We start from the raw sequence: 72,089 nt of genomic DNA, 5'->3' as shown, positions 1-72,089 counted from the left end.
TGGGTTTGGGTTGTATGTATAATCACACACCTTTACTGACCTCTGACTTAGGCCGGTTGACTATGCTACTGCAAATATCATGAGTATGTCTTTGTACTTATGCATACTCCTTTCTATTGATTCACAGCACAGTGGTAAGGTTGGGAATGCTGAACCTGGTACAGGCTGGATTGGGTTGTTTTTCTGGGAACAACACCCGGATTCTTTCTTTTTCCTTTCTTATGCTACAACACCTGTTGTTCTAGTCTGACCTTTTTCTTCCTTTAGCTGGTTCATGACAGCAGGACATAGGTTCTTTTGGAACTATACTAACTTTCTCTGATCTTTTGCATAAAACAACTGAACTATTTAGACTTACCAACAAGGGGGTTACTACACCTTTGCCCTGCTACTTAGTAAAGTTCACATAAGAGAATGCTTTCTTGTTTGGCTGAAGGTATCTGACTCCAGATACCAGACAACGGTTGTTGGTCATTTTAGTTTTTGTATAAAATTCTGTTTATTCCTGAGATTAGAGGAAAGCGTGGAAAGGATTAGCACACACTTATATACAGAGTTGAGATAACTCTGGTAAAACAACCCTTTGCTATTTAACATAGTTTTAACATGTTGTATCATAGATTGCTAAGTAGTAGCCTGCTGTTTTGGGATGTCCGTATCTGTCATATCTCAACAAAGAACTGACATTTTGCTGGACAGAGTTTAAGAATGCTTAGTGTAACTGGGGACTAATGAGTTGGAATGAGGAGATTCCTAAGAGGACTTTTTTTCACTTATCACCCTTTTTTAAAAAAAAACACAAACATCATTTTTTTCTTCTTCTGTTTGCTACCTTGGTGACATGGATGACAACTAGATCACCCTCGTTACCTACAACGCTGTTTGGAAGCTAACCGCTAGGTTGTTTTCTTACTGTGGATGCAGGTAAGGGTGCTCTCTCCTTGGCTGCTGATTGAAAAGAAGACATGCTGTCCTTGTTACTGTCTACCTTTTACAGGACCTAATTTTACTTTTCTCGGCCTGTAACTTTGATGTATACTTTTGGATAGACTGTCCAATGAATACATGATTGTCACTAAAACTGTAGTCTATGGTCTTTGATGGATGGCTAATGTGCTATGTATATTTTTTAAAATTAGAACTCTCTCTCCCTACGCACATGGGTGCTCTTAGGCCAAATTTTGACCTCAGACACCAAGACCATTTCTACAGTATTCTTGACCTTAGAGGAGATGGCTTATAGTTATATCTTCTAAGGCTGGGGGTTTACCACACAACTGTTATGACCTTTGTCTTGGTTGGTTTTAAGTTGGTGTACCTACCTCTATCTTTTTTCAGACTTTACTTAACTAAATTTATTGTATGCTACTTCAGATTATTCCTATATCCTTGGCTTTTGAACCCTCCACTCTACCCTTTTCTCCGGCTTCCCTTCTCGTGATTAAACTAATCCGAGATCCCTCAACCATTTCCCTCCTAAATCTCTATTCTAAAGTGACGGAGACACATGACTCCATCATGAATCTGCTGACTTTTAACGACTGGGTGCTGATCCTTGCCAATCTAGTTGCGGATTCGAAGGAAGGTTTGATCCATCTTCAGAAGTTAGCTTCTAACCTCTCTGCTATTGAATCAAGTCATAAAGCAGATCTGTTGGAGTTTTCAGCTAAAGAAGCTGACCTCTCCAACTTTATCAGGAAACTCTGTGGCCTTACCTCTTGCTTTGCCACCACTAAATCATTTGATCCTGCTAAGGCTCCTAAAGGCCTTTTTTGCAGGGATGACGCGGCTTTGGAAGCAGTTAAAATCTGTCAACAGGGACTTAGCTCATCAAGTGAGACCTCCTTACTTGAGCTAGTTCCGAAGGTTTCCAAGTGCTTTCCCTTCCTCCCACCTAGGCATCTCGCCATTGAAGAAATCGAACTTGACCATCAGCTATGGGAACTTCAGAACAAAGCTTTTGTTGCACCCATCTCAATTGAAACCTGGGTATTCCTTGCAGCTCTACCAGCCTCTACTAGTGAAGATTGTCGCCTAGAAACCGTCAAAGGGATTCAATTCTTGGATAAAGGTGATGTTATAAAAGCCCCTTTTAGTATGTACTTCTTGGATTCTAGGAAATGTACAGCTATGTCTGGCATTTATGTTAGAACCAAGGGAACGATGACCTTTTCAAAGCAAAGCAGTGAGTTCTACTCGGAGTCAATTTGGAACATCTACCGACCCTACATCAAGTGCGCCTGCAAAGCTCTGGATGCTAAAGCTGATTGTGAAAGTAATATTCTCTGGTTTGATCATGCAATCTGGTTCTTACTCAACCATCTGGAAGACCTCTTTCCTTCTCGAACAGAGGAGCACTTCCTCCCTATGATCTGTTCTTGGCTTGGAGACCAAGCCAAGGAAGTCGTGCGAGCACAGATCGCCTATCTCCATTTTAGGAATTTCATGTATGAAGCTCTAAATGAATTGAAATTGGAAGCACCTAGCCACTTATTATCAAATCTCAGTGTTGCGAAGGGTATCAAACATAATCTATCCCTTCTCAAACCTTCTCTAGATATAGAGGAAACTCCCACTTTGAAAAGGCCTTTGCTAACTAGTACCGCCTCACACTCTATCACCTCTTTTTTATCCCCTTCCTCTGTACCTGGGTCTTTTGAAGGCCGTAATAAAGCTAGAAGCTGAGTTAAAGGAAGAGGGAAGAATCTTCCAAATCAAGAAAATGTTTGACTCTTGATTATCTTTATCTTTCAGATCAATCGAACTGCTTCCGGGAAGCTGTTTTTATCCAACGATGATATTCTAAAGAAGCAGATTGTGCACTGTCATTTTACTAATCGCATTTTTTATTTCTTTACTCCAAAATGTCTGATACATCATGCTTTTCAACAGGTGTTTGGCGATACTTGTAAGTTGGATGAACTAACTTTTGGATGGACCTTTGATCCACCACTAAAGAACTTTGTTTATTCCACCGACTTTCTTACATCGGACAAACAACCACCTTGTACGTGTACTGTTCTGATTTTCATGATCTTGGACAACATGTAATTACCACTGACCTTTCTTTATTAAAGTCACCTGAAATCAAATACCTTTTGGGAAAAGGCTTGAATCATATCCCACTTCAACCTCTAAACCCACACTTGGCGTTTGTCGCACTACTAGCTTGCTTGGCTGACATAGCCAAAATATTGGATTTAGACAGCCTACAACACGCTAGGCTTTCGGATTCATTGTCCTCCTATTTTCAAACATGCATTGAAGCAGTTCCCCATACATGGATAATCCAAGAAACATCATGGCTTTCCCCTTCTCTCTTTTCTTTGATTAGTAAAGTCAAAAATGATTGGTTTGTGGTAGGACTTGACAAAGCCCCACATATACCGACTTTCATCTGCAAATATTTAGCTAGAAAAGCGGCTGAGAATAGAATTAAGGGACCATAATTTTTACTCTTTGAAATGGATCCAGGAGAAGCTATTCGGTACCTTGACGCTTCACTTAGCTTCTTTAAACTAGACACTCACAGCTCTAAATTACCGATACTCTTTCCCACATATAAGAGTCATAAGCACAAGTTCCGTTGGATTTCCGATGCCTCCAACTGTATTATGTTACATGCTACTAGTAATATCACTGCTTGTCTTAACCTCATTCTTACAGATTTCAGTAGCATCTGTGAAAAACGATTCATGGAGGTTAAAACCTTTACTGGACTTGAGGTCAACAATTTTTGGCTGGTAAAAAACGCTTTGGAGGTTTTTATTAATCTTCCAAAATACATTTTTTCTATGTTTACGGCAGATATTACTCAATGTTATGAAAACATCTCTCTTTTTGACTCTTTTGGACTTTTCTCTGTCCTACAACAAATTGGTGTTTGATAGGAGGAAGAGGATGGGGCAACATGCTATCTCTCTTACTAGAAGTCCTAGATGGATAAAAAACACGCTCAAGGGACCACCTACATACTATAACCTAAATACTTTAATGGATCTTATCGAATGGCTCTTTCAGAACTGTTTTGTCCAACTAGGAGACAAATGTTTTTGACAAATCCATGGCATCCCTATGGGTTTTTCTTGCTCACCTGTTATGTGCAATCTATACTTAGCTTTTTTTGAATTCAAATAGATACAAAAACACTTAGAGGTAACTATTAACACTACTGATCTGACTCTTTTTTATCATACATACAGATATATGGACGATATAGTAAGTCTAAATAACCCGGACTTTGCTCAGAGCCTTCCTCTTATCTATCCTGACAATCTTAAGATTGAACCAACATTCACAGAATGTATGCTGGTTGCTGACAACAACTTTGTGACTAAAACTAATTTTCTGAATTTGGAACTATAACTTCTCTCTCCCTTTTCTGGAGGTTTTGTCATTGAATTCTCTTGGAAACGGGATAATCTGCATTTAGGATAGATTGAATATGTCAAGAGGAAGAGTAATCGTCCTCATAAGATAGCCCTAAAAACCTGTCTTGGCCTGGTCTATCTCATTTTATACTCTTCCTCGGATTCTTTTATTGCATTCCGTGCTATTTGCCACCTTATAAAGAAATATAGATCGAATGGTTTCATACTAAAGGAACTAATTGGCACTATTAAGAATTTTCTTAGCAAAGGTTCTTGGCCCCTTTGTGTAGCTAATAAAGACACTGTGATTGAGCTTATGAACCTCGTACACTAATTTACTGGTTGTAGGGGCGGTCTCATCACCTGGTGATGACCCCCCTCACCAGGTGATAGATCTTCCCTGGGTAAGGGTGGGTCTCTCTCTCTCTCTCTCTCTCTCTCTCTCTCTCTCTCTCTCTCTCTCTCTCTCTCTCTCTCTCTCTCTCTCTCTCTCTCTCTCTCTCTCTCTCTCTCTCTCTCTCTCTCTCTCTCTCTCTCTCTCTCTCTCTCTCTCTCTCTCTCTCTCTCTCTACACATTGTTCACTATATGAACTCCCTATGGTCACAACAAGCTCAATATCACTAACTCTAATTTCCTAGCTACTCTATGATAGGACCCCTTGCTAACCTTAGCTAGGCAACCTAAACTAACCTAGTTATGACTTACCAAGGGATTTTGGTATAAATAAAAAAAATCGGGCTTGTCTGACTGTGGCTTTGTCTATAAGTGGCAAAAGCCAACTTGCCGAAACATAATTTCTGTTTTGCAGTACAGACAACGCGTTGCAACAGCGCTTCTCCCACCATTCTCTGTGGTTGGTCCATGCTCTGACTTGGTGGTCCCGCAATATCGAGTGGCGGTTGCTCACTGCGTCAGTTTCTTTCTGCTCCACCATGTCTGACGCGGACTCAATGGGGTGTATCTTACTGTGTGTGGAGGAGGGTAACCTACCTCGCTATAAAAGGTGAGCCTCAGGCTCACTTAGCTTTCATTCAGTTTTTTGCTCTGTACTTCTTGTTTGCTGCATACTGTTTTCGTATTGCCCACAAGCATATTACAAACACCACTGATGGCTCCTCACAAAAAGGAAATTGCTGAACCTTCTGAGGTACGATGCACATCATATTTGGTTTGGCATTACTGGTATGGTAGATATTTTGAAAGAGATGATTCTACAAGGTACTTGAGTAGAAAGCTTAGATACGGTTGGTTTTAACTACTATTTTGTATTATTAGAGCTAATCACTAATGGTTTGCATGTATAGAAGTAACTGGCTTCGGTATGGGTCTACAGTTGGCAAAATCTTTAAAGGGCTTTTATATATTTGTTCTTGGGTTGGCCTTTCTTTCTCACAGTACAAACCCTTGCCATGGCTTGTTTTCCTGACTCACACATAAACATTGTCCTCAATAAGTTGTTTGACTGGATATAGCTGTCTAGTCTATACTGCTAAAAATGGACAGAATAGGATGATTAGTTACCTACACTAACTCCTCTGATGGCTCATAACACTTCAAGTGGGTAGAAAGGTTAAACCTGCTATAAACTGATTACGGGTTGGTTTGGTTCCTGGCACTAACATCCGATTGTAGATTCTTATCTTTTCTCGGGTTACATAACTGTATATTTCATAATAACTTTGTTGGTCATCATAACTGATTCAGGACAGCATGCTAAACATAGTTTTTTTTATAAAAACACTAACACTATCTGTTTGATTGCATAAACTCTAAAATATCTGACTGGACACCAATGGGGTTAATAGATTACTGAACTGCGACGTAATATGACTTCCATATGTGGTCTGAATTTGGTATGGTTATGGATATCTAACAGGCAGCAGACAGCCTCTGCTTTTTCTTATCTTTCTTACAACAGGCTCTGGCTATTATCTGTGATAATGGAAATCCTTCAAAACTATTGAGGTTTCTAAAAAGGACTTTACCTTGAAACTGGGTTGCAGTAAACGGTAAGATACGTATGGTATTTGAGAGTGCTCTTGGAAATATGTAGCACAGCTCTATTATCTCACTTTTTTTTCAGTAGTAAACTAGAATATAGACTAACTTCTAGATGGATGGTAACAAAAACAAGCTTGGGTTTGGGTTGTATGTATAATCACACACCTTTACTGACCTCTAACTTAGGCCGGGTTACTATGCTACTGCAAATATCATGAGTATGTCTTTGTACTTATGCATACTCCTTTCTATTGATTCACATCATAGTGGTAAGGCTGGGAATGCTCAACCTGGTACAGGGTGGATTGGGTTGTTTTTCTGGGAACAAACACCCGGATTCTTTCATGAGTATGCCTTTGGGCTATCATCTTGCAGTGCAACTCAGAATTGTTGGAATCGGTAGAGATGTCTGTACAATGCTATTCGAGTGGCCAAGGTCGTAATTTAAGTGTGAGTGGTTGTGTGGGAGTTGTAGCAGGTAGCCAATCGTCAAGCTAGAATTGTGTGTCTGTGTGTCTGTGTGTCTGAGTGTGTGTGTGTGTGTGTGTGTGTGTGTGTGTGTGTGTGTGTGTGTGTGTGTGTGTGTTGAGAGAGAGAGAGAGAGAGAGAGAGAGAGAGAGAGAGAGAGAGAGAGAGAGAAAGAAAGAAAGAAAGTATCACAATAGCTTCAAATGCATGCAAGTGAATATAGAAAGCTTCCATAAACTAATATGGTGAGGCCAATGCCAGCTGTATGCATGTTCATGTTAAAAATTACGTGGAACTTCATGTGGCCACTTGCAACACCTCATAATATTTAATGTGCATGAATGTTCATGTTAAAAATTACGTGGAACTTCATGTGGCCACTTGCAACACCTCATAATATTTAATGCTTTCATTCACAGCCAAAGATAAAAAAAAGTTGCATACCCATGTGAACTCTTAAATGAGGCCTTATTTGATTTGATGTTGGCAACCTATCCTACCACCTCTTAGCCTTGAATAAATGCCAATGGGGAAAAACCCATATTGGTTGCTGTTTCCACCATGAAGGTGTTCTTATTATCCGATTTTTTTAATATATGTGCAAACCTAGTATTTTTTACGTGTTACAAAGAGATGCATTGTATAAATCATATGTGGACAAATATGAGAGATATTTGTCAGTTTTTTGTACAATCCCATAGGGTCTCTAATTTCTATTGGCTTGGTTCTCTTTTTCTCTTTATGTGCTGCCATGAGCTTGTCCCGAATTTGTTGTAGCTTAAATACGTCTCGAGTGATGCTCATCCTAGCTGTCTGCTTGTACCCCTGTTTGTCAACAATGGTTTCATACAAGAGGCTAATATTCTTACATGCTATACTTGATGTTGTCTTAAAAGCACCCCTATCTCTATGGTATGTAGTCATCTTTCCAATCTTTTTTTTTTAAATATATTAAATTTGTGAAAATTTCGGCAGCATTTTGTTTGTACAACCTTTCTTTTTTCAAAAAAAGCCCGTTGTACATAATGACAAATATCCTCAAAGGAGGTTGTCATACACCCTCTTTACATTTCAACCTTTTGGTCTACCATGGTACGTTTACTTAAGTGGTTTACAAACTAAAGTGTTAGTATCTTGTGTTGTCATGTATTTATATCCTAACTTGCAAAAATTTCGGCAGAATTTCCTTTCTATTGTTACAATTGTTTCAAAAAAAAGTAAGTACACTTTGTATCTATTTATCCTCACATGAGGTTTTTGTAGCTCGCCTGTCATATCTTAGTTCCTTACTTCTGCTACTTTTTGTTCAAAGGATCTGACATTGCTACTTCTAGAAACTTATTACATTTAGTTTGGCATAAGGGAAACATATGTATGTACTCAATACAATACGGATTTTTGTACCTGAATCGTATTTGTCGTTGCCATTTGTATTCTTGCAAATAATCTTATCACAATCGAAACTGTTCCAAAATGGGTTCCCAGACACAGTTTTTTGTTTAATACTATGCTTGCTTTTTTTTAAAACCTTTGTACAATATGCATATGCTTTTATGTACTTGAATATATGTTACTTTGTTGGTGGGTTTCGTCTTATGGTTCTTCAAAAATAGGAAGTGAGCATGCATATGTATATATTGCTTTACATTAATACGTTTATTATGGAGAATGAACAATATACATGGGTTTTGATGCCTAGCACATAGTGCATGCTCTGTCTCAGCTACTTTATTCATAAGTAATATGGTATGATGAATGTCTGTACCTATGTGTATTGAGCTTGTAAAATATCTCAAAAAACTTGTTTTACCTTGCTGTGTTGCGCAATTAAGCACTCTGATTTGTGTATTTGGTTGCCAGTGCTTCTTCTTTTCCTTGGAGCGTATTCCCTATGTAATCGTATCCCGCCACGCACGGTTTTCAGCTTGTGCTTGCGCTACCGCTTATGAGGAGATGGCGTTGAAGGTCACGCCATGGCTTTATGCACCGTGTGTGTGTGTGTGTGTGTGTGTGTGTGTGTGTGTGTGTGTGTGTGTGTGTGTGTGTGTGTGTGTGTGTGTGTGTGTGTGTGTGTGTGTGTGTGAGAGAGAGAGAGAGAGAGAGAGAGAGGATGTTAGCGTTGCAAGAAATCGCCACAACTTTCGCTCTGTATGCAGTATGTTTGTAGGTGATTCTGTGTGATATCCATTGTTACTGTGTGTGTAGGTAAGTGCTATGCGATATCCAATGCTCATTGTGTGTGTGTGTGTGTAGGTATTATGTGATACCTTTCTCACCACTATAGATGGCCTAAGTGGGCACCTTGTGGTTCTAAGGCCTTGTGCTATCTATATATATAGCTTGCTTGAGCATTTGGCACTTTTAAAGCATACAGCGTGCGTATTTTTGTTTCATGCACAGAGGTATGGGCCAGTTGTAAGGCCTCCGATTTTTTCCGGATACACCTTGAAGAGGTTTTTTAACATTTAGTTCTATTTAAAAAGATAGAGAGCTTTAGCCTTTAAGTTTTTATTTTTTGATATTTACCATCACAGTTTTTAAACCAATTGATATATTGTGAAATAGGCAATAATTGGATATTTATTGTACCCATCGAGCAAACATACTTGGGGTTTAAATATTTTTATTAGTTTTTACCAAGAAAAAGTATTTTCTTCGGGGTTTTATACCAGTGTCAGTCCGAAAATATTCCGCCGGATATGTACAAGTTACCTTCTACAAAGACTCGATACTATAATTGTATTATTGGACTTCCTCAGTGTGTATTTTAATTGCCTGCGCTATACTTATCTAAGGTTTAGTTTGTTTTTTTTTTAATTCTATAACCAAACAAATACTGAATAAAAAATTTAAAAAATGTGTATAAAAAACCTTATACTGCTGATAAGTTTCAACTATACATCTATTCTCCTTGGGCAAGTTTGCTTACGGGTTTAATGCCAAAAAAAACGGTATCCATAATGATTGAGAAGGAGTAAAAACCTACATTTGTTATTTTTGCCACTTGCACAATTGTTTCCAGTTGGAGTTTATTATACAAAGGATCAATTTAACTTGTACATAACAAAAAGTGTACACCGTCTGGAGCCATACTCTGTCATTGTTGGCGTCCATCATTCATTTACAAGTGAAGTAGTTGCCTGTGTCATACGCATCTTTCAACAATAAATACATCTCAAAATGTGTGTGTGTGTGTGTTCATGTGTGTGAGATTGTGTGACTTCTCTAATTGTGGCTCAGTTCCAATATAGTATGTGTGTGTGTGTGTGTGTGTGTGTGTGTGTGTGTGTGTGTGTGTGTGTGTGTGTGTGTGTGTGTGTGTGTGTGTGTGTGTGTCCCTCCCCCATCCCTGAGAAAAGGTGCACTTGGTGGAGGATAGGCCACCAAGTGGACCTATCCTCTACCAATTCTATGTTTAAGGGTATTGATGGTAAATCTAATGCCAGGAAATTTATTTTCTTCAATAAAGTTAGTAATACATGTAACAATCTTCTCTTTTTTTAAACCATTCTCTTCAAACATAGAAATAAGCTTATTTAAATATGTACCGCATATGACTCTTGGGATGCATTGTATAGTATGGGAAGCACTTGTGATATGCAAACATTATATGCCATCCTTTTTGGTCTATTACTGGCTGCATGTATAAATGATACGTTGGGGCACAGTAATTTGTCTTTTTTCCATGCAATGTATGTAACATACTGCCCTTCCATTGGTTCACATAATTGAATATGTGTATTCAAATATGTAGCTTGGTTTTCCTTGTGTGTAGCTTTTATGCCAATAATGTCTAAAGGGTAAATAGCAAAGGGGTCCTCATGGGACAATGGTATTTTGTGGTTTAAACATTGCAAAATAAATGGATTATTAGCAAATAACAAATCATCCATATATCTCCATGAATATAAGAAAGCTTTCATTATATCATATCGTGCAAGACGAGATAATTTTTTTATGTATTATATCTCAAACCATGCCAAATACAAATTACACCATAGTGGAGAGAAATTATACCACATTGGTATACCTTTCTCTTGTCGGTAAATATGTTTGCCTAATTTGGTAAAGCAATTATCAAGGACAAATTCATTAATATTGTGTAAATATTCAAATGTCCAGACAACTTCATTTTTCTTTTTTGTAGGCACAATCCGCTTGCGGTTTTTCTTAAAGCCAAGATACTTCATATTTTTTATGAGTTTAATAATGTTGTCTAGTACTTCAAGCAATCCATGTTTGCCTTTATGAGGGATAGCCTCATAGCATGATGTTATGTCAAATGAATGAATGTTTGTGATATGTTTAGGTAAGTTTATCAAAAAATCATATTGGTTATTGATCATCCAATACCCATTAGTTTGTGTCCCAGAAAAAGTTTGTAGGTTTTTATGTATAATTTCAATGTACTCTATAAATCTCTGTACTACTCATTTTAGTGATTATGGTTGTAGCAGGAGTAAATACACAGTTATGTGCATTAGTGATCCATCTAAAATCCATTTTGTGGATTTTAAAATTTCCCATAAGATATGGGAGTGAATATTCTAATGGTGTCTATAACCTGATTTCCTGGGTATAAGAGCCTACGGCTTGACATATTTCATCTTCATTGGAGGAGAGAGGGCAAATTCAGGGGTTGCTAATCTTCTTCTTACAGCCATTTGTATGGGTTTTTTACATATGAATACAAGGGTTTGTGCTAATTTATCTAGTCCACAAATAAATAAGTATTGTAAGATATATTGAATTTAATACATTAGGTCTGTGTTTTTGTACCATGGAGTTTGATAAGGGAATTTATGGGAAAAGGTCTCATTAGCCACACTTCGGATATAATTGTAATGAGCTTTACTGTTTTCACATCCTAAAAAGGTGCATAAAGTCTTCCATACCTTGCCAAGTTTTCTTACTACTGACATAGGGTTTACAGGAACTAATGGAATGTGGTTTAAACCTTTCCTGATAAATTCTTGGAAGATTTTATGCCTAGCTATGTTATGGTCGATGGTGATTACATGTTTTCCGAAGGGTTCTAAGTCAACTAAAAATTTAGAGAATCGTTTATGAGTTAAGCACCCACATGGTTGTGTTTCATCAAAATCTTGAGCAAACACCGAATTTGGTTTGTAAAGAGTATGGTTTAGGTTATTGGTATACTTCCAACCGAAACATATCCTCAATTTTTCTAAATCATTATTGATGTGAAAATCATTAATCATTGTTTGAAAAAATAGTTTAGGGTTGATAAAGTCTATATATTTGTTGCAAAACAATATGTGAATAAATCTTCCATGCATCCGACTGCTACATTCAAGATGTAGTAAGCCATTATTTCTGATACTAAGTGAGCATCCCTAGTCTTCAGAATTTGAATATTCAAGGAGTATCTCCATAGTCTTCCGATCCTCTGAATTGCCTTGGTTTCTTGCTTGTTGACACCACACTGCTTGGTGTGTGTGTGATCTTCCTTAGTTGTTCCTTACCTTTTGGAGGCTTGAGTAAGGTTTCAATTGTGTTGGACACTGGTGTGTTTTGTAGCTTTTGAAGAAGTGGCACCCCTTGTGTGTATAGTACTAGCCCTTTAGCTGCGTCTAGCATATACTCATGAAATTGATAATAAATGATTACAACCTGCCTTAATTCTGTTGAGAATGAGGCTACCCGAGCTATAAAGGCATACACCTATGCCGGTCTTGATGAAAATTGAAAGAATCGTGGTAGATTCTGAAATACGTACCATAAAAATTGGTCAAACCAGATGATTGAAGAAGAACAATTGGAATTTCAGTTCTTCTGCATTGACATTTGAGGAAGGGTCGATAGGAATTCCAACAGTTTCTCAGAAACCGTTTTTGATCCTTTGCTCTGTCCATAAGAGACAGTCCCTTGGTGCGAGCAATGATTGCAGAGTTTGGACATTTCTTACCATTCCACATCGGATAGTTTGACCTGCTTGAGCTCAAAGAGAACATCTTGTGATAAGAGATGTTTAGCATGTAATGCAAGGGTTTTGCATTGCTCTACAATGTCTGTAGGTATGCTACAAAGCAAACCTAGAGAGGAAATTGTAAAAGGTGCCCGATGGTTCAAAATTTCATAGTCTCAAAGCTTGTGTTCAAGTCGGATAGCATCCAATTCCACTTTCCTGGGTGGTAATAGAGGGATAACTTCTGAAAAGATTTTAGAAACTGCTCTTTCAAGAGATATACTATTTGCATCCGCTAAAAAGTTGAGTGCTTCTTTCTCTTCCTCTTCAAGAAGGTCAAGATCTAGAAGGGGATTGATAACTTTTTCTGAGTGCTTAATTTCTATGGGGATCGCAAGGAGGTTATTGATGAAATACAACTTGTTCACAATAGAGGGTAAAGAGGTGAAATAAAAATCAAGATCTGAGCTATCTTGTGCATCAATAATGGGTAATTTTGCTAGGAAGGCACTAAATGCCTCTAGAAGTTTCTCTTTCTCTTCTAGAAAGAATTAGTAGAGAGTGCCAGTCATTGACAGAGGTTGTGTTCAAGACAAAAATAGAGTGGGTGATTATAGCTTGTTTCTCAAAATCCATCAATTTTTTGTGGAATTCCACCCCTTTGAAACACGAAATAATACATTGGGTACCAATTGGTGGGATCGGAATGTCCTCTTCTATACCATATCCCAGACGGGTGAGAGATGGAATCCAAAAATCCTGAATCAATCACCATATAAATATTATACAAATAGTTTGAATTATACCAGTATTAAGCATACTCTTTCTAGTATTAAGTTTTCTCAGTATATGATGGATACCCCCGACCAAAGGTATCCTGGGAAATGTTGTGTGTGTTTGAATTTAAAAATCCCATCTTTCAGAACCATATACTGATAAACTTAAACACGGCTTAAAAAAGTACATTGTGTATATAACAAAATATAGAACAATTTCTTGATAAAAAGTACATTACAAGATACTTGATACATGACAAAGTAGGAGTTAAAGCCGAAACTCCTATCATATGAGAGCAGGGATCTTTACATGCCAACCAACCACAAGTACAATTAATTAGAATTAATTTGCACTAAATGCGTGACAGGTATATCAAGCAATCCCCACTGCTTGTTATTGTTGTCACACCCTAGACCCCAACCATACTCCTAATCATAACTTATGTTTTCTTTTGCTCGTCTATGTAAGTAGGGTCAATTACGGTCTGCAAAAGTTTTTATGGGTTTACATAGCTTGGAGATAGGGTCTCTATTTTCTATTGGCTTGGTTCTATTTTTGTCTTTATGTGCTGCCATGAGCTTGTCCCGAATCTGTTGTAGCTTAAATACGTCTCGAGTGATGCTCATCCTTGTTGTCTGCTTGTATCCCTGTTTGTCAACAATGGTTTCATACATGAGGTTAATATTCTTACATGCTATACTTGATGTTGTCTTAAAAGCACCCCTATCTCTATGGTATGTACAGTCATCTTTCCAATCTATTTTTTCTAAATATATTAAATTTGTGAAAATTTCGACAGCATTTTGTTTGTACAACCTTTCTTTTTTCAAAAAAAAACCCGTTGTACATAATGACAAATATCCTCACAGGAGGTTATCATACACCCTCTTTACATTTCAACCTTTTGGTCTACCATGGTACATTTACTTAAGTGCTTTAAAAAGTGAAGTGTTACTATCTTGTGTTGTTATGTATTTATATCCTAACTTGCAAAAATTTCGGCAGCATTTCCTTTGTATTGTTACTATTTTTCCAAAAAAAAATAAGTACACTTTATATCTATTTATCCTCACATGAGGTTTTTGTAGCCCGCCTGTCATATCTTAATTACTTAATTCTGCTACTTTTTGTTCAAACGATTTGACATTGCTACTTCTAGAAACTTATTACATTTAGTTTGGCATAAGGGAAACATATGTATGTACTCAAAACAGTACCGATTTTTGTAACTGAACCGCATTTGTCGTTGCCATTTGTATTCTTGCAAATAAGCTTATCACAACGACGGCTTCCCCTTCGTTTACTGTATCGAAACTGTTCCAAAACGGGTTCCCAGACACAATTTTTTGTTTAATACTATGCTTGCTTTTATTAAAAAAAACTATGTACAATATGCATATGCTTATATGTACTTGAATATACGTTACTTTGTTGGTGAGTTTCCTCTTATGGTTGTTCAAAAATAGGAAGTGAGCACGCATATGCATATATTGCTTTACATTAATGCGTTTATTATGGAGAATGAACAATATACAGAGGTTTTGATGTCTAGCACATAGTGCATGCTCTCTCTCAGCTACTTTATTCATAAGTAATATGGTATGTTGAATGTATGTACCTATGTGTATGAGCGTGTAAAATATCTCAAAAAACTTGTTTTACCTTGGTGTGTTGCACAATTAAGCACTCTGATTTGTGTATCTGGCTGTCAGTGCTTCTTCTTTTCCTTGGAGCGTATTCCGTGCGTAATCATATCCCGCCACACGGGGTTTTCAGCTTGTGCTTGCACTACCGCTTATGAGGAGATGGCGCTAAAGGTCACGCCATGGCTTTATGCACCGTATGTGTGTGTGTGTGTGTGTGTGTGTGTGTGTGTGTGTGTGTGTGTGTGTGTGTGTGTGTGTGTGTGTGTGTGTGTGTGTGTGTGTGTGTGTGTGTGTGTGTGTGTGTGTGTGTGTGTGTGTGCACTGTAGACTTGCTGTGTGTGTGAGTGAGGGTGTTAGCGTTGCAAGAAATCGCCACAACTTTTGCCCTGTATGCAGTACGTTTGCAAGAGAGTCTGTGTGATATCCAATGTTACTGTGTGTGTAGTTAAGTGCTATGCAATATCCAATGCTCACTGTGTGTGTGTGTGTGTGTGTGTGTGTGTGTGTGTGTAGGTATTATGTGATAACTTTCTCAGCGCTACAGATGGCCTAAGTGGGCACCTTGTGATTCTAAGTCCTTGCGCTATCTGTATTTATAGCTTGCTTGAGCATTCGGCGCTTTTAAAGCATACAGCGTGCGTATTTTTGTTTCATGCATAGAGGTATGGGCCAGCTGTAAGGCCTCCAATTTTTTCCAGATACGCCTTGAAGAGGTTTTTCAACATTTATTTCTATTTAAAAAGATAGAGAGATTTAGCCTTTAAGTTTTTATTTTTTGATATTTACCATCGCAGTTTTACTCACAGTTTTTAAACCAATTGATATATTGTGAAATAGGCAATAATTGGATATTTATTGTACCCATCGAGCAAACATACTCGGGGTTTAAATATTTTTATTAGTTTTTACCAAGAAAAGGGATTTTCTTCCGGGGTTTTATACCAATGTCAGTCCGCAAATATTCCGCCGGATATGTACAAGTTACCTTCTACGGAAACTTGATACTATAATTGTATTATTGGACTTCCTCAGAGGGTATTTTAATTGCCTGCACTATACTTATCTAAGGTTTATGTACAAGTTACCTTCTACGAAAACTTGATACTATAATTGTATTATTGGGCTTCCTCAGTGGGTATTTTAATTGCCTGCACTATACTTATCTAAGGTTTAGTTTGGTTTTTTTTAATTCTGTAACCAAAAAAATACTGAATAAAAAACTGAAAAAATGTGTATAAGAAACCTTATACTGCTGATAAGTTTCAACTATACATCTATTCTCCTTGGGCAAGTTTGCTCACGGGTTTAATGCCAAAAAAAACCGTATCCATAATGATTGAGAAGGAGTAAAAAACTACATCTGTTATTTTTGCCACTTGCACAACTGTTTCCAGTTGGAGTTTATTATACAAAGGATCAATTTAACTTGTACATAACAAAAAGTGTACACCGTCTGGAGCCATACTCTATCATTGTTGTCGTCCATCATTCATCTACGAGTGAAGTAGTTGCGTGTGTCATATGCATCTTTCAACAATAAATACATCTCAAAATGTGTGTGTGTGTGTGTGTGTGTGTGTGTGTGTGTGTGTGTGTGTGTGTGTGTGTGTGTGTGTGTGTGTGTGTGTGTGTGTGTGTGTGAAATTGTGTGACTTCTATAAATATGGCTCAGTTGCAATATTGTGTGTGTGTGTGTGTGTGTGTGTGTGTGTGTGTGTGTGTGTGTGTGTGTGATCCGAGGATAGGATCCACAAGAAAGGCCCACCAAGATAGACTCTTAGAAAGAACTTTTAAGATTTAAATTCTATTAGTTAAAGAGATAGTAACATTCCTGTCAATGAACATGTGTGTGTGTGTGTGTGTGTGTGTGTGTGAAGGGGTCTACAACAAGGTAGTGAATAAAATGAAGGGGGGTGTAGTGATGGATGGAGAGAGAGAGAGAGAGAGAGAGAAATTAGATGAAATGAAATGTTATATTGAACGTCTTCAAAAGGCCAAAATGACCTATGAGACGAAACTGATATAATGTTGGTGGATCTTATACAATGTCTAGGTACAAAAATAAAATGAAGTAAAGTGAAAAACTAAAATCTTAATTGCTAGAAAGCAGCTAGCTGGAACTAAGTAGGATATGAGTGGGGGGGTCAAAGTAGTGACTAGGGGCTAATACAACACAATGTGGGTGTGCGTGTGTGAATATAATGGGTGAGAGCTGATACAAAGGCTGATACAAGATGAGCAGGATGTACAATTTTCAAAGAGTTAAATCATAAGAGATCCATCATCGGTTGCTGGGAGAATCTCATCAATCTCCTCCATGAATCTCCTCCATGGTCAGTAGTCTGATCAAGCGTCATGCATGTTGGGCCAAAGGGATCTAAATTCGTCGATGTTGTGTAGTGCTTCGTAGTTGTGGGCGTCTAGATCTCTCTAGCTCGATCAATCAACGTGCCTTTTGTGTGAGAAGAATGTGAGCTCTGATGTGGTAGTTGCACCTCTGGCTACCTAGTGTCCACTCTAAAGAAGTCTTTCGTCTCTGAGACTAGCTAGCCTCTCTTCTCATCAGGCTCTCCCTGTGTCTATGCATCTCAAGCAAAAATAGACCCAGACATCTTTGATCCTCATACCCCCATGACTGTAGAGAGTGGTCCAAAGCCTCTCTGAACATGGAGTGAAAGCTGCCTCGTATCTCGTAGTAAACTGGGCAGTGGCATGTGTAGTGAAACTCTATCTCAGGCGCAATGTGACATAGGGGATATGTCCTGGTCTATGTTGGTACTCCGCTGTATCTACAAGTCTCTTGATCAAAAGCTGGTGTGAAAATGTGCGTATCTGGCCAATAGCACATCGTATCCCATAAGATAAGTGGGTGTCCATGTGTTTGCACCTCATCATAAAACCATCCTCAGTAAGCTGGAGAAGATGCTCTCTATAGAAATCCATCTTCGTGCCCAACTCCTGAGCCAGGTGTATCCAAGTCCTCCTAGTATCTAGATGAATCAGGTCTTGCAGGAAGAGCCTAGTGATCTCGGACTGTGTAAGAGTCAAAAAGGGTGCCCTAATGAGTACCGAAAGGGGGGAAATCTTTCCATGTTGAACCCACGTACCTGGAACCATGATGTCATCTCCCCATACCAGCATGCTATGTCTCCTTCCAAAGCTAACTGTTGAGAGGACTCAAGTGCTACGGGCATATCTGTCTCTAAGGAGGTCCCACAAGTGGTGTAAAAAGGAGACTGATATGGTAAGCTCCTCAACCACTAATGGGGGGCAGCTAGCTTTGCTCAAATAATCTCATGTGGTATTGAAGCCTTGGCTCTAATAAGACGCGAGATCATAGAGACTAGAGGCTTCTCCATGTCTCCCCATCCATCAGTGCGACCTGACCTCCCGTGATGGTCCAATGAAGGCCCCCATATCTAAACTCCATAGAGCAATGCGAAAGCCACAAAAATATCAAAAAACCAGAGCTTTGTTGAGGCTCCTAGAATCGAATCTGTGAACACATCCTCTCCAATCCACCCAATGTTGCATGTGCTCTAGTCAGTCTAGTTTTTGTTACTCTCCTCAATGAAAATGTTGTTCCACTAAAGACCACCCCAAGGTAGGTGTAAGCATTTGTATACTCCACTATTTCATGGCCTTATGTGAATGTGGGTGCTGATCTCCTGGTCCATTGTGGGGTGGTGTTAAACACCATAACCTTGGTTTTACCAAGGTTGAGAGACAAACCACTGTCGTGAGAAAACCTATGCAAAGCATCCAAGTGACTTTGCATCCCCTCTGGAGAGTCGGAGATCAACACAATATCATAAACAAATAACAATAGTGGAATCCATGACCCTACCAATTGTGCACCTCTATCACCCTCTCTCTCAATATAGTCAAAAACCTCATCTACCTAATACCAAATAGAGTAGGAGAGAGCGGGCATCCTTGCTTCACCCTGATACTGGAGTGAACTAATGTAGATAACCACTCTAGAGTGCATAAATGCCCCACTACTGACCTGTATAATGCCATAATTCCCCAAATCAGCTCTATGGGTACTCCCATCTCCTGTAGTCTGTGCATCAATCTAGCTATGGGCATTCTGTCAAATGCTTTGTGGAAGTCCACAAAGCTACAATAGCCATGTGATCTTCCCTCCTCAATAATGGCTGTGAGTGTCAAAATGTGGTCAAGAGTAAAAAAACCTTTCCTGAACCCCCGACTACGCGTATACCCTCCTCCCTCTCTACCCATCTACTCACCTATTGCTCAAGAATGGATGCGTACAATCGTGCCAATGTGTGTCCAATCATAGGGTCTCTTGACTTGAAGATAGGTACAATAGTAGATAAACTCCAAGTATCACACAACCCTCACACATGGCACGGTTGAACATCACTACTAGAAACTCTACAAGCATATCCTTGGCATGTATAAAATTCTCAGCCATTAAGCCATCATAATGATATTCTCTCCCAATCCTCATCCTTTCAATGCCCTTCTTCACCATCTCATTGGTGAAAAAAGTACATGTGTGTGGGCATGGCTCAGGGGGAAGAGGCGGTTGTCCAAGAACTGTGTATAGAGATGACGCATACTAGCTCGATACTAGCCCCGGTCCTCTGTACAAGTAATGGCAGGAGGGGAGGAGTGCTCATGAAAGAGTCACCATGCCTCACCTGAGTCTTGATTCAAGAATAGTTGGTTTAGATCCTACTCTAGTCAAGCCAAAAATACCCTCATCTTCAGCTGCACTTTGTGATTGTCTATGAGTGATGTCCCCCAAAAGCACCTCCCTTAGAAGCCTGGCTCTTGTCTCACGGCACACTGCATCATACCAACCGTTCTGGGGCATGCTCCCAGAACGTCGTCTCTGCTTAGGCTGGGTGTGTGGGTATGCCTCTGCTGTTGCATCATGCAATGTTTGTGTCAGTATAGTAGTAAGGTCCTCCAAGGTTGCCCTGGCTCCTCAGTGCACAGGCGTCTATAGATCCCATCTATGTAGACAGAGTCAGTCTCCTATGTAAAGGTGTAGCGAGTAGGGGTTGCTATCCGTGGTATGTATGCTACATTAAACTGGAAAGATATGGTCAATGACACAAGGGCATGGTCTACTACCACACCAACAGGTCTAGGTCCAACTGTGAGGTCATGGATACTAGAGATAAATCTCGGTTGTGCCATGACATAATCCACTGTGTTGGCTCCATGTCTGTGTGGAAAGCATGTAAAACCTCTTGCAGCACGAAATCTCTGTAGGCCATTCAAAATGGCCAATCCATGTGTAGTCCCCATGTCTATCAATTGTCGTCCATACTTAGTATGATCCACATCTTGTGATATTCTAGATAGGCCCATCTCTGCAACATCCAACTCCCTCAACATCTCCTCTGAAGTAACATAAAATAATGTATGGTGATGGGCAGAGAGTCCTAGCATTGAAGTCCCCCGGGATGATAATGTCACCATCCCTAGAGAACTCCCATATGTCATCATCCAAAATAGAAAAGGGGGATTGTCCTCTAGGTGGTGCATATACTGACGTACTTGGAGGAAGTAGCAAATAGCAATGTAGAGGTATATGCATGTCTCTGCCCTCAACCTTACCCATATGTACCTAGCTTGTGATGGAAATGGATTATGAATTTTGAGAATAGCGGAATTAAGAGAATTAGAGTGAGCATTTTTATGAGACTACTTTGAGAACATAGAGGGTGAACTTAATTAGCGATAGAAACATAACCATTATACTTAATCACATGGTGCATGAAGAATACTTTTGCAAGAGAGAGAGTTAGAGAACTTGACAACACTTGAGGACCAGATATATGTGGAGCCGACGATCCCCCCTCCAATAGGCTTTTGTACTATAGATTCTCCCATAAAGAGATACTTGGTACAATACAATCTTTGTGTTCCTTGTGACCTAGGTGATGCAATGAAGATGGAAAACTTCATGCATCACGAGCATAACATAAACTTCTAAAAGCATTAACCGTACGTATATACATACACACGTACATATCTATGTATACACACACACACACACACATATTATATATATATATATATATATATATATGTGTATGTATATACACACGTACATATCTATGTATATATATACATATATATGTACGTATCTATCTATAGATATACATATATATGTACATACATATCTACATATATACGTACATATATATATATATACATACACGTACATATATACATATATATATATATATATATATATATATATATATACATATATATATATATATATATACATGTATATATATATAGTTAGTTAGATGAACTTGTTTAGGTTTTACAGAGAAGCCAATGCATTAGGATGAAGCCTCAAGCTAGCGATATCTAATCGATGAAGCTTCATTTGATGTTCGTGTCACCAACCAAAAGGGAATCACGGAACAAATGCATTGTTTGCTTTTTCTTTGAGGCATGGCTTTGTAAGTTTGCAAATTGTATCACAATAAAAATAATTTACTAGGAAAGGAAAAGCATTTATCATGCAAAGTCTTGTCAAGACAGAGGAAGACAAAGGAAAGAGTTGTAGCTAGCTTGTCCACATGACATTTTTGAATGGCTATCTATTTTTGGGGCTCCATTTGCTAAAAGAGTCTTGGAAGAGATGACATGTGATACAAGCTCATCAAACTATTTGAACCCTATTGTGTTCAACGAATAGGCACTAAAGTAAATATATCGTGTATGCATTGAAGAGTAAAGAGCGTGTATGGTCGCAAGTGTGAGTTTTTTTGTGGTATTGAGTGGATGAGACAAAGTGAAAAATATGAAGCGTACATTATAGAGCCAACTACAAATTGTAGGTTTCTTATCTTTTTTATCCATGCCTATGTAGGAGAATGGATTGTGCACACTTGACTACGGGCCAAGACACAATTTGAAGACACATTGCGTCAAGTCCCCCCCCCCCCCTTCACTTGATTAGTCCGTGCATTATATGATTTTATATACATTCGTAATATATTCTCTAATTTCAAAAATTTAACCGTCACTTTTGCTTTCCTTCCTACTTCCTCAAGGATAAGTTCCTTTCAAAAACAAACATATTCAACTAAACACTTTGCTCATGGTGTTTTAACCATACATATCAGAAGGGGACGATATCATTCACTATCTTTTGTTCTTGATTTGCGCCTCCATCGGGGTGGGCCAATCACTACTAGCTAAGGCTTAGGCATCTTGTTGTTAAAGCATCTCCTTATCCAAGGCATTGACTTGTGCCACCAATAATGCAACAGAAGGAGATTGTTCCTCTTCCAAACGCACTTCCTCCAAGAAGGTGAGGTTGGCAAAAGAATCAATCTTCTTCTCTATATTAGAGCAACTTGATCCAATATATTTGGTAATAATAGTGGTTTTACATCCAAATGGTTATTAAAAGTTAATTTTTTCTGCAAGGAAGATCATTAAAAATACATAACTAAAAGTATAAACTATTCTAACAAAGCCAACTAATTGAAGATCCCTTCGGCTTGATCCTCCTGATCAATGTAACATAACATCCATGAAGGTATTCTTGCATTATTTTGTTCAAAAAAGGCGTGACTAAAGGGAATTTCAACCACGTGACTCAATAAGCAAGTTCATGAATACATCATACGCAATGACAAAACAGGTGTTAACGAATCAGCACCTAAGAAGGTGAGCTAATTTGATATCAATGTCATGTCCATTACGTAGAAGAAAAAAGACTCCTAAAACTCACATGCCGGCTCCTTGACACCGGTGTGATTCAAACATGCGGCCTTTTCGTAAATGTATTGAGCATTATTGATTGTGGCATCCTTAAATTTCATAACAACCAAGCCAAATCCTAATAAGTTTGCTCATCCGTAGTGACTTGAAGGCTAAATTTCTACCTCGGCCCTCTGCATGAGTTAATAGAACCTAATTCTCATGGGATTAAAGCTACTCAATTGTAGGTAGGAAAAGGCTCTTTTTTGGTTGGTCAAATTCTCCATTTTGGGGTAGTGCCATAAGGGCGTGGCTAAGACATGTGGACATCCGGGAGAAGTGCTCAACTCATATTAAACGGAAATTTGAGGTCGGCCAACAGATGGACCCTAGTTGCCCGGATGGACGCCCTCATCGGAAGGCTATTCAAATCAACCTTTATATTCAAAAATACTTCTCCCTTGCATTTAGACGTAGACCCCTTGCATTTTGGAGCTAGAAAAACAACACAATACATAAATCTCATATTACGACAACCCTCATCACAAAACCTGGCTAGCGACGCAACAATCCGAGGTGAATATTTAAAAGCGAGATACATTACGTGCACCTTCAGTCCCTGCAGACGACTCCTATATGCCAAAGGCCTTAATATACTATTGTTCTTTGTTTCAAGCTATCAATATTTCCAATCGGATGCCTCGTGAACACATTGCTCATCTTGTTTTCCCTAAAAAATCCAACACCACAATGCACTGCTCAGCGTAAGCGTTGTTGATCTCCTCCTGAATTGTGCCACTCAACTCATTGCTTGAAGCAGAACCACCAAAACACATTGAAGGGACTATTACCATAGTCACATGCAACCGGGAATCAGAACAAGACCAGCAATAGAAACAGCTTTTGCAATGGAACAGATTAGAAACGGCTTCTTCTAGCCATTTTTTGTATGCATCCTTCAGAACTTCCTTAAAGAACAGCAGAAGGAAATGACAAATGGGTGACTAAACAGAATATCTAATCATATACACCCCTAAACAGACTTTCCTTGTGACTATGAAAATGAATATTGAAGTGTCAATTCAAGAAAAGATGCAAAGTTTACCAAACCTACAGCTTTTTCTCCATGAAAAAAGCAAACCTTGAATTTCTTTTGGGACATCTCAAAAATTGAACTCCCGTCCGTGTTCTGGTACAACAGTCCGCAAATTTGAGTTGAGTAGGATGATTGAAAAAACCGATGCCCAATATGGTCTCCTGTGCGCCAGCTACCAAACAACTTACACCGCCCAAATGCTCTGAGAACTAATTAATCAGTATTGCAAAAAAACTTTACAATTCTAAGTGCTATACTGCAACAAGCTGGCTTTCTGTTGCCCCATAAAACGCAACAGGATTCGTCACACTGGACTGCCCTCATCCACTGCATTGATGTCCCATCTCAAGAAATCTGCGTTGCAGACCCTCGAGCCCAATAGAGCTGTGCTAGTAAATAATGAATCATGCCTCATGGATCACCTGCATATGTGACCAAGAAGGCAGTGAGTTCACGTATGAGCAAGGACTTCATTCAACAAAGGCAACAGAAAACAAAAAGAGCTATATGATCCATACAACACACCCACCTTCAGGGGGTCAATGAGAAAATAACTGTTGCAACCTGTGATGGATCACCAAAGATGGCATACAACTACGAAACATATATACAACAAAATGCACTTGCCATAGACATTTTAGGATCAAATTTAAAACGCTCATTCAAATCATTGCTAATCAGCCTTCAAGCAATACATTTGAATCCCTAGCAATACAAAAGTGACCTTAACTTGCTTCCTGACAACAGACAACAAACACCAATATACTCGCCACTCTTTTCAGAATCTTACCATGGAATCTCTTGTTTGGTGTATGAGAAAAATTTTCCAGTATCCTCTGGTGTGAGTGAGTCTAGTATGTCCATCAGCTTTTCGGCAGAAGTTTCTGGAGTAAACAGCTTCTCTGGTGGTATATCACGTTGATAAGGCTTTGAAAGTTCTGTGTCGACAACCCCAGGATGTATAACAACACAAATCACAGGATCTTTTCTGCGTTGACACTCCACCGATAGAGTTTTTGTAACTGAACCACCAATAAAAACCACAATCAAACAAAACTCTCTGCAGACCATACTAAACCAGAGGTAAAAGCACGTGGTTATTTCAGCACTCAAAGAGAGAGAAAGAGCCAAAAATGTACAAGTACCTTGATTTGATGAATTTGCTGCATCTAGACATCTGCTAGAGATTGGTGAGATCTAGATGTGAGGGCTAAATGATTCATGATCGTGATCCTATTGCTCAAGAGTCTGCACAAGACGTAGTATGATACAAGGGCCTAACTGATCTGCATACAAGGGGGCGCCCCCAGGTCCCTCCCTCCCTAATTTGTCAAAGCAAACAAACTGCCGAATTCCCCAAATACACCCCACGACACCATAGATGGGAATCTGAAGGGTCAAAAACCCTCAAACATGCTGGACATGATTTTGACACCATCCAACACAATGAACAAGAGATGAGCCTCACAAGGCGAGGTTACCCAAAAAGAAGCCCTTTCTCCCTGGACCTAGGCGGAAAACTAAAGAGATGACCCTCAATACTAACGGGCTGTACTTTTCGACGGGCAGTTTTTAGCCTTTTAGCTTAAGCTTGTTTTTCTATTTCCATTTAATGAGAACTACAATGAATTTGAATGTCTTATCTCTGTCTCCTCGACCATATTGGCCTTTTTGAGAAGTTGATTGATAGTCTTTCTTTCTCTCTCTCTTTCAACCCCTCCTCAAGGGGCGCCCCCAGGTCCCTCCCTCCCTAATTTGGTCAAGTAAACAAACTGCCGAATTCCCCAAATACACCCCACGACACCATAGATGGGAATCTGAAGGGTCAAAAACCCTAAAACATGCTGGACATGATTTTGACACCATCCAACACAATGAACAAGAGATGAGCCTCACAAGGCGAGGTTACCCAAAAAGAAGCCCTTTCTCCCTGGACCTAGGCAGAAAACTAAAGAGATGACCCTCAATACTAACGGGCTGTACTTTTCGACGGGCAGTTTTTAGCCTTTTAGCTTAAGCTTGTTTTTCTATTTCCATTTAATGAGAACTACAATGAATTTGAATGTCTTATCTCCGTCTCCCCAGCCTTATTGGCCTTTTTGAGAAGTTGATTGATAGTCTTTCTTTCTTTCTTTCTCTCTTTCAACCCCTCCTCGTAAATGGGGCATGGACTTGAACTATTATTAGAAGAAACAACCAAAAACTATGTGTAAGATCAAAATTCCGGAAAAAGGACCCCTTGCTCATGATACTTTTTACTCATATCTGTGCACACTCGCAGGCATGCGGAGGTAATGCTCAAGTTTGAAAACAAAAATCCAATGTTTCCTAATTTAGGACTGTATATAGGCCAGCATAATGTGTTATTTTCTAATGAAAGTACGATTAATCATAGAAAATCACAGCTCTGGTGTCAGCTTACACTGATTGAGGCTCGCCTTTGATGCACGATATGCATACCAACCACCCAGTAAATTGTCTCGAAGAGAAGCCATCTTGCATGTTATATTTGCCACAACTGCAACTTCTCTTCCTGTGCCTTGACCTAATCCAGTTTTGAGTAATGGCATCATATGCTACACCAAAAAAAAAAATTCAAGGTTCATTCTACTAGCAAGAATAGAAAAAGTTTAAAAAGCTCTGCTTCAACCAAAATACCTTCGCAACTAGGATTGGACCCACTGCATTGACCCTATATGCGAGCATCAAATTCTTAGGATCCACATTCACTAGCTTAGGCTCTGCATTAAGTTTAATACATAAATTTGTGAACTAATGATGTCAAGACATAAAATGACAAGAATATTATACTGCTCCTTCTCAGCACAAAAGGAGAACATTTAGTCATCCAAGTGATTTATGGACCTGGCTCCATCTGATCAGGTATATGGAGAATTCCAGAAGTTGACACTAGCATATCCAATCTTCCATATTTACTTGAAATTTCCTTTGCCACTGCCTGGAGCAAAAGTAAACAAGTAAGCGTACACAAGTCATGATGTCAAAACAGACAAACAATATCGTGTCAAGTCAAACCTGACTCTCCACCAGAAAATAAAAATATGTCAAAAAAACAAGAACTATTGCACTGAAGTCTCGAATAATGTAGAGCTCCCCAAGTAGAATTTGAATCCTCGGTTCTTGTTAACACTCCTTTGTTTTAAATCAATAGTATAGACAAGCAGCAATGGCAAGCTCATATCAGCCACAACGACACAGCACCAAATAATGCAAACTCCCAAGTAAAACTCAAACCCTCAGAGCTTGTCAACACCTGAAATACTCATTTCTACAGTGAGTGTGCAGACAGGAGCAATGACAAAGTTTCATACTCCGTGAAGGCCACAGCAAGGACAAGTCATACACCAATCAGCATTGCAAACCGTGCTCCCACAGCCGCCACACAGAGGACAAGCAACCAAATAATGCAGCCACCAAACCAAGATCTACAACCTTCCTAAAGCCCAAGTCCCAGTCCTTGGCAGGGACAGGACGCTAGCCAACTTCATTCCTCCTTCCAGAGAAAAAGAATGCCCAGGCTTGAACTACTGCAAGCAAGCTGATGGCCCAAACCTAGAAAATCTTACCGCCTGCAGCCATCTGCTCTGGTTTAATCGCACCAACCTGCTTAAGCCACCAAGAATCCCCACTGAATGGGACAAGACAGATTTCAAACAGTTGTCTGTGAAGCACTACCCAGTTTCCATCAGTGGATGGGTGCTTTGATGTGCAGAAGAGGATGTGTTGAGCCAAAGTAGGTGGCCCAGGGTTGCTTTCAGGTTTAGTGGGCTCAGCATGCTTTATTGATTTTCATCATGCTCCTATCGTTTTGACTCGCTCAAACTTGAGAGCTGTGGATTCCAGGTGAAAAAAGGCGAGTAATCATTGATGGGCCGGCTGAACATCATAAAGACACTGTCGAGGTTGAAAAAAGAACTGGCATGTTCAGCTCACACACATACACCTATTGGTAAGATCACAGGCATCATTCCTGAAATCCACCTTTCACTAGACCTGATGAGGACTTTGAGATGGCTGGATAGGGAAGTTCAAAAGGTTGGACGTTTCATATAAGTAACCATGTATTAAGATACTTGATGAAACGTGAAACCGAGTGAAACGTTAATGGTGTTAATGTCAGTCCATGAAAGAAATCTTATTTTTATAATCCCAAGGCAAAAATTTAGTGATCTTAAACGTTGTGGAAAATGGGTTTCTCTCGATTGCACTTCTCATGAACGAAGGTCAAAGAAGCTGGTATATCATAGGATGCTAGTATATCATAGACCTCTGAGTCTTCTAGGGCAGAAGGCTAGCTCTAATTTTGTGAAACAGTGTAACAGACTTGGACACTCCAAGTCGAGAATCTACCGCGACACCACAATAAATCACTTCAAAACAGTTCAAGGTTCACAATTGATTCCACACTAGCCCGGCGGAGTTCCGTGCCTAGAGATATTGGCCCCAAATATTGGCGCCCTTTCTGTATTTCTTTTGTATTAATCTGCAACTCAAAGTACAAGCGAGTAGTCGGGACTCACTCTCAAACTTTGCATCCAGATGCTCTGAGAAGTGAGAGCCCCGAACTACCAATTTAAAGACTTACAAGGGATGCCAAAAGCAGAGCCCAAAAGCTGAAAATACAAAGCCTGTTCTTTTTTCTCTCTCAAGCTCTCTTGAGCCTAAATAAAGCAAAAGAGTTCTCTCTCTCTCTCTCTCTCTCTCTCTCTCTCTCTCTCTCTCTCTCTCTCTCTCTCTTTCCAATTTGCGTAAGTAAAGCAAGGCTAAAAAGCTGCGTAGAACTTTTATTCCAGCCCCTGCGTAGAAAAAGCAGGCCCAAAAGCTGTTCGCAAATGCCACGTGGCTGTTGCCCGCGTTTTCCGCCGTGATTTCCGGGTCTGTCACATCACTGCCTGCACGGATTGCTGTACACTTTGCCACATCAACATTTCTGCTAGGGGGCTCAGAGGATGTGTGTGTGTGTGTGTACTGGGCACGCCACATCACAGGGGTGTGACATACCCCCCTCTTGAAAGCATTGTAATCACCCTCGATTACGCCTACAAAACAGACAGAAGCCATAAACTGTCTTAGCAGACACTGACTGTTAGTACCGACGCACTAGGAACACACATCTAGCACATGTACCAATCGACAGTCACATCACACGACATCATAGGACATCACTTGACATCACATGACATCACATTCAACATTCATTCGGATCACAGACCATGATTTATCGACAATGCAATTAGCAATCGGATCCAGATCCACTCAAGATCTCATAGATGCCCGATTGACTAACCCCTATTGCAACCATGTCTATCGAGATCATTCAGACCAAAATGTTGCAATCATTTCGTCTATCAGTTCCTGCACTTAAACAAGTCAAAAACAAATCAGTTCCATATTTTTCCGGAATTCCATTTTATAAAGTCATACAGCAAAATAATGTCAGCTCTCAGTATCCCTGAAGCTCAAAGAGACATCAGTGACTCTAATATTCAAAAAAAATCGAGGCATCTATTGACAAAGGAGCGGAGTAACTCCCCTCTTGTGCATACCCACTGCACCACATCTCCGGCCAAGCTGAATTCGGGGTTCCATTTGGAATAGACTATGCTAAACCAAAAGCTTCAAGGTAAAGTTTCACAATCTGAGGAGTATCTGCTAGGTCCTCCTCCTCCATCCACTTCGCATCCAATGCAGGATAGTTCTTGAATTTAACCAAGAACCGCCTTCTCACTTTAACCTTGTTCTTTCTGTCCTTACGTGCCAATATCTGTTCTGGAACAAGGATCTCCTCGTTTTCTTCCACTTCGGGTTGCTCATCAGGCTCCCCATCTTTGGACACATCACCTTTAAAAGGTTTCAAGAGACTCACATGAAATGCATTGTCAGGCAGTTTCAAACTGAAGGAGACATCATTAATTTTTTTTGAGATCTGGAAAGGTCCGTAGTATCGCATACTAAGCTTTGGAAAAAGCCTCTCCTTTCCCGTTTTCTTTCTCAGGCGTGCCTTCTCAAAACGTAAGAGCACCCAATCATTCTCCTTCAATTTCAAATCGCGTCGATGGCGATCTGCTGCCTTTTTCTGTCTTTCCTGAGATTTTTGCAAAGCCTCACGAACCTTGGCAAAAGCCGTGTCCAAGTCGCGCGTGTACTCGTCAGCTTCAAAAATCTTTCGTGCTTAGGAAGGGTGGAACCTTCACAGCACCTTCAGTAATCTCAAATGACGTCTTTCCCGTCGAAGAGTGTATCGTATTATTGTAGGCAAATTCCACCAAAGGTAGATACTTTTCCCATTGAGTCTTCTGATCCGAGATATAAGACTTCAATAAATCTAAAACCACTGAATTGGCAATCACAGATTGCCCGTCAGTTTGCGGGTGGAAAGATGACGAGATCTCCAACCGCGTGCCAATGTTCTCCCAAATTGCCTCCAAAACAAACTCGTGAACTTGAGATCCCTGTCGGAGACAATCGCCTCAGGCATGCCATGTAATCTAAAGATCTCGGCCACAAACGGTCTCGCTAAGTAATTCGGCTTGATTGTTTTCTTCACTGGAATGAAATGAACCTGCTTGCCAAATCTGTCAATAATAGTCCAGATAGTATCGTGACCACTCTGTGTTCACGGGAGATCAAAAATGAAATCCATTGCAATACTTTCCCAGGGGCGGGTGGGTATGGGTAAAGGCTGTAACAATCCCTGTGCTTTATGCCTATCAAACTTGACCTTCTGGCATACCAAGAAACTGTGCACAAAGTCGTCTACATCCTTCTTGAGTCTCGGCCAAAAGAAGTATTTCTCTACCCCTTTCAGTGTTAGGTGCAACGGAATGAATGTTTGCGCTTTGCTCAAGATGAGTGCTCCGAACTGTGCTCAAGGTTCCTTTTTGTTCTTATGGAAGGTAGAGCCTTCCGTTCTTAATGAGAGAATGCTATGATCACAAACAAAGTGAATGGACACTATGCGTGCAAGTGTATGAGATTGAGAGATAGAGAGAGAAGAGAGATACGACACCAAAGACGTTGTAAAACCCTCCTCCGAAGGCCCCACTCTCATCGGCGAGAGTGGTCTACTATTGATTGCACAAAGTGGTACAATGACGATGCAATGGACTGATGCAACTTGGGACTATGCCGGTGACGACGACAGGGATGACGACGAGGACTTTAGGGCTGAAATCTGCGGTCTTCTATCTGCTGTCCATAAAAACGCTATGGCTGAAAATCTGGGACTGTTTTCGGTGGCTGAAAATGACTGTTTTGGCTGCGTTTTTGAAGGCTGAAAATGGGGTTCTTCTACAATGTCTAGGGTTGAATCTGTTGCGGTTCATGCATGTTGAAGACGCTGACTATCTGCTCTCGGAATGGGCTGAAAATAGAAAACGCTGGCTGCTCTGTTAGCGTTAGTGGAAAACGCTGGCCTGTGGGTATGCTGGCGATGATCAAGCTGAAAAACGCCAGGGCTTGAGAGAGGTGCTGATGAAGACCAAAAACGCTAGGCTTAGGAGGTTTTGGGCTCGCCAAGGGAAGCTTGGAGAGGTCTTGCTGAGAGAGAAGGGGTACCTGCTACCTGAGGGCCTGTTGTGCTCCTTGCTCATCTACCAAAGAGTGCTAGCTTTGGTTTGCTTATATATTTTCTTAGCAAAATTGCCCTACCTACTTTTGTTGGGAAGTCACTTAAAAATAATAAGTGAAAAATGTCAAACATAGGGAAAATAGGCTAAAATCATTGGAAAAATCCCTTAACTGATTCTAATGCATTCTGATGGGATTACTGATGATCATGTTGTGTGCAACCAGAGGATATGCATCTACACTAAGTGACTGGGCATGCACGGTCTACGAATAGACTCACAAAAGTGCCAGATCACTTCTAATCTAGACTGACTGGACTAACTGAACCCTGTTATACTATAGCTTGTCCACGGACACATAGGGTTGGGATGTGTCACGTGACATCCCGGTACTGAAATGTATGGCGTCGAGGGAGATCGCCAATAGCATCCGGAATCCTAGAAGGGACTCTTCGCCGGCCCACTTTGATGTGTGGGTCGTACGGTACTTGAACTTCATAAAGGTCTGCAACGCTTGCTTCTTTGGGCCGCGCCGAAAGCGACACAAAGGCTTCTGTGGCTCCTTCCTTGCTTCAACTTCGTCTAGAGACCTGCTTCTTTCGTCTTCAAGAATCTCCATGGCTGAAAATTCATGAAACCACTTCCAACGCAAAAACATGAACATACCCATTCCATGTAAAGTGCGTGGAAAAAATCTTGTCTTCCTAAAAGACTGTGCATGTAATGTAGATGAACAAAGAGACGGAGTGCTAAACCATTCACCACACACACGCAAACAATGAGATCGAATCTTTCTCTGTTGATCTAGAGCAATCAACTTTGGCAATTCACAACGGAAATGCTTATGCTTGGTGCTCATATTTTCATGTGTTCTTGCTACAATTGTGTCATGCCAAGGAAGAGACATGGAATGTGACGTCCTTGAATGCATACTTTTCAGCTTTTCATGAAAAATCCGCAATCCTTGATGTAGATGGGAAAGGGGGAGGGTCGAAAAAACCTCCTGGTGGGGAAAATTCTTCTTCGCCTCTCTCATGTTCATCACCTCTAAGCCAAGTATCCATTCCGCTTCGAGTGATGACCATTCTGCAATCGTGGGTTCTTGTGGGTTCTTAAGTTCACGAGGAACTTGGATTCTTGGGAGTCTTGGTTCTTGAGGGTCTTGAGGTTCTTCTTTTGCTTGCAATCTGTGTTTAAGAAGGATCTTTTCTTCACCCGAGTTCTACTCCTTTCCGCGGGCGCACCCCTTGGCGGCCTTGCGCTCACACCAAGGTTGCTTTTCCCACCTCACGTCGATTGGCCGGCCACTAAGTGCACGGTCCGCTCTCAATGTGTAAGGTGCAGTGGAATGAATGTTGTAATTTCTCAAGATTAGTGATCTTTATTTGCTCAAGGTTCCTTTTAGTTCTTAGGGAAGGAGAGAGCCTTCCGTCTTATGGAGAGTGCTATGATCACGAACAAAGTGAGTGGATATTGTGCGTACAAGTGAGATTGAGAGAAGGAGAGAGAAGAGATACGACACCGAGAGGTTGTAAAACCCTCCTCCGAAGGCCCCACTCTCGTCGGCGAGAGTGGTCTACTTTGATTGCACAAAGGTGTACAATGCGTATGCAATGGACTGATGCAATGGGACTATGCCAATGACGACGACGGTGATGACGACGGCGACTTAGGCTGAAATCTGTGATCTTCTTGGTGGCTGAAAATGACTGTTTCGTGCTGGTTTCATGGCTGAAAATGACTGTCTTGGTCGGGGCTGAAATGATGATGAAAAACGTTGGGTTTCCTGCTCTTTATGCTGCGTTTTTGGAGAGAGATTCTTGGCTGAAAAACGTTGTGACAGCAGGTGTTTTCTTGCTGAAAATGGCAGCTCTTCAAGCATTAGTAAATCCTTACCCGGCCGTGATTACTCTACTGCAATTGCTGATGAAAAACGTTGAATCTGCTGATGAGTCCTGGCGTTAGTAATTGCTGAAAACGCTGAAGATGGTCAGGATAAAACGCTAGCTTCAGAGCTTTGCTGGCGATGTCTGCATGGGAGGGAAACGCCAGGTATGCCAGAAGAGGGGGCGATCCCAGAATGATGATGGCTGCGGGTGAATGGGCCTTACCAAGTTGCTTGGAGAGGGTCTTGCTGAGAGAGGGAGGGAACACCTGATGCTTGGTAGCCTGCTGTCCTCCTTGGCTCATCTGCCAATTTGTGCTAACTTGGGTTTGCTTATATATTAACTTACCCAATTTGCCCTACTGAGTACCCAACAAAAGTCACTTAATAAATAAGTGAAAAATGTTAAATATAGGGAAAAATAGGCTAAAGTCACTTGAAAAATCTCCAAACTGTCTCTGATGGAATCTGATGGAAATGCTTATGCTTATGCTTATTCAACCAGAGGATATGCATCTACTCTAAGTGACTGGGCATACACAGTCTACAAATAGACTCACAAAAGTGCCAGATCACTGCTAATCTAAACTGACTTGACTGACGGGAACCCTGCTATGGTGTAGCTTGTCCACGGACACATAGAGTTGGATGTGTCACGTGACACCCCCTCCTTTTTAAAGTGAGGTACTGGTACCGAGCTGCATGGCTTCCTTTTAGTCTGCCAACAACTCTGGATAATCCTTGAAGAACTCTTCGTCTACCCACACCGCTTCGTGGGTTCCTCGATCTTTGAACTTCAAAAAATATTGTCGTACTTGTTTCTTCGAACCATGGCGAAACCGATGCAACAAGACTTGCTCCGGCTCCATGACTTCAGCTTCATCGATGATCTCCGATTCTTCTTCTTCCGAAACGTCCTTTGGAGGTGTTCCCTGAAACACTTTCAACCAAGAAACATGGAAAACGTTGTGCATTGACCATGAGTTAGGCAACTTCAATTTCATTGAAACCTCATTAATCTTTTTGATGACTGGAAATGGACCATACATACGAAAAGATAACTTAGGACATTTCTTTCCAACTTGCTTAAGACGCCGTTTCATAATTCGTAGATACACACAATTTCCTTCCTTGATCGAGACCTCCTGACGATGCTTGTTAGCCTATCGAGAATAAGATTCCTGAGCCTTGCTTCGCCGAAGCTTCACACTCTCAGAAATCTCATCCAATGACTGACTCTCAGCATTAGCATCAGGCATTTGACTGACCGATCGAGTCAACAGTGACTGGAATCGGTGGCCAAAAGCTGCCTCATACGGAGTTCGACCAATAGCAGAAGAGAAGGAATCATTGAGAATAGCCTGAACCAATGGGAGATAGAGCTTCCATTGAGACTGCTGATCGTGAACATAAGATTTTAACACATCAAAAGCAAACTGATTATAAATTTCTGTTTGACCATCTGACTGTGGATGAAAAGCGGATGAAAAATTCAACTTTGTGCCAAAATTTTCAAAGAGTGCACGCCAAAAGTTGGACGTAAACTTAACATCTCTATCTGAAACAATGGACTTTGGCAAACCACAGAGAGGGTACCAATGCTTTATGAACAATCGTGCAACATCTTGTGCAGTAACAACTGTGGCCTTACAAGGAATCAACGTGCAAAATTTGCTGAAACGATCAACAATAGTTAAACATTGAGTGTTCCTTGAATGCAGACTCAATGGTAAGTTAGTCACAAAATCCATAGAGATATCCTGAAAAGGTCCCTCGGGAATAGGCAGCGGAAGCAAGAGGCCTTGCTACTTACCCGGAGGAGCTTTGACTTTTCGACATATAGTGCAATGTATGACATAACTAAACACATCTTTTCGCATTTTAGGCCAATACAAAAATCGTTCAATCTTTTCCAATGTGGTGTTCATACCCCTGTGCCCACCCGTGAGAGAATCATGTGCATCATGCAATATGGTTGGCCTGAGAGAGGGCAACACACATAGACGCTGACGAAAAAATAACAATCAATCACGAATGAGATAGTTGTTGGGCCCTTGGGAAGCAAGAGCCTACAACCAATACTTACCAAACTCCGAATCTGCATACTGATTCTTCATGTTGTCAAAAGACTCACCCTGTATAGAAAATGTGGTTCTTGACTCAAGAGCCAAAATCTGTCCTTTGCGACTCAACGCATCTGCAACAGGGTTAGCTTTTCCAGGCACATACTCAATCAAACCTCCAAATTGCTCAAAAAATTGTGACCACCGCGCTTGGCGATCACTCCAATGTGCACTAGGCATAGACTGGAGCCACTGGAGGGCTTGATGATTTGTGCGCACTGTAAACTCTCTACCATACAAAAAATGCTTCCAATGCTTAAGAGAGTGAATGACAGACAAAAGTTCTTTATCATAAACTGAATAATTCTTTTCCGCACTATTGAGCTTCCGGCTAAGGAAAGCTACTGGGCGACCATGCTGTTGGAGCACAAAGCCTATGGCGACATTGCTCGCATCCGTCCGTACCTCAAAGGGGTCATCCCAAGAGGCGAGAATAAAACACGGTGCTTCTGTCAACCGCAACCTTGAGAACTGCGAAAACCTCAATGGCTGCCTCGGGCAAGTCTACGCGCTGACGGCAAGTCTTTACCCCACATCAGTCATAGGTGCAGCAATGCCTGCAAAATTCTCTATGTGCGAACTTGCTTGACAAAAACCAAGAAAAGAACGCACGTCATATGCAGTTTTGGGCAAATCCCTATTACGAACCTGTTCCACCTTCGCGGGGTCTAGCTTGACGCCTTCTGCAGAAATGATATAACCCAAATAAGTGGCTTCAGTAAGAAAAAATTCCGACTTCTTCGCTGCAATGTACAACTGATACTCATCCAAACGAGTTAGTACCCTTTCAACATCTAATTCATGTTGCTCCCACGATGCAAAAAAAATAAGAATATCATCTAAGAAGATGCACACACATACGCCTACCATATCGCCGAAACGACCTACCATGAGACGATTGAACGTACCCATGGCTCTTGTCGATCCAAAAGGCATAACAATATACTCCCATTGCCCTCGCTCGTTGCGAAAGGCGGTCTTGAAAATGTCGCCTTTGAATACCCGTACCTGATGGTATCCACTTTTGAGATCAACCTTGCTGAAAACCTTAGTCCCATTGAGCCTATCGAGGATATACTCAATGCGAGGCATCGGAAACTTGTTCTTAACAGTCATCTTGTTTAATGCCCTGTAATCAACACACAAACCAGACGAACCATCCTTCTTGCGAAGGAACAAAATAGGAGCAACAAAAGGACTTCCACTAGGACATATGAATCCTCTAGCCAACTCCGTGAGTTGTCGCTCTAACTCTCCCTCCTGTGACTTGTTCAAACGGTAGGGAGCCTTACTGACAGACTGTGCTCCCTCCATAAGCTCGATGCGATGGTCCTCCGGCCGCTCGGGTGGGAGACGAGCTGGAAGATCATCCTACAAAAAGAGATGTTTAAATTTCGTAAACAACTCCGAATACTTACCTGGAGCCTGAATGCTCTGGGAAACTGGAGCAACATAAATGAATGCCGCTAGTGCTCCTCGTCGTAATTCACGCTTTACTTGTACATGCGAGATGAGAGGCAAAGAATGCAAGCCCTCCTCAGCACGAATGATGAGAAAAGAATCAGTATCGGAATGTAAAGTGATCGTGTTAGCACCAAATTTAATGTGAGCATCAAGTTCACGAAACCATTTAATGCCTAAAATCATATCACATCCTGAGAGAGGATATACAAGAAATTTCCTACGAAAAGAAGCTTGTTGAACGGTACAAAACACATCAAGGCACTCCTTCGTGATGAGAGAGTCCATACCAAGAGCGAAGCCAGAAACCTCGAGAGAAGCTTTCTGACTAACCTCTAGGCGGGCTCTCTCAACGAGAAGGGGACTAATCACATCATGCATACTGCTTGGATCAAACAATATGATAAAATGCTCATGACCATAACACTTCAAAAGAGATTCATCAATGTGTGTGTCAGAGTTAGGAGAAGATGCAGGTTGTGTTGTGACAGTGCTTGTGGTAGTTGTGGGTGTCTTTGGTTCTTTAGGTGGGACTGTCTTAGGACAGGCCTTCTTTATGTGCCCCTTGACGTGACATTGAAAAGATCCACCTTCTTTAGCATAAATCACTTGTTCTTCAACCGTGATGTATCCTCCTATAATACCTTGTGAAGCTTTCTCATCAAGGGTTAGCTTAGGTTTTGCAAGTGCTTTAGCTTTACCCTTAGTCATTATTAGAGTTCTTTTCCGAGGAATTAGAGGAAGAAGGGCTAGAAGAATTACCATTCTTTCCGTTCTTACCATTCTGTGTGTTCTGAGAATTCTGCGTGGTTCCTTGAGAAGTCTTGTTTTCCTTAGGCTTTCCTTTGTTGTGCTTTATCTCGTGGGCGAGAGCAATTGCTACCGCTTTGTTGAGATCGATTGGATCGAGTACCTCGACATCATACTTGATATACTCGTCCAATCCGTAAAGGAATGCCTCCTTGCGCTTCGCATCCGATTTGCGTAATTGAGTGCCGAGCTGCAAAACACGATTAGAGAAAGACATAACTGGCATACCGTTTTGCTTGAGAGCTCGCCAATCGTCCTTCAATCGTGCAAGGTACTGAGGTGGGATAAACCGCGCCTTGAGCTTGTCTTGGAAATCAGCCCAACTAAAAGAGGGGCGTGAAACCCTCGGCTGCCTCTAGGTGCGCTGCTAGCTGTGCCTCTTGCCATGCCTGGTACCAATTTATGGCATCACCAGCAAGGTACATAGCTGCCGTCAAAACTTTGCTATTGCCTGTTTTCTTAGTTGTCGCAAAATAAGCATTAAATTGATGCAACCAAGAATGAATAACAGTAGCATCCATCTTACCGTCATACTTACTAAAAGTCAACTTCTCTGTGACTGGATTGTGTGAATCCGCATCGTGGCTTGCGCCACTTGACGAACTCCCACGATCTTTGGGTGGTTCAGTCTTCGAGACTAGGATTTGGGCAATAAATTCTTGATTGCAAAGCTCTCTTTGAGCTTCACACTCGACGTCCTTTTCTACTTTTCGTTCATTTCGTTCATCGCGCTCACGTTCGAGAGCAAGTCGATTTTCTTCTTGTTGTGCGGCAAATCTTGGGTTTCTTTCGTCGCGCTCGCGGTCCTTGGCTGCTTGGTCTGCGGCCATTCTTGCAATTCTGTCGTCGCGCTCACGGTCTTGAGCAAGGGGATTTTCTTCTTGTTTTGCGGCAAGAGCAAGGCGCTCACGCTCCTAAGCAAGGCGACTTGCTTCTTGTCTATCCATCATGGCGATCATCTGCTTGACCATTTCCTCCATAGGGTTTGGTGCACTTGGTGGCGTAGATGGCGAAGGGGGAGGGTGGAAGAAATCATCTCCGGGTGGGGACAAGTCTTCGTCGCCTCTCTCATGCTCATCACCTGTATGCGAAGTATCCATTCCGCTTCGGGTGACGACCGTGCACTATGCGCGAGGAACTTGGGTTCTTGAGGTTCTTGAGAGTCTTGAGTTCTTGAGGTTCTTGAGGTGTTCTTTCGCTTGCAAATCGCGTTGGAGAAGGATCTTCTCTTCACCCGAGTTCTACTCTTTTCTGCGGGCGCACCCCTTGGCGGCCTTGCGCTCACACCAAGGTTGCTTATTCCCACCTCACGTCGATTGGCCAGCCGCTAAGTGCACGGTCCGTACTCAATGAGTGAAAAGAGACACAAGGGGAGGCTCGACAAGCCCTTCTTTCTTGGGATTCCTGTCACTCTTCAACAAAACACGATTAGGAATCGCCACATCAAAGTAAACTTGGGTTCGTGCGACCTCAACAAGCAAAAAAAATTATTGTGGTTCTTGTGGTTAATTCCTTGAGTAATGCAGAACACTTCCAAAGCTCTGATACCAAAGTTGGGTGCAGCGGAATGAATGTTGTAATTTCTCAAGATTAGTGATCTTTATTTGCTCAAGGTTCCTTTTAGTTCTTAGGGAAGGAGAGAGCCTTCCGTCTTATGGAAAGTGCTATGATCACGAACAAAATGAGTGGATATTGTGCGTGCAAGTGAATGAGACTAAGAGAAGAAGAGAGAAGAGATACGACACCGAGAGGTTGTAAAACCCTCCTTCGAAGGTCCCACTCTCGTCGGCGAGAGTGGTCTACTTTGATTGCACAAAGGTGTACTGTCACCAACGTGTGACTACTATCTATCCTTTTTGTTGATTTCTTTCTTATTATTTATTTACTCACTTTTTGGAAACACCCCTCGGGAAATCTAATTGCCCTGCATTGCATAGCTAGTGTGGAACTGTCCAGAGGGAGTCCTGGCGTGAGGGCAAGAGAGCACTAAGGTTGGACAAGGACTATGGTTAGCCAAAGTGGGGTCATTGACTAGCCAAAGTGGAATCCTTTGCTACAAAGGCTACATTTCAGTTCTGGGTGTGGCTGCAGTGTACAAAGGGGGTCAGATGACCTAGAAAGATACAATGGCAGCATCTCCTAAAATTTAGGGAACTGCTATTTTGGGACCTGAAAATGTCTTCGCGTCATTACGTGCAATTTGACATGGGGATCATTTTGTTACTCTGTGGCCAAGTCAACAGAGGCTGCAGGTGAGATATTTTTAGACCCGAGGGTCTAAAGCGGGAAAATGCACAAATGAGTGACACTTGGCACTCTGAGGCCAGTTTACTACTTATAGAGAAGGCAAAAACGTGATTTTCAGCTATGAGCTCATTTTCAAGTTTCCTGTCACAGGTTAAGAGCTATGGAGTGCTTGCTTTCCCTCCTATGTAAAGTGCGATGCCAGGAGTGATGCCCTGCACGCTACGCACTGCCCTCTCTCCCCTATGGCAGTATGTTATGCCCCTCTAGTGGGCTTTTCAATTGACCAATGTACAGTTGTGTGGGTTCATGCGCGATTGCCGAGGCAAGAGCCTCTTGCACAGGTACTGGATTAGCTAGCAGCTAATCCCCCGCAGGTACAGGTGAATTCGAAGAGGTTTCACACCAGAAATCTCGTCCAATTCAAAGGGCAAGTAGCCCTACAGGTGCGGGAGCTCGAGGACTTGCTAGGATGCGACCGGCACGCGAAACGGAGCCCGAAACAGTAAATTACAGCCTGCTGTGTATTTTTGCAGGTTTAGGGTTTTGGCCCTAAACGGTCCCTAATACCCCCAGGAGGTTCGGGGACGCGAGGGGACCGCTGTACAGGTGATCTGGCACATTTTCATGGCTGAAAACAGAGAATTCAGCGTGCTGCAGATTCTCGCCAGGTTTTGCGAAGTGCCCGTATGCGTCGGGAAAGTCATTCAATGCGTGGGAATAATGACTGTGAAGGGTCCTAGTACAGTTATGCTGCCGAAATCGGGCCGGAACAGTTGAAATTCAGCCAAGTTTGTGCGGGGCAGCTTGTAGGGAACCACAGCGTTTATTCCCTCTTTTAAGCAATAAAGAAATACCGAAAGTTAGGGGCCAATCTCGTGTCGGTCTTCTCATACAAGTGCAATCTAGCAGCCTGTATTCCTTTCCCCTTTGTTGTGTCTTGAAAGTACAGGTAGAATAGACGACTAATAATGGGTGAAAGCGAAATCAAGGTTTGAAGTAAAGTCTACCGCCCTTTTTGGATTGAACAGGCCAGTTTCATGGTTCCATCGACGGGATTAAATCACTTTTTCCTATAGAAGTGAGCCTTGGTCAGTTTGGGCTTGAAGACACAGAGGATCATAGACCAGACACAGGGAATTGCAATTATGGCTGACATACCAGATGATGTGACTGAAGAGGTTTCCTCTTCACAGGGTCAGCACACACATGAAGTGGGTGAGTCTTCAAGACCACCACAGACGGATGATGATATATTCAGGACCCAGTTGGCTACTACTGTGGCTATGTTCACACAAGTAATACAGAACCCGAGGTTTTTAGCCTTTCAACAACCTCCTCTTCCGTCTCAGCAAGTTGGGTCACTGGATCATATTCAAAAGCCTGTTAAGGCTCGAGCACAAGTGATTCATACTGCACAGTCAATGGAAACACCTGTACACTTGACGGAGAACATGCAGTCTCCACAACCTGTGCCTAAGGTGCAAGAACAGGTGGCTGAGATGCCAGTCTTTCAAGCTGTACCAGTTCAACCAGCCACTTTTCAGTAGCCTATAGCTGGTTCTAATGGGCAGGGAAGCAACCTACAGGCTATGCAACAGGTCTTCCCACCACCTTCAGTAAACCCTGGCTATTTTGGAGGTGGATCGGTATTCCAGAGCATGGCTGGTCATGCACCTGGAAATCAATTTTACACGCCAGGAACAGTGTTCGGGGGTGCTCAAACGATGATGCCTAACCCCATGTATGGTGTTACGGGCATGCTACCAGGGTTTCAAAGCACTCAAGGCCAATTTGGGATGCCATAGGCAAATTTTGGTATGGCTGGAATTACAAATCAGCAGCCAAATATGGCATTTCCAGGTCAACTTAATTGCGGTCAGGGAACACAAATGAATCCTACTAGTGTTCCCATGTTTTGCGCTTTGCTCAAGATGAGTGCTCCGAACTGTGCTCAAGGTTCCTTTTCGTTCTTATGGAAGGTAGAGCCTTCCGTTCTTAATGAGAGAATGCTATGATCACAAACAAAGTGAATGGACACTGTGTGTGCCAGTGTATGAGATTGAGAGATAGAGAGAGAAGAGAGATACGACACCAAAGACGTTGTAAAACCCTCCTCCGAAGGCCCCACTCTCGTCGGCGAGAGTGGTCTACTATTGATTGCACAAAGTGGTACAATGACGATGCAATGGACTGATGCAACTTGGGACTATGCCGGTGACGACAACTTCAGGGCTGAAATCTGCGGTCTTCTATCTGCTGTCCATAAAAACGCTATGGCTGAAAATCTGGGACTGTTTTCGGTGGCTGAAAATGACTGTTTTGGCTGCGTTTTTGAAGGCTGAAAATGGGGTTCTTCTGCAATGTCTAGGGTTGAATCTGTTGCGGTTCATGCATGCTGAAAACGCTGACTATCTGCTGCCGGAATGGGCTGAAAATAGAAAACGCTGGCTGGTCTGTATGCGTTAGTGGAAAACGCTGGCCTGTGGGTATGCTGGCGATGATCAAGCTGAAAAACGCCAAGGCTTGAGGGAGGTGCTGATGAAGACCAAAAACGCTAGGTTTAGGAGGTTCTGGGCTCGCCAAGGGAAGCTTGGAGAGGTCTTGCTGAGAGAGAAGGGGTACCTGAGGGCCTGTTGTGCTCCTTGCTCATCTGCCAAAGAGTGCTAGCTTTGGTTTGCTTATATATTTTCTTGGGAAAATTGCCCTACCTACTTTTGTTGGGAAGTCACTTAAAAATAATAAGTGAAAAATGTCAAAAATAGGGAAAACGGGCTAAAATCATTGGAACAATCCCCTAATTGATTCTAATGGATTCTGATGGGATTATTGATGATCATGCTCTACCCAGTTCCCAACACAAGTCACTTATTGATGGGATTATTATTAATCACTTATATGATCATGCTTGGATTGTATAAGAAAACCTAGCGCTAGCACTTTCTGGCATAAGAGGCAGCAGGAGCACTTGCTCAACAGGCAACTTCTCAGCAAGACCCCCAACAGAGGAACCCTAGCGTTTTGCAGCAGGCAAGGCCTAGCGTTTCTGCATGAAGAACAAGCCCTCGCGTTTTTGCACAGCAGATCAGCCTCAGCGACAACAAGACACAGCAGATCAGCCCTAGTGATAGCAGATTCCCCAGCGACAGTAGATCAGCCCTAGGCAGTTTTCTCAGCAAAGACAGATTTCAGTCCCTAGCGTTTTTGGTTTGCAGATCAACCTCAGCGTTTTTGCAGATCTTCGCGAACGGAATCAGCCCTAGACTTAACGTTTTCAGTTTTCAGCAGTCAATTTCCGCAGTAGAATCCCCAAACCTCGCAGATCTTACCTTCCCGCAGCACATCCTCGCCACACAGTCAGATCCCACGAAGTTTGCACATTCAGCCCGAAAAACGCAGATTTCAGCATCTGCGTTTTCAGCGCGTCGTCGTTGCATCGTCGTCATCGACATAGAGTCAGAATTCATCAGATAAAGATTTGCAGATTTCAGCCCTTAGCATTTTCAGATTTCAGCCCGTCTCGTCGTCGTCCTCATCGTCATCGACATCGTCGGCAAGTCCAAGCATTGTAGAGATTTGTGCAATTAGTAGTAGACTGCTCTCGCCATAGAGAGTGGGGCCTTCGGAGGAGGGTTTTTGACAACATCCTGGTGTCGTATTCTTCTCTCTCTATCTCCGAGTCTCAGCACCTTCATTCACAGTGTTCATCACTTTGTTTGTGTCCATTGCACTCTCTCACTAAAGGAACGGAAGGCTCTTCCTTCCATAAGTAAAAGGAACCCTTGAGCACAATTCGAAACACTCATCTTGAGCAAAGTTCAACATTCACTTCCGCTGCACCTTACAAGATCACAACGAAGATTCACGCGAGGAGTATGGCCCGCCTCGGTCTACTCAGGCGGAGCTCAAAGAGATGGAGCATCGTTGATTGATCGACGATGCAACAAAGATGATGCTTAATTTTACGTAGGACCCAAAATTTGTAAACTATATGAGCCAAACTTCTTTCGATGAGGTGCACACACAGTGGCGGCAGACCACAGAACCGCCCCTCAAACCGGCTCTCAAGAAACCTCCTACTCCCAGGATGTACATAGAGCAAGAATTAGAAGAGGTGGATGATGCACGAATTGCTCAGCTTTTTGACACGCAGAACAAAGCTAAAAGTCACGACAAAGAGCAGAAGAAAGGCGCTGACTTCCCGGGTTATTTGGGTCGTCAGTCTACTCTTGAATCGGCAAGAAAGCAGAAGAAGCGTGTTCGATTTGAAGGAGTACCCAGTTCTTCTTCTTCTTCGAGTTCTTCTAGCTCCTCTGACTCGAGCGAAGAAGACAAAAAAGGCAAAAAGCAAAGCTTCGGAAAGGGCAAGAAAAACGCAAAGATGCGCCCCATGGTTGACAGTTCTCCAAAGGACTCGTCTTCAGATAGTTCGAACTCTGATGACAACAGCTTTTATGCAAAGAAGAAGAATTCTTATTAAGCCAACGAGTATGACTTTCTGGAAGACAAAAGCAAGAAAGTCCGAGAGTTTAAGGAAGGTGAACAGTCAATTAAATTTGACACGTTTTTGGGTTATAGAGATGCTTCGAAGGATTTGTCTTTTATACAGCAGTTTGACATAGCTTTTCTCAGGAGGGCGTTACTCAGAGCACTCTAAGATTCGGAGAGTTGCCTCTTACTTCAAGGGGAATGCTCGAACTTGGTGGTCCACGCTTCTATTAAACAAGACAGTGCCAGTTAAATGACTGAAATTCAAAAGGCTTTTTATTTCTTCTTGGCTGACTCGAGAGTATGAACGCGACATACGAATTGCTTGGAACCATCTTCGGATGACCAAGAAGGATACAGTGGGCGCTTATTGCGAGAGATTCTGTAGCTCTTTTCTACCCGCTTCTTCATTTAAGAAGATCTCTTTCAAAGAGCAGATTGAGCGGTTTACCTTGGGTCTTCCTACAGAGATTCGAGATCACTGCTTGGAACAAAAGTTAGCTTCCATTCAGGAGTCGACGAGTCATGCGAAACGAGGTTTTGCCATTCACTCGGACAGTTTGACCTACCCCACAGATGGATACATGACGCAAAGAGCCGAACAGACTTTGACAAATGAAAGTAGAAAGAAGAAGAGAAATCCGGAAAAGAAAGAAAAGGATGTACGACCCAAACTCACTCTTCAAGAGAGAGCTCTCTACATCAAGGAGGGTAACTGCTTTGGATGCGGGGAAATTGTGCATATCTCCGCGAAGTGCCCTAAAAAGGCACAAAAAGAACAAAACGACAAGGACGACGAAAGGCCTGAGAGTTCGAGAGCAGCCGAGGAACGTGGAAGAAAAGGCAAGATGAAAACAAAACTGGTTCCAGGTTGCGTGGGTACTGATCCCAGCACGATGGACGAGAGTGCAGAACTTTGTTGAGCTTGGGGCAAAGTGACAGACCAAGAAGCCCTGATCTTCTTTGATGGAGGAGCCAAGGCCAACTTCATTTCATCGAAATTGGCGGCGCGGCTCGAGATCACTCTCGATCGGATGAGACCACTAGCAGAGGCAGTCTAACGGCACCCGACAGAGACGTAGCCATTACACCTGTCATTGGCAAACTTTGGTTGCATTGACAGGGGTATTTGGCGTGTGAGGACTTCTACATAATGTCTTTGTGGAAGGTTGTGATGTTCTCTTGGAAATTCCCTGTTACCACAAAAACGTCGTGGTCGACTATCGCGCGAGGCAAGCCACCTTGACCAAAGAGAAGGGCAGAACCATTGTACTCGATGTAAAACTTAAGGGCGAGTCTGTCTCTATTGTATCGGCTTCGGCCATTTCTAAATTAATGAAATCCAGTCTGTTTGTTTACTCGATCTTTTTGAAAAAGTTGAGTGATGAGGATAGGACAAATATGTCTAAACTTGATAAAGAACGCCAAGATTTTCTTTACACTCATGCCGATTGCTTCTCAGAGGGCCTGCCAGGCGAGTTACCACCCGCTCGTCCTAAAGATCAAACCATTGATATGATACTTGGAAGCACACCACCGAACCGGCCACCTTACTGTGTGAGCCGAGCCCAGAACGAAGAGATTACGAACCAAGTGAAAAACCTCTTGGAAAAGGGTCTTGTCCAGCCTGTTACTTCACCGTACTGCTCTCCAGTGTTGTTGGTTTTGAAGAAAAACGAATCTTGGAGAATGTGCATCGATTATAGAGCTCTCAACAAAATCACCATCAAGAACAGATTTTTGATTCCTAGAATCAATGATATACTTGACCGACTTCAGGGATCCTCGTGCTTTAGCAAGATCGACTTGAAAAGTGGATATCATCAAATCCGAATCGCGTCGGGAGACGTCTACAAGACAACCTTTCGGACAACTTTTGGGTTATTTGAGTTTTGGTGATGCCTTTTGGCTTAACACTAGTTCTGTAATTGGACACTTAAGTGTCCTGAGACACTAAAGTGTCTTGTTTTTCTACCAAGTTTTGGCAATTTATTTGTCAAGCTAGAGAGACGTTTCTTACTCCTTGATTCTACCATAGATTGGTTATGAGGGAAAGAAAACACTCGATTTTTCTCCATATCAAAATACAATCTATATGGAGAGAATTCTGGTAAGTTCTAAGACATAAATTTTAGTAAAATTTCAATATGTTTTGCCAAAAACATAATAAAATCATTATATCTTTTTGTAGAGATGGCCTTCTTTATGTTTATAAAAGCCAAGTGTGAGCACTTAGTGTTGCAAAATAATGGAATGCACTTCAAAAGATAAGTTTTCAAGTCACATGAAGCTATAGGCATAATTTCATACTTGAGCATGTGCTGAACAAGAGCATAATTTTGGTCTTCCAAAGGTTCCCTCATGAAAGTGGTACTATTCTAGTGCAATTGACAACTACAAATGACTTTATATGTTTAAACCAAGAAACTACGTATTTTTTGGGCTCCCTAACTCAATTAAATCTCGTTGCTTGAACTCTATTTTGAATTTTTTATCGTGCAAAAACTCTTGAAAATCTTGAGTTCTCCATAATAACATTGAAACCAAGGTTTTAGGCACCCCAATTGTGTATATACCACGTACTTTGATACATTTAGTTGATCTACATGGAAAGTTTGATATTATTTGAAGTTTTGAATGCTTATGTCTCAAGAATGAAAATATGAAAGTTTTCTCTTAGGTAGTTTTGAATATTTAAATGATCCAATAATTTATGCATACCAAAGCCCTTCTACTTGCCACCTTGAGTGCTCAATGGAAAAGGCAAGCAATGTATCACTTTCTAAAACTCACAAATACATCAGAAACATATTTTTCTTTGTATACAACGATATGCTTGAAATGACCTTATCAAACACATGGAACTTTCCATTATTTTATATACTCCAAAGTCAATTTTTTTGCACATGAAACTTTCAATTATCTATAGCAAAGTTGTGGAAGATTCACCTGAAATTTTCTTCAAGGTCGCTTCATTTTTTCTTGAGCTTATAAAGGCAATTTCTTCAAATCGTCAATCGTAGTCTTACGAGGGTCAACTTGATGAGTATAGTTCTTGATCATGATACATTCTAAAATACAAGGTTATATTTTAAAAAGACCCTCTAGCTAACATATTTAAGCATATCAAGAGGGTTTTCTTAAATAAACCGTCTAATGCAAGTAGCATTTAATTTAAATTTGTTAAAAAAGGACACTTAAACTGTCTTGTTTTGGTACCAAACTAGTGTTAACCAATGCTCAAGCGACATTTAACCGGATGATGGACATATTTTTTCGAGAGTATAGACTATTTGTTGGCACTTTTTTTGACGATATCATTGTTTTCTCCAAGGATGAGACAGAACATAGAGAACGTCTGCTTCAGGTCTTTCAAACATTACGAGATCACAAGTCAGTGATTAATGCGAAGAAAAGTGAATTTTTCCTACCAGAAATACACTTTTTGGGACACATTGTGTCAGTAGCAGGAGTGCAGATGGATCAGGCCAAGATAGAGACTATCCATGATTGGCCCGATTTGAACAATGTCCATGAGTTAGAAGCTTCTTGGGATTGTGCTCGTACTACAGGCAGTTCATTAGAAAGTTTGCAGAGGTTGCTTCCCCTTTGCATATCTTGACAAAGAAAGGAGTCCCTTTCTCGTGGGGAGTAGGGACCCACAGAGGTGACCGCCTTTCAAACATTGAAAGAGAAATTGACTACGGGACCAATTTTGACTTTGCCGGACTTGCAAAAGTCATTCGAAGTATATTGTGATGCTTGTGGTCGTAGTCTGGGTGCGGTCTTAATGCAAGAAGGCCATGTCATTGCTTACGAGAGCCGATTGTTGACAAAGAAAGGAGTCCCTTTCTCGTGGGGAGTAGGGACCCACAGAGGTGACCGCCTTTCAGACATTGAAAGAGAAATTGACTACGGGACCAATTTTGACTTTGCCGGACTTGTAAAAGTCATTCGAAGTATATTGTGATGCTTGTGGTCGTAGTCTGGGTGCGGTCGTAATGCAAGAAGGCCATGTCATTGCTTACGAGAGCCGATTGTTCTCAAGGTCGGAATTGACAACACAGATGTATGAGAAAGAGCTTTTGGCGGTTATCCATGCTCTTACTCAGTGGCGGCATTACCTACTCGGAGCAAATTTTATTGTCTTCCATCAAAGTTTACACTACTACTTGTCGCAGAAGCAACTATGGGAAAAGCAGATGCGGTGGACGAACATCTTGTCATAGTTTCACTTCCACATTGTCCATGTGCAGGGACAGAAGAATTTGGTGGCAGATGCTTTGTCTCGGAAGCTGTTGGTTCTGGCTATTTCCGCAATACATCATAGGAGCTTCGAGGATATGGTCAATTAGTATGCCGCAGATACAAATTTCGCAAATATTTTCACACGGATACGGGATGGGGAGACAGTAACGAGATATTCCATTTGGGATGGCTACTTGATGAGGAAAACCATGTTGTGCGTTACACAACCGTTGAGGAAAAAGGTTATGACCGAATGCCACTGTCCGCCTTTTACGGGTCACCGCGGCATCGCTACCACCCTGAATGTCACGTGACACATCTCAACCCTATGTGTCCGTGGACAAGCTACAGCATAACATGTTAGGTGCAGCAGAATGATTGTTTGCGCTTTGCTCAAGATGAGTGCTCCGAACTGTGCTCAAGGTTCCTTTTAGTTCTTATGGAAGGGAGAGCCTTCCGTTCTTAGTGGAAAGTGCTATGATCACAAACAAAGTGAATGGACACTGTGCGTGCAAGTGTATGAGATTGAGAGACAGAGAGAGAAGAGAGATACCACATCAATGATCAGAGACGTTGTAAAACCCTCCTCCGAAGGCCCTACTCTCATCGGCGAGAGTGGTCTACTTACGATTGCACAAGTGGTACAATGACGATGCAATGGACTGATGCAACTTGGGACTATGCCGGTGACGACGATGGGGATGACGACGACGACTTTAGGGCTGAAATCTGCGGCCTTCTAACTGCTGAATTTCGGGGCTGTTTCGATGGCTGAAAATGACTGTTTTGGCTGCATTTTTGAGGGCTGAAAATGGGGGTCTTCTGCATGCATCTAGGGCTGAATCTGCTGCTGTCCAAGAAGGCTGAAAACGCTGACCATCTGCAGTAGATGAGGCTGAAAATGGAAACGCTGGCAGATCTGGTATGCTGAATGCTGAAAATCAAAAACGTTGGGACTGTTCTGTAGCATTAGTAAAACGCTAGGGATCTGTGAAAGGCTGGCGATGATGGCAACTGGAAACGCCAGGGCTAGGGCTTGCGGTAGGAATCTGCTAGAACAAAAAACGCTAGGGCAATGAGAAAACGCCAAGGAGAGGGAAATCGCCAAGGCTTGTAGGTCTTGATGGTTCCTGTTGAGAAGGTGTCTGTTGAGCAGGGAGCTCCTGCTGCCTCTTCTGCCATTGAGTGCTAACTTGGGTTTGCTTATATACAAACTTAGCAAAATTGCCCTACCTACTTTTGTTGGAAAGTCACTTAAATTAATAAGTGAAAAATGCCAAAAATAGGTAAAATAGGCTAAATGCACTGGTAAATTCCCCTGATGGAATCTGATGGATTCTGGTGGGAATACTAATGATCATGCTGTGTGCAACCAGAGGATATGCATCTACACTAAGTGATTGGGCATGCTCACAAAAGTGCTAGATCACTTCTAAATCTAGACTGACTGGACTTGATTGAACCCTGTTATGCTGTAGCTTTGTCCACGGACACATAGGGTTGGATGTGTCACGTGACATCCCCTCCTTTTCAAAGGAGGTACTGGTACCAAACTGTATGGCGTCAAGGGAGATCGCCAATAGCATCCGGAATCCTAGAAGGGACTCTTCGTCGGCCCACTCTGATGTGTGGGTCGTGCGGTACTTGAACTTCATAAAGGTCTGCAACGCTCATAGTTACCAGGAACGGGAAACCGGAACGGGAACGGGGAACGGGAACGCGGAACAAAATGCCATTCCCTGTTACGGGTACTCACGTTTGAAACACGGAACGGGGATTCGGAACGGGAACTTGGAATGGCAACGGGGAACGGAGACCTGAAAACGGCCATTCCCTGTTACTATGGCAACGCTTGCTTCTTTGGGCCGTGCCGAAAGCGACACAAAGTCTTCTGTGGCTCCTTCGATGCTTCAACTTCATCTAGAGTCCTGCTTCGTTCTTCTTCAAGAGTCTCCATGGCTGAAAATTCTTGAAACCATTTCCAACACAAAACCATGAACATACCTATTCCATGTAAAGTGACTGGAATAAATCTTGTCTTCGCTAAAGACTGTGTATGCAATGTAGATGAACATAGAGACGGAGTGACAAACCGTTCACCAAGCATATGCAAACAATGAGGTCGAATCTTTCTCTTATGATCTAGAGCAATCAACTGTGGCAAAACACAATGGAAATGCCCACGCTTGGTGCTCATACTTTATGTGCTCTTTCGAAAATTGTGTCATGCCAAGGAAGAGACATGGAATGTGACTTCCTTACATACATACTTTTCAGCTTTTCACGAAAAATCCGCATACATTCGTGCCCATTCACGAGTGAAACGTGCTCAACATACAATATGTTATGCCTAGGAAAAGGGATCACATAAAGACGCTGACTAAAATACAGGAAACAATCACGAATGAAACAATCAAACAATGCATGCGTATCAATCATGCGAACACATAATACTCCCTGTGAGGGTTCTTGGACCTAGGCTCGAGAGCCAAGATCAGTTCTTCCTGAATGATCGAATCGTTCTGTGGGGGTTCTTTGAACCTCGACTCGAGAGCCAAGATCAGTTCTGCGTGATTGATCGAATCTACAACGATGTTAGCTTCGCTAGAAAAAGCATCCACTAACACATCATCCTTGTGAACAATCACATGATCTTCATGCAACTCATCATGCTTGTGAGCAAGATTGTTTCCGTACATACGTATGGACTGATTTCGTACCGTACGGTACGTCCGTACGCTATCCGTACGTACCGTACGATTCCGTACGTGCCAGGTGCTAAAAAAAAATCCGCCGACGGTTGCTAATACACCTTGGTCAGATTGGTTGGGCGAGGCCTTTAATAAGTCCACCTATCCTATACTGGCTATTATCACAAGTTACAACAGAGAACTAGAGAGTAGAACTATGAACAGAGTCCTTGCACAGGATCTGCACAGAGACCAAGGAAGGATTTGCCGCCACCGATAAGGTTCTTTCTCCCTCCCTCCCTTTGTGTTTGGAGTCTGCAAGGAGGCACTCTAGAGTCCTGACCTCGCGAAACTTGAAAGATTGTAAGTTTTGTAATCAACTTTGAAGTGTGCGGCGTTAATTGTGTTGCAGAGTTATCATGCCTCGTCGACCTAATCCTCTTTGGGTCGAGCACACCAATGTCCTGAGAGTTGTCAACACAGGAGGCCAAGCAGGTTCAGGGACTCACACTTGGGTGTGCAAGTACTGCGGAGAGCAGATGACGAGTACAATTACCAGGGTTTTGAAGCACCTCACTGGTATTGGCACCACTAGACATTGTGGGGTTGCGAGGCTATCCCGCCAGCATTGAGGGATGCCTTGATTTTGGAGCATTTTTCTCCAGGATCTACTGCATCGTCACAATCAGGGGGAGCACGTGCAGCAGCAACAGCAACAGAGGATGCCTTGCAGGATACATTACTTGGAGATATTGGCGGCTCTGCGTCTGCAGCGCCATCATTTGCAGGCACTAGTAGAAAGAGAGCTCGTGTTTCACACGCTGAGGATGAGGGTGCTAGTGCTTCAGCAGCAAGTGCAGGTGGGGTTGAGGGTGTACGTGGCCCAAGGCAAACCACATTGCCATCACGTGTACACAATGATTCATGGGTAAAAGAGCGACAGAAAGTTGCAGAGATAGAGATTGCGCGGACTCTCATAGAGTGCAACATTGCATTCAATATGTTGAAGACTGATCAATGGAAGAGGATGGTGAGAGCTATTTCACAGGTTGGTGCTACAGATTCCCGGAATGGTCTTGACTACCAAAAGATGCGCACTACCATGCTTGACGACCAAAAAGAGATCATAGACCGAGCATTGCTCCAGTGAAGGTTGGGTGGCAACAATTTGGATGCACTATTCTTTCGGATGGGTGGAGTGACACGCGGAGGCGCCACATTATCAATATCCTTGTTTCCTCTTGCTTGGGCACATACTTCTTATGAGCCGTGGATGCAGGGAAAGCTGGAGAACGCATTTTTGCGAAGTTCATCTTCAAACATATTTGCCAGGCCATCAAGGAGGTTGGGGAGAAGAACGTCGTGCAGGTAGATACTGATTCATGACCATGTGGCATGCACATTTGAATTTTGCATACATTGTCCAACGTAATAATGTCCACACTTCATTTAATATCTTGTCATGACTCATTGTAGGTGGTCACTGATAATGCCTCCAATTGCAAGGCCATGGGGGATATGGTGGAGGCTGACTTCAAGCACATTGTGTGGACACCATGCGTTGCACATTGCCTAGAACTTCTCATGGAGGACATAGGCAAAGTTCCCTGGGTGCAGCCTACAATGTCTGATGCGTCCAAGCTTACCACTTTTTTCCGCAAAAAACACCAGGCCTTGGCAATCTTCAGGAGCCACAGCACAGTAGACATGGTGCGTCCCTCGAAGACCAGATTTGCATACATGTATCTGGTGCTTCAGAGGCTGTTCAGATTGAGAGATCCATTGTTGCAGACAGTTGTGGATCCAAAGTGGAGATTGATTTACCACGCTCAATCAGAGGCGACCAAGTACATTCAAAGAAAGGTTCTTGATGAGACCTTCTGGACACAGGATTAGTCCTTGGCAGTGGCTCCACAGCCATTGTATGTACTACTCCGGGTCACAGACGTGGAGGGCTCTACACTTGGGTTGGTGTATCATCTGTTTATGCAGATGAAGACACATTTCTGGATGTACCTCATTGACACAAGATCGGTAAGTACAAACTACAAAGTGCTCTAATGTCCTCATGTGACATGTCTATTTATAATTTTTCAAAACACATACTTACTGTGACTATTTTGTTTGCAGTCGTGATGATATTTTGGCTATTGTAGAGACTCGATGGCAGTTCATGCGTCGTCCCATCCATGGGATGGCTGCAGTTCTCCATCCTCTCTACAAGAGCCAAGAATTGTTTGAGGAGGCTTCATTGCTCACACTACGCTCTGAATATATGAACATTATATATGATGAGCATGAGCAATTGATTCTGGATTCAGAGATGAGTAGCTACATGAACAGTTTAGGACTCGCCTTTGTGCGGTCTGTAGCATTGAGAAAGGAAGCTACCAAGCTTCCTTTAACATGGTGGCAGAACTATGGACGCCAGGGCCTTCCCAAGTTGTGCCACCTTGCATTGCGCATCCTTTCTCAGGTGAATACTGAAGTCTGAATTATAATTTATAATTATTGAATGATGAATCTATATTGTCACACGTGACACTTGTGACCCATGAGTGTTCGCTATTTGAATTGCTATAGGATTGCTCAGCTGGGGCATGCGAGCGCAACTGGAGTGCATACTCTCTTATTCACACGAAGATCCGCAATCGTCTTAGCACCAAGCAGTTAGAGAGACTGGTTTATTGCCGTGCTAACATGCGGCTTGTGCGCAGCTTCCATGCCTTGGGGACACCCAAGCAGGTGAGATTTACATGCACATTTATGAAAACAAGTCAATGATCAAAAGACAGTGTTGAATCATAGACTATGTTTTGTCTTGTCATTGTAGGTGGATCCCACAGATTTGAAGACGATGGCAGATCCTACTACGGAGGAGGTCGATGCACGGATTAGAGATGAGCACGAGGAGATCCTTCGAGAGTTGCAAAGGGAGCTAGAGAGCGCGGATCGCCGGGTCACTAGATGTCGCTCTCGAGCTTACAGTATTCCTCTTCGCATTGCTGCAACAGATCCAAAGGTTGCACACAGAGAGAGCATTCGCAGAGGAAAGTTACCCGTTCGGCCTGCTCGTAGACGAGCCAATGAGGCTGTTCGACTCATCCACACCCAGAGTTCAGAGGCTGATGATCCAAATGAGGGTGATGCACCCCTAGCATCTGTGCCAGAGGAGAGAGCCCGATTATGATGATGAGGGCAATGTCTTGACAGATGGAGACATGCTCTCTGAGTCTTCATCGGCCTCTGATGATGATTTTGAGTAGTAGTTACTAGTGATTGCCCAGTGCTTTGGGTCTTGGCACTTGGACATTTTTCATGACTCATTTATGCTTTTTATTTTGTTGCTTGAGCCACCCAGACTCTTTATTGAGTGACTATGTTATATTTGTATCAGGATTCAGCATTCAGTTATGTACTTTTGACCTACACTATGCCATGTGGTCTGGACTCGATTCTAGCGGTTACTTAGCTTGTGGGGTGATTTTAAGTGTTTTTTGAAAGTTGTGGCTATGTTTAAGTATTGTGCAGTGTTTTTAAACTAGATAGGTTGTATATAAATTTGAAATTCTTTGTATTTTTAGCTTTTAAAAAATATACTACGAATTTTACGTACCTTATGGCCCAATCCATACGGTACAACGTACAGTACGTATTGAACACGTACCGAATACTACGTACCTTACAACCTTGCTTGTGAGAAATCACATCTTGATCATGCAAATCATCATGCTTGTAAGAAATCACATCTTGATCATGCAAATCATCATGCTTGTCATTGTCAATCAAATCATCATGCTTAGCAATATCATTCAAATCATCATGCTTATCTTTGTCATCCAAATCATCATGCTTGTCAGTCAAATCATCATCATGCTTCACACAATCATGCAAATCCTGTGTGTCATGCTTTGGAGAAGAAGAGACTGAGAGAGTCTCCTTTTCCCGAATCTCTTGCATCTGTGCCTGAGCTTGAGAAAAGAGTCGCAAGAACTCTTCCCTTCTTGCTTTGATCTCGCGATCAAATTCTGCTTGTCGTGCTTTGTTCTCCGCTTGTCTTCCTGCTTCGTCTTCTGCGTGGCTGCGTTCCATATCTGCTTTTCTTTCTTTGAATTCACGATCCAATTTGGCTTGTCGTTCTTTGGCTTCCAAGCGTGCTTGCTCGCGCTCACGCGCTATGGTTGCCATTCTTGCAGCATTTCTTGCTTCACGTTATAAATTCTGTTCCATAAACAACAGCTCCAACTCCTCCATTGGAGTTAGTGCAATCGGTGTCGTAGATGGGGAAGGGTCGGAAAAACCTCCTGGTGGGGAAAATTCTTCTTCGCCTTTTTGTTTTGTTTTCGGAGTCTGGCGGGGCAAGCCCGGCCGCTCCCCTTATCCACCATAAAGGTGGACAAGAAGAACGACCAGGACTATGCCCCGAGAAACCGAAGGCAGACGCTTTTGTCACTAGTTTCCTCTGGACTCGGGAGGCCAGAATTATCTACACTCTTAGGGCGATGACTTTTCCCTTGAGAGACCCATTTCGGTGGGCGTGACAGCGACCAAGTACCTCTGTTCAGAGGCCCAGGTACTACGGGACTTGCTTCGGTCTTCCCTTTGGAGTTGCCTCCTCCAGGTAACTTATCGCTCACCTCACTAAACTGCCTTTGAAACCCGACGGTTTTCCCCTAGGAAATGCCATACCCGCTTGGAAGGGCGTCGGCTCACAGGTGGCGTCCGCTGAGGCTGGTAATGTCTCCCATTATGCATTTCCCAACCCCTTTTAGGTGAAGTTGACCCCCCCGGGGGGGAATGGCAGTTGGGTGCTCTCGTCGCTCATCTGGCTTCGCTTGGGGAGAATTACGTCATTTCCCCTGGAAGGGATCGGATTCAAATAACGGCATAGGAAGGGGAGCATTATCTCCCCATCTGCCTATGCAGAGCACCTAAATACCAGGGTACAACTTCACCGAGGAACTTCGCCACAGGCACGTGCCCTGCAGTTCCGTCCCTCGAGTGCGGATCACGGCGTACCCAGAAGGGCAGCCGCTTCCCGCGAGCCTCCCCACCAAGGAGGATAACGGTCCTTTCTTCAGGGTCCAACCAAGGGTCGAGTGCGTTGAAGGTGGAGTTGAATCGGTCTAGCCACCTCCCCCTAGAATCATCAACCGCCGGATACCTCGTCAACAAATGCGAAAGCGAACGGCCCTCTAACTGGGAGCACAGCATGCAAATGCTATGTCTGCGCATATAACTATCAGCCAGTTTGAGCCCACCTACTCTCGCGAGAGCCAGCATTCTCTCCTCCTTTCTATTGACTACAGTGCTCCTATTGAACTGCAACAGCAGGTATCAACGTGTTTGTTCATAGCCGGCCTCCTTATAGGGCTCCAACGCCAGGCACGAATGCCTCTCGTCCCACTTGTCCCATGCGTGGTAGCGTACTGAGCTGAAGTCAGCCGATGGGATATATTTATTCATCCAATTCTCGGTTCTTGTCGTCCAAGTCCACTTCTTGAGCGGTTGGTTCTTAGGCTTCTTGTTTACCAAGGAGCCTATCCAAGTAGATGAAACCGAGCGGTACTTGTCAAAAGCCCGTGCTCGTTGTCCCCCACAAAAGGCAGGTACGGGTGGTATGTTAAACTCGTGATGGAGAGTTGCCGTCCCTACAGAGGTTGACCTTGCTCCCTTTCCGAGTAACATTCGCATCCCGGTGGCGACGAGGCGCCGCAGAGAGTGAAGGACACGCTGGTCGTGGGCCCCCATAATTTCCGCGCCATAACAAATCACTGGATATACGCACGCCTTAAAAACAGTCAGTCGGGACCAGATAGGGATGGCTTGGTTCGACAGTAGGTGTTGACATTCTTCTTCGCCTCTCTCATGCTCATCACCCCCAAGCGAAGTATCCATTCCGCTTCGAGTGATGACCATTCTGCAATCGTGGGTTCTTGTGGGTTCTTGTGGTCTTGGGTTCTTAAGTTCACGAGGAACTTGGGTTCTTGCGGGTCTTGGGTTCTGAAGTTCACGAGGAACTTGGGTTCTTGTGGTCTTGAGGTTCTTGAGGTTTTCTTTTGCTTGCAAATCGCGTTTGAGAAGGATCTTCTCTTCACCCGAGTTCTACTCCTTTCTGCGGGCGCACCCCTTGGCGGCCTTGCGCTCACACCAAGGTTGCTTTTTCCCACCTCACGTCGATTGGCCGGCCGCTAAGTGCACGGTCCGCTCTCAATGAGTGAAAAGAGACACAAGGGGAGGCTGGACAAGCCCTTCTTACCTGGGATTCCTGTCACTCTTCAAAAACACGATTAAGAATCGACACGCCCAAGCGAACTTGGGTTCGTGCGACCTCAACAAGCAAAAAAAATTCGTGTGATTCTTGTGGTTCTTTCCTTGAGTGATACAGAACACTTCCAAAGCTCTGATACCAATGTTAGGTGCAACGGAATGATTGTTTGCGCTTTGCTCAAGATGAGTGCTCCGAACTGTGCTCAAGGTTCCTTTTAGTTCTTATGGAAGGGAGAGCCTTCCGTTCTTAGTGGAAGTGCTATAATCACAAACAAAGTGAATGGACACTGTGCGTGCAAGTGTATGAGACTGAGAGATAGAGAGAGAAGAGAGATACGACATCAGAGACGTAAAACCCTCCTCCGAAGGCCCCACTCTCGTCGTCGAGAGTGGTCTACTTATGATTGCACAAGTGGTACAATGACGATGCAATGGATTGATGCAACTTGGGACTATGCCGGTGACGACGACGGGGATGACGACGACGACTTTGGGGCTGAAATCTGCAGCCTTCTAACTGCTGAATTTCGGGGCTGTTTCGGTGGCTGAAAATGACTGTTTTGGCTGCGTTTTTGAGGGCTGAAAATGGGGGTCTTCTACATGCATCTAGGGCTGAATCTGCTGCTGTCCAAGAAGGCTGAAAATGCTGACCATCTGCAGCAGATGAGGCTGAAAATGGAAACGCTGGCAGATCTGGTATGCTGAATGTTGAAAATCAAAAACGCTCGGACTGTTCTGCAGCGTTAGTAAAACGCTAGGGATCTGTGAAAGGCTGGCGATGATGGCAACTGGAAACGCCATGGCTAGGGCTTGCGGTAGGAATCTGCTAGAACAGAAAATGCTAGGGCAATGAGAAAAACGCCAAGGAGAGGGAAATCGCCAAGGCTTTGTAGGTCTTGATGGTTCCTACTGAGAAGGTGTCTGACATCTGTTAAGCGGGGAGCTCCTGCTGCCTCTTCTGCCATTGAGTGCTAACTTGGGTTTGCTTATATACAAACTTGGCAAAACTGCTCTGCGCCGAAAGCGACACAAAGTCTTCTGTAACTCCTCCAATGCTTCAACTTCGTCTAGAGTCATGTGTCTACCTTCGTCAAGAATCTCCGAGGCTGCAAATTCTTGAAACCACTTCCAACACAAAAACCTGAACATACCCATTCCATGTAAAGTGATTGGAAAAATACTATTCCTTCGAAAAATGGGGTCGAATCTTGACTTTCTGATCTAAATCAATCAATTGTGGCAAAACACAATGGAAATGCCCATGCTGAATGCTCAATCCTTCTTGTGCTCTTCCTACAACTATGTCATGCCAAGGAAGAGACATGGAATGTGACTTCCTTGAATGCATACTTTTCAGCTTTTCATGAGAAATCCGCATATATCCGTGCTCATTCATGAGTGAATCGTGCTCATCGTGCAATATGGCATGCCTTTGGAAAGGGATCACATAAAGATGTTGACTAAAATACAGGAAACGATCACAAATGAAACACTCGAACAATGTGTGTTGACTAATCAATCGAACACATATTACTTCCTGAGAGGGTTCTTTCGACCTAGGCTCAAGAGCCAAGATCGGTTCTTTCTAAGGGATCGAAACTTCCTGAGGGGTTCTTTGGACCTCTACTCGAGAGCCAAGATCGGTTCTTCGTGATCGATCAAATCTACAATGAGGTTAGCTTCACTAGAAAAAGCATCAATTAACTCATCATTCTTGTGAACAATCACATCGTGATCATAAAAATCATCATGCTCGTGAGAAATCACATCTTGATCATGCAAATCATCATGCTTGTCCTTATCATCCAAATCATCATGCTCATCATTATCATGCAAATCATGTGTGTCATGCTTGGGAGAGACTGAGAGAGTCTCCTTTTCCCGAATCTCTTGCATTTGTGCCTGCACTTGAGAAAAGAGTTGCAGTATCTCCTTCATGTGTCGGGCACTCTGTTCTTCATACGCTAACCGTCTTTCTTCGCACTTGCGATCGAAGTCAGCTAGGCTTTCTTTGGCCGCCAAGCGCGCTTGCTCACGCTCCAAGTCTGCATTTCTTTCTGCTTCTCTTTCTGCTTTTCTTTCTGCATCTTTACGATCCAATTCGGCTTGTCGTACTTTGGCTTCTAAGCGTGCTTGCTCATGCTCACGCGCTATGGCTGTCATTCTTTCTTGGTACTTACGCTCTATGGTTGCTATTCTTTCTTCGCTTGCTAACTTTCTGTCCATCATCCTCTTGTCGAAAGCCTCCATAGGAGTTAGTGCAATCCTTGGCGTAGATGGGGAAGGGGGAGGGTCGGAAAAAACTCCTGGTGGGAAAAACTCTTCTTCGCCACTCGCATCCTCACCACCTTCATGCGATGTATCCATTCCGTTTCGGGTGATGACTATCTACTGAAGTCTTGAGTTCTTAAGTTCACGAGGAACTTGGTTCTTGTGGGTCTTGGTTCTTGAGACTTGGGTTCTTGAGCGTCTTGGTTCTTGGGTTCTTGAGGGTCTTGAGGTTCTTGAGTCTTGTAGTTCTTGAGGTTCTTCTTTCACTTGCAATCTGTGTTATAGAAGGATCTTCTCTTCACCCAAGCTCTTCTCTTTCCCGCGGGTGCACCCGTTGGCGGCCTTGCGCTCACACCAAGGTTGTTTATTCCCACCTCACGTTGATTGGCCGGCCGTTAAGTGCACAATCCGCTCTCAATGAGTGAAAAGAGAGACAAGGGGAGGCTGGACAAGCCCTTCTTTCTTGGGTTTCCTGTCACTCTTCAAAAACACGATTAGGAATCGACACGTCCAAGAGGACTTGGGTTACGTGCGACCACAAGCAGCAAAAAAAATGATGTGGTTCTTTCCTTGAGTGATACAGAACACTGCCAAAGCTCTGATACCAATGTAAGGTGCAACGGAAGTGAATGTTGAACTTTGCTCAAGATGAGTGCTCCCAATTGTGCTCAAGGGTTCCTTTTACTTACGGAAGGGAGAGCCTTCCATTCCTTTAGTGAGAGAGTGCAATGGACACAAACAAAGTGGTGAATATTGTGAATGAAGGTGCTGAGACTACGAGATAGAGAGAGAAGAATACGACACCAAAATGCTGTCAAAAACCCTCCTCCGAAGGCCCCACTCTCTATGGCGAGAGCAGTCTACTATTGATTGCACAAATCTCTACAATGCTTGGACTTGCCGACGATGTCGACGACGATGAGGACGACGACGAGACGGGCTGAAATCTGAAAATGCTAAGGGCTGAAATCTGCAAATCTTTATCTGTTGAATTCTGACTCTATGTCAATGACGATGGCCATGACGACGATGCAACGACGACGCGCTGAAAACGCAGATGCTGAAATCTGCGTTTTCCGGACTGAATGTGCAAACTTTGTGGGATCTGACCGTGCGGCGAGGATGTGTTGCGGGAAGGTGAGATCTGTGAGGTTTGGGGGTTCTACTGCAGAAACTAACTATTAAAAACTGAAAACGCTGAGTCTAGGGCTGATTCTGTCGCGAAGATCTACAAAAACGCTGAGGTTGATCTGCAAACCAAAAACGCTAGGGACTAAAATCTGTCTTTGTTGAGGAAACTGCTAACGCTAGGGTTGATCTGCATGTCGTTGGGGAATCTGCTATCGCTAGGGCTGATCTGTTGTGTCTTGTTGTCGCCGAGGCTGATCTGTTGTGCAAAAACTCCAGGGCTAGTTCTTCATGCAAAAACGCTAGGCCTTGCCTGCTGCAAAACGCTAGGGTTCGTCTGTTGGGGGTCTTGCTGAGAAGGTGCCTGTTGAGCAAGTGCTTCTGCTACCTCTTCTGCCAAAAAGTGCTAGCGCTAGGTTTTCTTATATATTCACTTGGTCAAATTGCCCTACCCAGTTCCCAACAAAAGTCACTTAAAAATAATAAGTGAAAAATGTCAAAAACACTATAAAAATACTCCTGATGGGTTCTGATGGAAATCTGATGATCATGCTGTGTGCAACCAGAGGATATGCATTTAATCTAAGTGTCTGGACATGCACGGTCTGCGAACAGACTCACAAAAGTGCCGGATCACTTCCTATTCTAGACTGACTTGACTGAATTGAACCCTAGTCATGGTGTAGCTTGTCCATGGACACATAGGGTCGGATGTGTCACGTGACAGATCTCTTCCCGCATCTCCGGATGCAGAGGAAGTCGACTGATCTTTGTCAGAAGCCATAAGTGCCGCGTAAAAAGGATCGGATTTCCCGTAGGAGAGAAATCGGCCGTGCTCTAATACTACTATAACAGACTTGGACACTCCAAGTCGAGAATCTACCGCGACACCACAATAAATCACTTCAAAACAGTTCACAGTTCACAATTGATTCGACACTAGTCCGACAAAGTTCTGTGCCTAAAAATATTGGCCCCAAAGACTAGCGCCCCTTTCGGTATTTCTTTTTTTATTAATCTGCAACTCAAAGTACGAGCGAGTAGTTAGGACTCACTCTCAGACTCTGCGCCCAAATGCTCTGAGAAGTGAGAGCCCGAACTACCAATTTAAAGACTTACAAGGGATGCCAAAAGCAGAGCCCAAAAGCTGAAAATAAAAAGCATGTTCCTTTTTCTCTCTCAAGCTCTCTCTTGAGCCTAAATACAGCAAAAGAGTTCTCTCTCTCTCTCTCTTTAAGTAAAGCAAGGCCAAAAAGCTGCGTAGAACTTTTGTTCCAGCCCCTGCGTAGAAAAAGCAGGCCCAAAAGCCGTCCGCAAATGGAAATCTGCCATGTGGCTGCTGCCCGCATTTTCCGCCGTGATTTCCGGGTCTGCCAGGTCACTGCCTGCAGGGACTGCCGTACACTTTGCCCCGACAACATTTCTGCAAGGGGGCTCAGAGGGTGTGTGTGTGTGTGTGTGTGTGTGTGTGTGTGTGTGTGTGTGTGTGTACTGGGCACGCCACGTCACTGGGTTGTGACAAAGAGTCATGGAAGTCGACAATAGCATGTGAAGGCCTTTAAATTGTCCATAAGACTACTTGTGTATTCGACTTGCGAGTTGGGTAATCTACATTTTCCCACTCCCCACAGCTCATAGTTTGCCATCCAATCCTTTACAACCTGAATACTTCAAGAAGGTTATATATAAACAAGGACTATCCTAACTAAACTAGGTTTAAAATCTGATCCAAACAGGAAGAAGCATAACGCTTGCACTTCTGAATACAAAAACTCCTCAGAGCATTTCATAAAAAACCTGTTCACTAAGGAAGAACTTTTCACCTCCATTGTGTCTTCCATAGTCACATCTAGCCGCAAGACAGTCAGTTGTGAAGGAAATCTTTCTTTCAAAGCACTGAGCCCCGCAGCAGAATCAGGATTTCGACATGTTGCAACCACAGGGGAATCCGGATGCTTTGTCAAAAGCTTTTCTGTCTGCAAATACAAAACAACTCTTTTCAATTGAACCAAATGCTACAGTCAGCCTCACGATATACATATAGAAGTTTCTGCAAGTCACAACGAATAACATAAGACATATGAGCTACATTTCCCCCCCTCTTCCCACTGCTAAATGCCAATGAAGTACTTTAAGCATGTTTAGTTGCAAGAAGATCTTGAATATGTCATCTTCATGCTGGCCAATGTATACCCCAGACAGATGCCTAAGCAAGGTGTTTGGCCATCCACTAGGACTGCTCTACCCTAACATGATTCACCTCCCTGTGAACTTATTCCATGTTTCCACAGTACGGAAAAATGTACATTGCAGCTCACAAATCATGCAGTGAGTCAGACTGACCTGCACAATTATGATCCTCACAGATGCGCATGCCGCACACGCTTGAAACCACCTTTGGCACATACCCCCATATACATACTAATCGTCTTTACAAAATTCTATCCACCGTGATACCAAACAAAACATGCAACGAGACCCTTGTAATGGAGCACGGTAAAATAAGAAGATAAGATAATAAGGGCCTTACGAGTGCCAAGCCAAGTCCGCGCGAAGCTCCATTAACCATAGAGACAGGATGAGGGAAGAGAGCAGGCGTCTCTGTGCAGAAAAAAGCTTTTCTTTCAGACGCGTGCCTAGCTCGTCTGACAATCGAACGGAGAGCGTAGCGAGAGGACATGAAGGGCGCCATAGCTCGCCACCAGCTGAGCTCAGGGCTTTAGAAGGGTTTTGTCTTTCGAAAATGTAATTTGAAGTTCTTTACTTGATATAAAGCTGAGTAGGTGTTACACATTTGAAAAAGAAAACAAGAGAGAGAATCTTCAAATATGCTCTCAGCTTTGCGAGTCGGACTACATGGAACTTCATTACCAAAGAAAGAGAGAGAGAGAGAGAGAGAGTTTTTGCATGACAACAAGCCAATCCACAACCCCGTCTTTCTGTGGTGTCGGGTTTATCCTTGCCCATTCTCACACCTTCTTCATCTCTAGCAGTCTTTGCTCTGCTTGATGTCCTCTTGTGACGTGTTGGACAATCAACACGAACTGTTGGAGAAACGTAGCCTGCACAAAAGCACAGAAAGGGGGAACCCAACTGAGAGAGAGAGCAACATCAATATAATGGCCTCAAGGTGGGGGGAAGGGCAGAAGGTAGAGGGGCCTAGGGGAGGAGGTAGAGGAGGGTTTGTTACGTTGTAGAGAAGGCAAGCAGGATATGGTAGTTCGATCTAGGAAGGGCGGTTGCAGCGAAGCCAAGAAGGCATATTGAAATTTTCAAGGGCGGCACTCGCTGGCATAGGTGAGAATATTCGGTAGAAATGATTTTTACGAAGTAGAGCCAGTAGTAGCTGAATAGGTCCATCCCAATAATTCAACGAGTAAAACGAATCCTTATACAAACGAAACACAATTGCATCATTTTTCTAGCATGATACAAGTTTTTCATCTCTTCATACCATGCTAACTTACCTAATCTGTATAATCAACATTGGTAGCATTGCTAAACCAAGATACACTAGAAGGAGGAGACACACTCTCTCTCTCTCTCTCTCTCTCTCTCTACCACAATAGAAGTAGAGCACTCCTAAGTTTTTTGAACAAGGACTAGCATCTTATGAAAAACAATGTCTATGAGAAGCTCCCAAGCATGGTATCAAAGAATGCTTTTGTATAATCTTACATATATTTATGTTTGTTAGAATCTTCAAGAGGTTGTGTAATGCGTTACTTATAGAAATGCAATAGAGTATACATGGAGGAATAGAGTATTGATAGTGTTTCACATGGAAGAGAAGATATCCCTACAAGAATAGAAGCGATGTTTCTTTGGTGGCCACAACGGGCGGGTCACATACTAGTTACTTATCATAAAGCTAAAATATTGAATAGGTCCATCCCAATAATCCAACAAGTAAAACGAATCCTTATACAAACGAAACACAATTGCATCATTTTTCTAGCATGATACAAGGTTTTGCAAGAACCTCCACTCGCACCGCAGCAATAATCTGGCTTAACTCCCACACCCTTTGATGTGAGTTAGGATGTTGCGGCACTAGGGAAGAGTCACTTTGTCTCCGCGCACTATGACCATAACAAGTTCTCCTCCTCTTCCTCTTCCTCTTCCTCTTCCTCCTCCTCCTCCTCCTCCTCCTCCTCCTCCTCTCTCTCTCTCTCTCTCTCTCTCTCTCTCTCTCTCTCTCTCTCTCTCTCTCTCTCTCTCTCTCTCTCTCTCTCTCTCTCTCTCTCTCTCTCTCTCTCTCTCTCTCTCTCTCTCTCTCTCTCTCTCTCTCTTCCTTCAAATGGGTGAGCAGCTTGTACGGTCATTATGCGAGCAGCTTCATGCGATTGTGCAAGTATCTTGTAAGGGCATCGTGTGAGCAGTTTCATCATTTTACACTCACCCACACATCGGAGTTTGGCAGACATTTGTTAGTTGTCAGCATGTCCGAATAGACGTACAATAGACTAATGTTGGAAATACATTTGTAGGAAGGTACACAAAGATGGAGAAGATAAAGGGGAAACTCAAGGGCACACAACACGAGAAAGGATCTCCTAATGAAGGAAATTTACCTTGAGTGTGTTCACACACATCAGTACCATAACATGGTAACAAATCTCCCCTAGAAGTGATTCGATGAGCATGATATGGCAATCGAGTAAGGAAATGACATACCCTATGTGATCAATCCAGAAAGGGGAGTAAGCCCATACTTTGCAAAAAGCTTCAAACTTCTCACCAAGCAGAGCCTTTGTAAAAAGCTAGCAAGGTTGTTCCATGTACTCACGTAAGCCAAAACTGACCTCTCTTGCAGAGAATCTCTCCTTGACATAATGATAGCGCACCTCAATATGCTTTGTGAAAATCATGGAACATTGGATTCCTTGTAACTTTCAAAGCACTTTCACTCTCAATGAAGATAGTGGTGGCAAATTGCCAAATCAGTCATAAGGTATCTAAGCCAAAACACTCAACATCGACTGTGAAAGTTACCATGTACTTAGTCTCAGAACTGGAAGTGGCCACTGTAGGTTGCTTCTTGATCTCTCGTCTTACGAGAGAATAAGTTTTCGTAATGCTTGGGTGCCCTGCACTTGAATTGTCGTGACACTCGTGGAGAATTTGGCACCAAATGTTTGTGTCTATTGCTACACACACTCTCCCCTTGTGGAGTAGGTACCCATCATCTATGGTTTCTTCCATCTCTGCAACTCATCACTCAAAAGAGTTGCACTACCAGCATTGGAGTGAGAAGGGTCCCTCGTTTGCACACGACTCCACACTTTGGAGTATACCTCGTCATTCTCACATTTTTACTTGAGAGATTCCAGAAACTCACTTCGAAGCTCAGTAAAGAGAAGAGAGTTGATCTCAAACATTCGACTAAGAGCATCAGCAGAGCTTTGCATCATACTCCTGAAGAATCTTAACCAAGCTAGCCTTTTGACCCTTTAAATATGTTGTTATGCAAACCATTTTATGCTTTCATGGTCAAACACAATCTCAAACCAAGCTCTATACAAATAATGTCACCATCTCTTCAAAGCAGACACTATTGCATAGAGTTATCTTTCATAAGTAGAAAAATTTTGTTGGGCAAAATCAAGCTTCTTGCTTTCAAATGCAATTAGCCTTCCCTCCTGTAGAAGGACAATGATTATTGGCATCCATTTCTAAAACGAATAGCGTCAAAGGATCCACAATAGCTAGATGTAGGAGTTGTAACTAATGCATCCTTCAGAGCATCAAAACTTTATCGTTGAGCTTCTCCCCACTGAAAGCTTTTCCCCTTGGCTTGCAGTTGGTTCAGCATTGGAACAGCAATATGAGCATAATTTTTAGCGAACCTTCGATGAAAAGCTACAAACCTCAAGAAATTTGTAACTCTTCCAAGTTTTTGGGAGAAGGCCACCTTTGAATGGCATTCACATTGGATTGATCCATGTAGCCCATCAATTGAAATAGCATGCCCTAAGTTATGAATTTCCTCCTTGAGAAAAACACACTTTGATTCCTTGGCATGTAACTTATTTTCTCATAACAAATCAAACACTTGTTTCAAAGGTTGTAAGTGCTCTTCCTCATATACACTATACACTAGAATGTCATTGAGAAAAACAATAACAAACTTGCCCAAATATGGTTTTAAAACACTGTCCATAATTTTCATGAAAGTTGTGGGTCCATTAGTTAACCCAAAGGGCATAACCAAAAACTCATAATGTCCAAACCTAGAATGTAGTTTTGGGTAAATCAGCAAGCCTAATGCGTACTTAATGATATTATGACGGGAATTTATATTTGTAAAGATACGAGCATGGTTGAGATTATTAAATTATGAGCATGGGTGAGCTTATTAAATAACTCATCCACTCTGGGCAATGGATACTTGTTCTTGATAGTAACCGCATTCAAACCATGATAGTCTACACACATGCGCATACTACTATCTTTTTTCTTCACCAATAAGATGGGAGAGGCCCATGGTGAAGAACTAGGTTAGATAAACCCTCTATTGAGATAGTCAACAAGCTCGTGTTCCACCTTAGTAGCCTCAGAATGGCGCATTCTGTAGGGTGATTTTCGTACGGGTTTACTACATGCAACCACGTCTATGCCATACTGCACAGCCCGTGTCCGCAATAACCTTGTTGGAAAATCATATGGGAATACATCTTTGTATTACATTAATAAATCTTTTAACTTATCGGCAACATTTGCTTGTTTAGAGAGTAGTAGCCATAGTTGGAAGAGAAGAGAGAGAAGCATGCGGCATTGAGGATTTTTCATTCAAAAAATTATCAACATTTGAAAGAAAATGATACATGGAGTAACACAAAAAGAGTTCTTCTAGTTCATCTTGAGAAGAGAGCTTCATAAGTTTGGTTGTACAAATGAGTGGCAAAGAAGGCATGTCCTTCTCTCCTAACAGTAGCATGTGCACGCCATTGGATTTGAACATCAAATTGTTGTGCTCATAGCTACGTTTAAATGATGATCCTAGACTATGTAACCACTCTTGAGACTAAGGAGCACATCAGCCCGCGCCATATTCATGACTTCAAAATTCAAGGATGTGTCATACCCTTAATCTCCACCGGGTACATCTTTCACTTGAGTATCCCACACCTCGGCATCATGGCTATTCATCATCACTACTTTGTAACGATGGGAACTCAGAGTTTGGGAAAACTTGAGTCGTTTCACTAACTTATAGTAGTTAATGAAATTGTGTGAAGCACCATCGTCCACCAATATCTGCACCTTGTGCCCTTGGATAGACCCATGCACACACACCAACCCATGTGGACAAAAGGTCGGTTGCCACATTAAGGTTGTTATACGGTACTCATGCACTACTTCGGTGTGTGTTACCTCCACATTAGAGAAAAGAGAGGAAGACTCAAGAGGTAAGAGTTGCACCATGTGCACTGCTTCTCCTTACCTTGGGCATCAAATTTTCCCATGGGACAATCCTTTTTGTTGTGTCCACTCCCTACACATGTAAAACATAATTTTTCCTTTTTAGCCTTCTCAAACTATTCACTAGACAAAGGGTCCCTAGACCACTTGGGTTTCTTGGACACCTCAGACGCACTCTTCTTTTATTGTGTGCATGCTATGTGTGTGCATTTCCATGTGTAGTGTCAGGCATGTGAGAGTTATGCAATGCTTTTTCATCGGGATTGTCATGTTTATGCGCTTGCACTGTAGCCTCCTCAAGTGTCTTGGGTCCTGGGTTTTGACATGCTTCTTAAGCTCTGATGTCAACCCACGGACAACCCACGGATAAACCCACCACTTGCGGAAAGTCACAAGACCTTCCAGTTTGAGAATGACATCACAATAATGCAAAATATACTCCAACGGTGTCTTAGGCGAACACATAGAGCACTTATCCCATGCATATCAATTTTCATCCTTTTCATAGGTGGGAAAAAATTCTTTTCTAAACACATGTTGGAAGTCTACCCATGTTTGTGGTCATCCACCAATTGTAGGCCTTGCCTTCTAGTGTCGAACTCGTTTGCAATGCCTTTACTGCATTTGGAGTGCGTCTAAGATTGTGAATACCATCCCATTTACCCATGAATATATTCATCGTATTGCGTTCCCTCTCCTCTCGGCTAAAAATTGGTGGCTTGGTATTTTTCAACAAGTTATCCACCTCTTTTTGGGAGAGAAGGTGGAATCCCTACAGATTGGAGCCTTGGTCCTACAGACTAGGTGTGCTCCTGCCCAAACTGGGGATGAAGAAATCTGAGTCTACCCAATTATTGGGCCCTTGGCCGATTGTTGCATGAATTGCATAAGCATATTAGACATTTTAGTGACATTTTCATTCAACTTTGCAAAATTAGACTCTAAAACAATCGTGCGTGTTTGTAGTGCTCTAAGCTTTTGGGATGTCAAGAAAACTCATAGCTATCATCTGACCATGGTGCCGCGTCGGTACCCTCTATGAGAGTAGCCGATCGCGGGGCATTGATAGGTGGTACTTGTGTAGGATTTTCAAAATCAAATGTATGTTGCATGTCAATGCCTGAATCCATGGTGGTTTCGAGGTCTGCTAGCAAGAGAAAAGAAGTATCCTAAAGATAGTGACGGCGATTGAAAATGGTTCGAAACCACCGCACTTAGAGATAATTAGCCATACTAATTTCAATACCAAAGAATCGTTGTCGCAAACTGAGCTTGTTGACTTTGTAGACGCCCATAAAAAAAGACCGTGTCTAATTCAAGGGTGAAAATTTGGGAAAAATATTTGATTGAGTGCACCACCCAAGAGCTGCAAGCTGTGCTTATCGTCGGTCGATCAACCATGTCATCTTTTACCTCCAATCCAGAATGGTAGACTATGTCGAGAGTTGATCAGTTGAACTATTGAATTAGTTCGAACTCTCAAATTTTTTTACTTTTAGAGAAATTATAGTCAGCCCTTGATTACCTTCGGCCCTTGATTGCTTGGTGCCGCCTTGCTTGACGATATAAGTGTCGCTTGTCAATGGGGCTACTGATCATGGGCACCCTCCCTTCCCCCTTTATTTTTAAAATTCAAACCCTAAAGGGTTTGGCTATGAGCGATCACCAAGTGAGAAAGCAAGGCTTTCTAATCTGCAGTTGACAAGCGTAGTAGTGAGGGCGGTGATGAAGCACTCATAGGGCTTACTACAGTGCCTAGTTTAGCCGCCACCATGACAAAAACTCCTTTGCTCTGCAAAAAGCAATGCCTTTTTGTTGCTTGAATTCCTTAGCCACCACAAGCCTTGCCTTGTACTTAGTCTTTGCATCTAGTGAAGACAACTTAATCTTGTAAACCCACTTTGCATGGCAGTGCCTTCTTACCCTTTGGCAAAGGAGTGAGCTGCCAAGTATCATTTTGAATCAATGAATCCATCTTTGATTGCATAGCCTGCTCGAGCTTGTTGACACTAGACATGGCCTCATCATAACATGATGGTTCCCCACAATTAGTGAACATGACATAATCCATAGAAGGCACATAACGTTGTGGGGGTCTAGTATGCCGCTTTAACCGTCTCAAAACTTGTGGAGGAGGCGCATCTAGTTGTCCCACATCTGCATGATCTCCCAACAAGGACTAATCTCCCACATGAGGGTCAATGGGCAGCCTACAAGTAGCCATGGGACCATCATACCGATGCCCATCCTCCTCAAATATCACACGTTGAACCTCAATTGTCGGTGGTGGTTCTCTATACATACAGTCCTCATGAAAAATAACATAATGGTTGCGCACAATCTTCCTCTTAATAGGATCCCACAATCTATAACCCATCTCACCAAAGTCACCATTTCCCAAGAATATACATCTCTTGCTCGTCGGATCCAGTTTACTACATTTTGCCTTAGGCACATGTACATAGGCTTTGTAGCCAAACACACGAGGATGACCATACGATGGTGGCAATCCTATCCATACCTCTTCGGGCACCTTAAAGCCCAAAGGAACACTAGGTGAACGATTTATCAAATGCACAACAGATACAACCACTTCAGCCCAAAATGCATCTGACAATTCAGCCATAGAAAGCATACTATGCACCTTCTCCTGTATAATTATGTTCATGCGCTCTGCCACACCATTTTGAGGAGGTGTATAGGGAGCACTAAGCTCACGTCGTATACCCTTCTCAACACATAAAGTAGTGAAAACATGAGACATAAACTCACCCCCATTCTCCGTACGTAAGCACCTCAACTTACAACTTGTTTGGGTCTCAACAAGAGCAACCCATCGTTTGAATACATAAAACACCATATCCTTTTTATGAATGGGGTATGTCCATACCTTCTTGCTAGCTTCATCAATGAACGTAACAAAGTACATAGAATTGGGCATTGGCCCACATACATCACTGTGCACTAATGCTAGCTTGTTCGATAACCTATGTGGGACATTTTTCTTATGAGAAGTCTGAGCATGCCGACCATAACGGCAATGATCACAAAACTTAAAGCCATTAAAATCTGAGACGCGAATGTAATTTTCACGTGCCAACAACCTCATTCTTTTAGTGACATATGCCCCAAGAGTTGATGCCATATAGAGATAGGAGGCTGCTCAGTGTTCCCCACAATGTGATCAGCAACATTAGCTACACAAAGAAAATACAACGTATTCCTCTTAGCACCTTTTGCCAAAACAAGGCTTGCCTTAGTGATCTTCCAACCTCCGTACCAAAAGATACATTGAAGCCAAGTGAATCTAATTGACCCACAGTAACCAAGCTCTTGGCAAGAGCCGCCACATGACACACACGATGTAAGAGAAACGTAGTAGAATTTGGCATGGCTAAATGAATGCTCCCAATGCCATGGATCTGCATAGAATGGCCATCTGCAATCCTGACAGCACCC

At 42.6% G+C, this 72,089-nt stretch overlaps 2 protein-coding genes across 3 annotated transcripts; one reads left to right on the top strand and one right to left on the bottom strand.

Annotated features, from left to right (window-relative positions):
- Positions 1-23,818: 23,818 nt before the first annotated feature.
- On the bottom strand, positions 23,819-63,951 carry LOC147427560 (uncharacterized). Of its 2 annotated transcripts, XM_086497485.1 has the most exons (7): positions 63,736-63,950; positions 63,029-63,181; positions 26,864-26,957; positions 26,657-26,739; positions 26,421-26,574; positions 24,789-25,020; positions 23,819-24,420 (listed from the first exon to the last, which is right to left on the bottom strand). In XM_086497485.1, the coding sequence occupies exons 1-7, from the start codon at positions 63,895-63,897 to the stop codon at positions 24,417-24,419; spliced, it is 882 nt and encodes a 293-aa protein (XP_086353611.1). In that variant the 5' UTR covers positions 63,898-63,950; the 3' UTR covers positions 23,819-24,416. The 2 variants fall into 2 exon arrangements, with proteins under 2 accessions (XP_086353611.1, XP_086353612.1); XM_086497486.1 differs by lacking the exon at positions 23,819-24,420 and having other exon boundaries at positions 24,785-25,020; positions 63,736-63,951.
- LOC147427561 (uncharacterized) lies at positions 51,017-54,241 on the top strand. The gene is made up of 5 exons (XM_086497487.1): positions 51,017-51,030; positions 53,535-53,570; positions 53,667-53,713; positions 53,968-54,012; positions 54,120-54,241. Exons 1-5 carry the CDS (start codon positions 51,017-51,019, stop codon positions 54,194-54,196), a joined length of 219 nt encoding a protein of 72 aa, XP_086353613.1. The 3' UTR covers positions 54,197-54,241.
- Positions 63,952-72,089: the final 8,138 nt, after the last annotated feature.

Source organism: Adiantum capillus-veneris, chromosome 23 (assembly GCF_014529385.1).
Source record: "Adiantum capillus-veneris isolate H3 chromosome 23, ASM1452938v2, whole genome shotgun sequence".
Taxonomy (NCBI): domain Eukaryota; kingdom Viridiplantae; phylum Streptophyta; class Polypodiopsida; order Polypodiales; family Pteridaceae; genus Adiantum; species Adiantum capillus-veneris.
The sequence above is the reverse complement of the archived record's forward strand: the minus strand, read 5'-3'. Positions and strand labels throughout refer to the sequence as shown.

Coding starts and splice junctions, on each gene's coding strand:
- LOC147427561 (XM_086497487.1), top strand. Junction 53,714..53,967: donor GACTCGATGGCAGTTCATGC/GTCGTCCCATCC, acceptor TATGGACGCCAG/GGCCTTCCCAAGTTGTGCCA. Junction 54,013..54,119: donor CATTGCGCATCCTTTCTCAG/GTGAATACTGAA, acceptor GAATTGCTATAG/GATTGCTCAGCTGGGGCATG.
- LOC147427560 (XM_086497486.1), bottom strand. CDS start 63,897: ATGGCGCCCTTCATGTCCTCTCGCTACGCTCTCCGTTCGATTGTCAGA. Junction 26,740..26,863: donor ACCTGATCAGATGGAGCCAG/GTCCATAAATCA, acceptor AACTTAATGCAG/AGCCTAAGCTAGTGAATGTG. Junction 26,575..26,656: donor GTCCAATCCTAGTTGCGAAG/GTATTTTGGTTG, acceptor TTTTTGGTGTAG/CATATGATGCCATTACTCAA.